General features: G+C 35.8%; 2 protein-coding genes, 2 long non-coding RNA genes and 1 pseudogene across 17 annotated transcripts; 3 read left to right on the top strand and 2 right to left on the bottom strand.

Moving 5' to 3' along the window:
• Positions 1-17,271: 17,271 nt before the first annotated feature.
• On the top strand, positions 17,272-24,495 carry LOC113357175 (kinesin-like protein KIN-6). Of its 14 annotated transcripts, none has more exons than XM_026600483.1 (27): positions 17,273-17,512; positions 17,667-18,187; positions 18,275-18,477; positions 18,580-18,700; positions 18,798-18,892; positions 19,073-19,208; positions 19,288-19,353; positions 19,514-19,576; positions 19,753-19,803; positions 19,919-20,001; positions 20,285-20,399; positions 20,502-20,550; positions 20,645-20,829; positions 20,962-21,081; positions 21,161-21,244; positions 21,332-21,442; positions 21,661-21,744; positions 21,842-21,898; positions 21,994-22,050; positions 22,146-22,202; positions 22,455-22,523; positions 22,635-22,688; positions 22,786-22,918; positions 23,058-23,137; positions 23,439-23,530; positions 23,650-23,728; positions 23,943-24,495. In XM_026600483.1, the coding sequence occupies exons 2-27, from the start codon at positions 17,681-17,683 to the stop codon at positions 24,036-24,038; spliced, it is 2,847 nt and encodes a 948-aa protein (XP_026456268.1). In that variant the 5' UTR covers positions 17,273-17,512; positions 17,667-17,680; the 3' UTR covers positions 24,039-24,495. The 14 variants fall into 14 exon arrangements, with proteins under 14 accessions (XP_026456278.1, XP_026456268.1, XP_026456265.1 ...); XM_026600480.1 differs by having other exon boundaries at positions 22,455-22,538; positions 23,064-23,137; XM_026600479.1 differs by having other exon boundaries at positions 22,455-22,538.
• Positions 24,496-36,154: 11,659 nt separating this feature from the next.
• On the bottom strand, positions 36,155-38,688 carry LOC113361586. The gene is made up of 4 exons (XM_026604784.1): positions 38,603-38,688; positions 37,721-38,177; positions 36,740-37,315; positions 36,155-36,483 (listed from the first exon to the last, which is right to left on the bottom strand). The coding sequence occupies exons 1-4, from the start codon at positions 38,615-38,617 to the stop codon at positions 36,254-36,256; spliced, it is 1,278 nt and encodes a 425-aa protein (XP_026460569.1). The 5' UTR covers positions 38,618-38,688; the 3' UTR covers positions 36,155-36,253.
• A 792-nt stretch (positions 38,689-39,480) lies between these two features.
• On the bottom strand, positions 39,481-40,836 carry LOC113361585. The gene is made up of 3 exons (XR_003365197.1): positions 40,768-40,836; positions 40,557-40,635; positions 39,481-39,556 (listed from the first exon to the last, which is right to left on the bottom strand). It is a non-coding gene; the product is annotated as an uncharacterized LOC113361585 (long non-coding RNA).
• A 9,332-nt stretch (positions 40,837-50,168) lies between these two features.
• Positions 50,169-51,387, top strand: LOC113361584. The gene is made up of 3 exons (XR_003365196.1): positions 50,169-50,514; positions 50,655-50,824; positions 50,922-51,387. It is a non-coding gene; the product is annotated as an uncharacterized LOC113361584 (long non-coding RNA).
• A 7,153-nt stretch (positions 51,388-58,540) lies between these two features.
• LOC113361583 lies at positions 58,541-59,102 on the top strand (annotated as a pseudogene).
• Positions 59,103-72,089: the final 12,987 nt, after the last annotated feature.

The following is a 72,089-nucleotide window of genomic DNA, read 5'->3' as shown; positions in this document are numbered from 1 at the left end:
CCGTGACCACCCAAGGCCGGTTTCATGACCCCTTGGTCGGTCCCTCACCTCTTCATAATTAATTAGGTTTTTTCACCTAAGGCTCAGACGAGCATTTTTGAATAAATGATTAAACCAGCATTTGATCATCTTTTCACCAACTCTTCAGGAGTTCTTTGTATTTGCTCACGTGAGCATATGGACACTACATGGTTGATCCACGGTCCCATGTAGTCGCTCCCTCCTTCGTCCCATGGTTAAAATTCGTACGAACCATGAATTGATCATCAATTGATCAAATTAGGGTTTCTGAATCCAAGGATCATCATTCCAGATTCCAACCTTAATAATTTTTACGACGACCTCATGGTCATTAATTTTATTAATTATGCTCGACGACCAGTATTCTAATTAATATTTTTGGTACGCTGCCAATTTATCCATCAGATGAGCAACACATCAAATATTCAACAATTCATCACATGAGCAACACTTGCTCAGATGATAAATATTTGCTCAAACCAAGGAATATTGGTTCAACAATCAATATTCAACGACGCATCTAATGAGCAATACTTGCTAACTTCATCGTAAGAACTATACCTCTGTCTCATGACATGTTCAACTCATGAGTTTCAGAACATCATGTTCAACTCAGCAACTACATGGACTCATCGTCCCATCAAACCACGAAGTCATCAATTGACTAACATACCACGAGATGTCAATCGTGTCACTTTGGGGGGATATCACTTAGGGTTTTGGTCTGGCGGTCTACGGCACGTGTGTTCAAACACACGATGGATTGTGAGCAAGTCGTGCAATCAGTTGAAGGAATTCACGAGGTAGTGGGTAGAAAATCGACCAAGTCTCCACACGTTGAGGAACTGGTTTCAAACACGATCTCCACTTCCCCACTCCTTGATTCCATCAACTGTCACACTTCATGGGGTCATGGTGTCTAAAATTCCAGCAATATAAATAAGTCTCTGAATCATGATTGAATCATGGGCATCAACAGTATCATCAATCTCACGTCTCATCGACAACACGAGATAATCAACTCATCAATTGAGCAATTTCAATCATTCAGAGCTTATCATATTCAGAATTCATACACCCACAATCTTTGATTACCATTGATTCCACACATTTCCCAGCTTCCCTCCTACAGATCAACCCATCCTCTCTTGTGACCGAATTTACTATGGAACGGTCATTGTCTTGATTTAGGCCGGAGTACTACAGATTGATCTCTCAAATCTAAAGCACTCCCTTTGCAGCGGTGCATCTGTGTGAGGTTTAACATTTCGCTCGGTTCGAGGAGTCTCCGCCGTACGGTCGTCTCCTCAATTCCTTAAAAACCAGCAAATCGTTTTCCCCATCTACACCCAACAAAACAAATGAGATAAAACAACCCCAAATACTCGTAACTGTCTAAAATACCCTCTATTCTTATTTAGCCTAAAAATAACTGAGCAAATCACCCCACGTATTTCACTCGGTTCCATTGAGTATCTTCTTCTAGTGCTCTTTCTTGGTCTTTAAAACATAAGAAAAAAAAATAAGATATAAGAATTCATTTTCCCTGTCTTCATCGGTAGCGAAAATCATCCTCTGATTTTCAATATTCCCTTCTTCTCTTCTTCAATGATTACTTACTTCAACCAATGAAACCAATTCTAACCTAAATTATCTCAATTTTCTGACCTAAATCCTCTCAAACAACAAAAATTTTAAGAAGCAAACTCAACAGGAGAAAAAGAGAGATAAAAGTTAAAGAAAACAGTGAAAAACTCGAAAAGGTAAGAATCGTACCAACTCTGTGGTGATGGTTTTGATGATGTTAATTTTTTGGTCTTTTTTTTGATGAAATCAACATGAGCGCAACCATTAATTAGGTTGATGCTTCATTTTTTTTCAATTGAATGTGAAATACGGATTATTAGGTTTAATCTTTTTTGATTTTTTGGGTTTTCTGTTAGGTTTAGGTTTAATCTGGTAAACTGATCAGATCGCTCAATTAATTAGGCTTAGGTTTCATTTTTTTTCAACTGAACGTGACAATTTTAGAAAAATTTTGTTGGTGTGTTTTATTTCTTGATTTTCTGATGAAACCAGATTTGGTTTCATCATTTCCACTTGTGGTGTACATATATATGCTTGACCATTTTCTGTTGGTGCGTTATATTGTCTTCAATTTTTTGATGGGACCATATTTGGTTTCACCATCTCTACTTATGTTACATATTTATGTTGGGTGTGTTTACTTGATGTAACCAGATTTGGTTTCACCATTTTCGGTTTCATCATTTTTCAGTTATGGTTTCATCATTTTGTTGGTGCGTATGGTGTACTTTTGGTTTCACAACAGGGAAAAGAAGAGAAACAAAGCCATATAGGTGCTCATTGCATCATTTGTGCGCAGAAGCATCTGCAATAAAGTCTTTGATACAAAAGAAGGGACAACATACGCATGATATTTTTTCATCTCCATTTTGGCGTTTTTCCAAACCATTCTAAGAAAATATATTGAAAGAAGACGAGTTAAATAAAAAGAAGAAAGCCGTCAAGATGATCAACAAGAAAAGGTGCAGAATGTGAGAACAAAGCTGGCATGTAAGATCCTCCTTGACAAAAGAGAATAATACTCGCATGTCGTGCATAAAATACAGTTCTTTTGGCAGATTCAGTTTTTGTTGAAGTTTAGACTACTTGTAAAATGGTTATCGACTAATTGTAATGGTGACAAATTACAGTTTCTGTAAAAAAAAAATTAATTGATTTTAGGTTGTAGTCCCTTACATCTTATGTCTACAGAACATGATGTCTAATTTTGTTGCGAACATTGGTTGTCACTTAAAAGAACAGGGACAAATTTTTACTAATTTCACTATGTTGTAACACTTGATAAGCATGTAAGCAGATTTTGAAAATTCATAAATGGTATATCATATATCCGCGACACCAAGAAAAAACCGCTTAGTAATTTTACTTTAGCAAACAGTAGACAACATTATCTTTTATGTTGTCAAGATCTGAAAGAAAAATAACAGTAAAAAATGATGAAACCAAAAAGGGTTTCAGCAAAAATATGATTCTATTTTGGTTCTAGCTGATTGTAAAAGCTCGCAAGCTTTGCCAAACTTAATCTAAAAATGAAACGAACATGACACACCTGCAACAAGTTAACATGTTTAACTATAGAAAGAATAAAAACGAAAATAAATGAAAAATAACTCAAAAGTAAACATCAAAATGAAACCTGAAAAGTAGATCGACATTAAAGAAGAAATTTTTATATATTTCAAGGCACGGAATACTATCATGTTCTAAGGGAGAAGTCTAATTACACGGAGGTATTAGAATATAACAGAAACCACTTGAAGGATAGGTTAGTGATCGGCATTCGACACAATGGTATAAAGTCATGGCATTCAACTCAATGGTAATAAGTCATGCCAATAATTCATAACACGGCAAAGTTAAAATAAAAAAATCCAAGCCAATTCCAACATACTTGGACAACTCAATAATGCACAGTTATAATAGCAGTGATCAAACCAAAAGGGGATCCAACCTATTTTGGTTACAAAATAACAGTAGAAATGATGAAACCAAAAAGGGTTTCAACATATCGCAGGTGAAACCTAAAGGGAAAACTTAATCTCAATGAAACAAAGATGAAACACCAGCAGGAAATCAATGTGTGTGACTGTAAAAAAAAGTAGACAAGAAATAAAGAACAATAACAGTCAAATAAAATGAATTCTAAAAACATATGAAAGTTTAAAACATCAATTGAACAATGTCGGAGAATCTTCACGACGATCGCACATCGTTTTCATAAGCTGGAGTCGTGTTTGATGGAGATTCGACTATTGCTACGATTAGATCAATTTGAAGATGAAGATGATCGACTTAAGATGATAATCTGTAACATCTTTTGTTTTCTTCGTAGGCTGAAAAGAAAACGAGATCTGAAAAACGAAAGTCCTTCAATTTCTTCAACACTAAAATTAATCTTCGGATACAGTTCGAAGGATTGAAATCTACAATCTCTTCGCTACTTCAAATATACTGAAACAAAAACGAGATCTCAAAATCAATTTATGAGATGACTAGATATAAAATTGAACCTAAAAAATAGTTTATGGATTGAAAAGATTGATGAAGTAAAGAGAATTAGATTTATATGGACCCCAAAATATAAATACATGAAAAATTCGGTAGAGAAAATCTTGAATTCTCTCTGAAAATCTGATCTTCACAATCTTTGTATGTGTTTCAACCAATATTTCTATCCTAAACATTGTATAGATACATGGAAGGGCAATATTAGAATTATAAAATCTAATAAAAACTAAATTTAACGATTTTAAATGGAAATTGGGTTTTTGTTCCATTTTTGTTGGACATGGATTTCATTTAATCCAAATAATATGGCTAGTGTTTTTGTAACTCAAAGAGTATCACCTTGGTTTTTTAGAGCTTCATATGAAAAGAAATTTGGCAAGAAAGAAAAATTAAGCCAAAGAACCATGTTAAAATATGGGCATTCAACTCAAAACCAATTGGCAATGTGGAACTAAAATCTCAACATATACGCATGACATGAATGCATGCACTATTTTTGCCGTTTAAGCAGAAAGGATGCCGGCGGCCTCTTATCCACTCTCAAAGGCCTACTAACCATTATCAGATGCTTCCGATCAGTTACTAGTTACCACGATTCTGCCCCTGCTACGACTCAATTTTGAGTGCATTACCCAGTCTGGGTAATTTCTTCTAAAGGTCAAATCCACTACGAAAGCTGTAGCCTGGAGATGCTATACCCAACGTACTTTATTTGGTAACATAGGTTAGTGCTTACTGCTTGGTACTTTATTTTTAGTTCTTTATTTATTTTACTAGTAACCTATCATCTTTTTTTTTTTTGAAGCATGATTTTATTATACTACTAAGAGATTGTTACATGGGGTATATAATATCGCAAGATTCATCGGATACAATTTGAATGGTAAACCAAGAATCAGCAACAACATGATATTGGAACAGGATAGCAGTATTCGAATCGGAGTTGCATCGAGGACGAATGTTGGAGTCGAAGGTCGAAAGGCCTTCGGCCAATGCTTTCCATTAGAAAAATTGTACTTTTGATGGACACGGTAGTGTTCACGGGAGTTTTGTTGGTGATAGAGTTGTTCGATGCAATTGGTTGAAATCACTAGTCATGCCTTTGAATCTTGATGCTGCAGTGAACTGCCTGATTGATATCCGAATACTTCTTTGTTCGACTTGATCCATAACTTTGAATTGAGCGATGAGACCTTTCTCTTTCTCTATTTTATAGTCTGAAGTTTATACCCTACAGATACTCACTAGTAAATATGCCCATATATTTTTGGAAATTGTCACGATCGACACAAAATTACTCAATTACACTTTGTGACCCTGATATTTTTGTTTTGTTTGACCATTAATCGAGGGGAATACGTTGTGAAGCCGTGAAGGCTTGTTGTTGCACAATTTTTTTTTGCCTATTTAGCGTGCAATCCTGCACATTTTTATCGCATTCGTCAATTGCAAAATTGTTGTTGTAATTTTTTTGATCAAAGAGGAAAACTGTTGTTGCCATCATATGATTCATATCCATATACTTTTAAAAATATTTATTAAAACAAAAACTTCACAAATTAACTAGATTGATTATACATAGGTATACCTTTCGTATATCAGATGGTTGGTTATGATACCCCGATATCAAAAATTCGTGGGAACAAATTATATTCGGTTAAAACTCGAAGAAAAAAAATTACCCACAAAATGCACATCATAACTAACAGTAGCTAAAAGGGATAGCCTTTGATTAATTATTTCACCTTTGTCGGATTTTGATAATAGACGCCATGTCGTCTTCAGTGAGACCAGCTATCTTCAGTGAGACCAGCTATCTTTTTCATCTAAAAAAAACAAAATGCTTTTCAGCCCCACAAATTAAATACAGTTAGTATCACCTTATTCATTTAGTGACCCATGAACGTTGAATGGGCAAAAAAGATAATTCTCACCACTACTAAGATAGCCAGAATAAAAAGCACAAAATTGGTTAAAAAGGCCAAAATCAATAATTTTTGGGTGAAAAAGACATGTAAAATTTGATACTGTTTAAATGGACAAGAATGTAAAACTAGTCAGGATGTAAACAGTTTCATCCTACCCATTTTGAAATACTTTTTCTTATTTTTAATTTACATCAGGATGCATCCAGTTTCATTCTCGCTCTTTTTTAAGTTTAAGCCAGGATGAATCCAGTTTCATTCTTGCTATTTGTTTGGTGTCCATTTCACCCATACTAATTTTTACTCGTCCATTTGAACCATGCTTGAAAAATATTTGGACAAATGACCCATTTTCCGAATAAAAAGTACAAGACAAATTTTAATTTTATGTATAACCATATACACATATAAAATCTGATATCATGTGCAACCATATTTATATACACGTTATGCTTCGAATATATATATATATATACACACACACGTTATTATTTAATTTTATCTCTAACCATATACACATATAAAATCTGATATCATGTGCAACCATATATATATACACGTTATGCTTCAAAAAAATATATATATACACACACACGTTATTAAAAAGTCGCTATGAATAGGTTTTTTATCTAATCTATATGATTTTTGTTCATATGACTTCTTGGGTTTATCGTTATTAGGCGCAGTTCTAATTTATTTCTTCTGATTTATCGACTATCGTGAAATATGAAAATTTCAACTCTAAAAGCGGAATGAATATATATTTAAAAGTGGGAATTTTCACCAATCTGCATGCTGGTTATTCACTTGTTTGATTGATTTAGGCGCAGCTGTGATTTTGTTCTTCTCACTTATCGACTTTCGTGAAGTATGAAAATTTCACCGCTAAAAGCGGAATGAATATATTTAAAAGTGGGAATTTTCACGAATCTGTATACCGGTGATTCACTTTTTTGATTGATTTAGAGTTGAAGATTTTAGATGCAAAGTCGGAAGCACTTTTCTTTCTGGTTTGTCAATTACCAAACTATAGCATATTTGGTCGTCTTTAGGTATTGTCCGTTCCATTTCTAAGTTACGGATAACTGATGCGATTCCCCCTTCCCTTATTTGACCTACTAAACGAAACATAGGATAGAGACTAGAGACTAAAAGATGGGAAAGCACGTCTTTTCGGATGATTATTAATAGGGGACTAGTGAACATAGGGTAAAGAAGATTATGTTTGCAGGTATGGAGCAAAGAAGGGGGAAAAGAAGACGTCATTTCTCATTTATGTTATTCTGGTAAGGTTTCGTCGTTTAGAGTTTATCCCGACTAGGGGGTGTCGATATTTATCTTCTTCTAGGGGGTATCGAGATTTATCCCGACTGAAATATAGCACTGGACTCACTCTGCCCATTCTATTCCTAATGCTAGAGGCTTTGTTCTCTTCCGTTGATTTTACTCACGTGATAATCACGGTAGCACCGCTGTTTTCGTATCCACTATACAAGGTCTCGTCGTTTAGGGAAGACCGACTAAATTCCAGAGTGAGTGATTCTAGATTCGCTGCCCGCAGTTTTACTATGTGATACAGACTCTCTCTCTCTCATCGCGGTACCAGGATGGATTTTCCAAACCCTTTCAGATCACATTGAAGGTATCTTAGAATTAAACTTAATATGTTAGATACATGGAACCATAGTGAAATCACAATATTCCATTCAAAACAGATTAAAGACTAGAGATTCTTCATTGGAACGTAGAAACTCAATCTAGAAAATACTCCAACCTAAACAGGTGTGAATAAAAAATTAAAGCACTCAAAATATTGATTTGAAAAATCTGCAACAATAAACAGTGGATTAGGTGCAAAAACAATACCTTACAACCACTGAACCATTGAAGTACTAGTTGGTCCAAATTTTAACCTTTTGAAATCAGAATACCCATTATCAGAAAAGCTTGAGTTCATTATCAGAGAAAAAGAAGAAGAAGAGATTATCATACATGTTCACAATCACAGATTCAAAGTAACCTAAACAACGTCGGTGGAGCTTGATTTCGTTGATGCACCTTAACTCAATCTCGTAAAAGCAGAAGTCGGAAGAGAAACAACATCCCGCCATAAGATATAAGGATGGTCTGCTCCTCAAGACCACTGATTAAAACCAACAGACAAAGTAGAAAAAGGTAAATCCTAAAAGAAACACCAGAAAGTAACCAAGAAACCCACCACAGCCACCGCCAAACCACCGCCTAAAACCGCTAAATGTTAGACCACCACCAGCACCACTTCCGCAAATAAACTATTCAAACATCGCTCTTACGCTTCATCTGCTTGGTGTTCATCGATTTGCCCTTACACACAACATAATGGCCAGAGTTCAAAGCAACTAAAGTTTCCATATAAGAATGCACCCCTCGAGTTAACAAATGCGAATCCTTACTAAGTTCTCTTACTCTTTCATGCGTGGGATCATATAATAAACCCTTCCCAGGAAAACAGAATAAAATCTCACCGCTCTTAAAACTACGAGCCATCCTCAAAGGGTACGAGTACATATCACCCAAACTTCTGAAATGAGGTGGGCTCACAATGGTTTCATCGACTACGATATAACGTCGGCACCAAGAATCTCGAGATCCATGTACTTGCATCAACCATACTTCAACACAAAACGTTGGAACATGTACAAGTACACACATGCACTTTTCAAGTACTCTTATATCCTTCACGGCAACGCCATTCTTCAAAGTCATATTTGGGAGCTGCACTTCTTTGAATTCCTCTTTGTTGATGTCCCACGATAAAATTAACGGAGAGGCTTGGCCTCACATTTCACATAACCAATGGAAAGCGCCATTAAGGAAAATTGGACTTTTGGGTGAGATATTGATAGACACATTTTTGTGTCTAAATTGTACTCAATGTCTCTATTGTTAGTGCTCGATTTTTGTACTATTTTGATGCTTTGTGTGTTTGTAGGTGTTTTTGGAGAAATACACTTGTGTGGAAAAAGTTGCTCAAAAAGTGCTATTTGGACTCCCGAAGAAAAGTACTAAAGGCACCCTCAATTTGGATAAGGGGCACCTCAGTTGGGCACCTGCTATTCGCACCCCCAGTTTAGTTAGGGGGACACCATCTTCAACATTTCAAAAATTCGTTTTGGCGGGAAAATTTTATTCTCAACTGTGTAACTTTCGATCGATTCTTGAAGGAGTTCTGCGTAGACTAAAGGGCTGAAACTTAATGGGTAGTTGTGATATGTCCTAACAAAGCTAGTATGGGTGTTTGTTTCGATCAAATTTGTCTGGATAACTTGGTTTAATCCAAACAGGGAGTTGGAGGAAAAACATGAGCTTACACGAGTTGTGGTGAATCTAAACGTGTACTGCACGTGTTTGGAAGCCTTAATCAACACTTTGGAACGTGATGAAGATTTATAAGGAATTTAATCCAGCTGCAAATGCGTAAAAATCAATATCATTGATAAAAAAAGAAAGAAACTATCCCGAGTAAAATAAGATTATTTGGGATTAATGGAGGAGATTCAACGCGTGTTTTTTCTTTAAATAGATTCCCTGGGAGTCCTAGCCAGGGTGTCGAGAGTCTGGGGGGCTGAGGAGAGCCAGAAAAGAAGAAATTCGAGTTTCCCCAAACTCGGTTTCTGTTGTTGCTGCTGCTGCACCAAGAACACGAAGAACATAAGACCCACACAGAGCAGTCTTATTTTGCTACAGTTTCAGCGACTGTCGTACGACAGTCTTATTTGTTACACTGACAATCTTATTTGTTACTGTCGCCGGACAGTCTTATTTGCCGAGGGTCGTAGTTTTTTGGTTTGTAACAAATATAATTGTTACAAACCCGGTTTTGAATTATTTCTCCCTTTTCATCATTTGTAAACACCCTTTGAGCAATAATAATGATTTTTGAGCGTGTTTCCAACATGATGAGCGGCTAATTCTCCCACAACCAAGGAAATGAGGAAGCTATTTACGCATGAATAATTGGCAACAATTTTTTTTCTCTAATATTTAATTACAATTCACTCAATCACTGCTTTTGCAGAGTTTTAAATTGTTTGCGTAATTTTCCTAATCAGTTGTGATTCAATTAGATAGGTTATGCTTTGTTTAGATAATCTATGCTTAAGGGATACAATTGATGTTTGAGAATTTGCTTGATTATTAGTGAGTTAAGATATAAAGGACTTAAAAGATAATTAGAGTTTTGGATTATTTACCATCATTAATTCATGTGTAATGGTGGAATCAGTGTCTTGGTTGTTTTCTCATACCTCTCGCCCACTTTGTTAATATTTTTGTATATAATTTTATTAAATCTTTAAATTTAATCTTCACAAGTCCGAGAGTTTGAACCTTATTACTGCAACTACAATCAAAATATTATCATTTTGGCGCCGCCGACGCGGATTTGTGCTTAGGTAGAATTTTTAGTTTTTTTTTTATATTTCTTTGTTCTTTTTACGTTTCTTTGGGTATGTCTTTGTATTAACGGTTTGAAGTTGGATACTAAAGACTTGGAATCAAAGCTTAAAGCCAAAAGAGAAGGAAAAAGACAAAGCAAAAAAAAAAGACCGAAAGAAAAATTAAAAAAAAAGAGAGATTTTTTTTTTTTAGAGACCTTCTATTTTTTGTAATTATTTCTTTTTATTTCTTTTCTTTTGCACTTTATTTGGACTTTGGACTTGGAATTCTTTTTTTAAACCCTAAGGAAGGGTACATTAAATATAAAACTGTTTGCAGGGAAGGACGACGATTACAATATCGTCTCGACCCCTCGGGTTCGCACATGACATAGGAGTCGTGGCCCGAGTCGACTTCAGCGGTTCTGCGCCCGTCTGGTACGGGAGGTAAGCTTTCGAAACACCCGCGAATTCCCTGTCAGCGGGTTTATTGTATGCCTTAAGGTGAATATATGTTGAGGATTTGAATACGGTTGTTTTAATTTCCTAGTAAAGGGCAAGGGCTGGCCAAATTAAGATAAGGACTCGGATTTCATCACCGTTTCCTTCTAGCCCGCCTTAGGAAAACGAAACCAAACGCGAACCTAAGCTTAAAATTTTGACTAGAACGAGACCTATAGGGTAACGAGCTTAATAGGAAAGTCGTTCGAAAAATATTGGTTACTCTTTTGAGCATACTTTGAAGTTCATGATGGTTTCTGCGAGTTGAATGCGTGACTGCGCCGCCTTATAATACCGGTGAGACCTTGGGTATCAAAGCTCCTCGCAGCTTCCCTCGTCTCAATTCAACTTACTTAAACTCGGATTGATTCCAGAGAGGTTTGCTCAGATTGTAACGAATTCCTTTTCGAAAGATTAGAAGCTGGTCTAGAAACAATCTAAGTGGAGCCATCATGCTTGTTGTTTGCTAGATTTTATAGGTTTGATTTGGTCGAGTCAGCCTTGTTTGTGATTGTGTAGAATTCCCTTGCAATTAAGAATGTCGAACTGGTATGATAGAAGCCAATACAATGATTATCGACCTGAATTTGAATATGGACATCATCCTTTTTATGACCATGTTGGGAATAGTGGTTGGGAACGCCATCCTTTGGAAGGATATGGGTCATACCCTGGTGAGCCCAATTACTATCCACACATGCATCAGTCTTACGAGCAAGAAGATTATAGTACTAGTTCTTCGTCTCTAGAGGATACAATCAAACTATTGAAAAGTAGTCCTTTTTATGATCCCTCTGTTCCTATTCCTCCTTTAGAAGAGTCCCTCAGGAAGTTAGCTGAGTCGACGCGTAAGTTAGCTGAGATGAATAGTATAATTATAGACGAAAGAACTACAATAATGAGTGAACCTTCTTTAGAAGACCACCTCAAGGGATAGCTGAGACGAACGAAAGAATTGCTCGAAATTACTTGAATTGCCAATATAGTGTATCCAATAATACCCTTGAGAATGAAGATAGTTATTTACATAATCAAGATAACAAGGTTAGAATTGGTAGCACTACTTGTTTTGATGAGGTTCGATCTTTTTCATGTTATTATGATGAGGATAGTGTTGATGGAGAATCATACTTATGTAGGAATAGTGATCAGGAAATGGATACTCCAATTGAGCTTTACAATGATAATATTATTTCTATTTCAAATCCAAATTTTTAATAATTATTCACCTATTCAAAAGGACGAGGATTTGACTAGAGATACCCTCGTTTTAGACGATGTAGTATTTCCTGTTTACAAAGCCGATAATGATTTAGAGGAACGAGTTTATTCTGAGAATAATGTTTTAGAGTCTAGCGATTTAGAAACAATAGTCTTAGACGAAGAAGATGAACTCGTAGAGCTTTTAAATATGAGTGAGGATGCATCACCTGAGTATAACCTAACAGAAGCAATTGACCATTTTCAGGATTCCGATGATCTAGAAATTAGGGAAATTGTAGTTAGTCTACCTAGAGACACCCAAAACTCTAAGTTTGGGGGTGATTATCATTCTCCCTGTGCTTTACCTTTAACTCTTAGAAAGTTCCCTCGTGTAGGGCTTGACATTTGTGCCTCAACCATCGTACAAGATTATCTCCATACACGTTTTCCCGAACCTAATAATGTCCAGAAGAAGTTCAGTCATTAGAAACCCATCCTCTGGTTGATGTGGTTTGCCCAGGCTATGATACCCTTATTGACTTTGTTTTCCCACCAAATAGTTTTCTTCCAAATGTGGGAACGTTTATATTTCAAATGTGTCGAATATTTAGTTGTGAGACTAAACCTAAATGCTTTAGGAAATTAGAATCAACACATTTTCTTAAGAATGACTACTACCCTCACTGTGGTCAATTTTGTAAGTCAAACCTGATTGACTTAGAGGATCCTCAATTATTTAGGTTATTATTATGTGCTTCTAAATTTTTATTTGAGTTTTTACAGACTCTAGGACCTAATAATTCGGATCTCACTTTTGAGGAGTTGCAGCCTAAAGAAATATATTTAGACCCTTTTATAGAACCTGAACCTGAACCACAATTAGATGTAGTTGTCTTAATCAGGAAACTAGGTAAGGGCATGCTAGTCTTGTTCATTTTCTTGGTTTACTGCAGTTTCCTTTGGTCAGCTCTATTTGGTTTTGAAGACCCACAGTTATTCCGGCTACTGTTATACGGTTCGAGTTGACTAATCCTTTCCTAAGTCTGGCTGAAGACTTTAAACTTAGCACTTCTTGGGAGGTAACCCATGCTCATGCAACATGGTAATATCTTTCCTTAACTCTTTTTCTTCAAGTGGTAACAGTTTCTCCTTGTTCATGCTTTTAATTTTATCTTTAGAACATCGAGGACAATGTTAGATTTAAGTTTGGGGGTGGGGAAGAACTTTTTAGTTGCACTTTTGAAACTTCTAGCGTCACATGGTACCCGGTTAGCTAAGTTTACATACTGTTTCTCACCGAAAAGATAGAAATTGGAATGCTAGGGATAACAACCTTTTGAGACATTAGAGAAAAAGACATTGAGATCCTTGAAATTCAGGAGAGAACTTGTTCCTTTTAGAGGGTAACCGTGATGGACCTAACCATACATGATGGAAAGGCAAGTAGGTCAGGAAATGCCAGAAAGACAAAGCAACCTCACAATGTAGTCTTAGTTACTGGATTGCGACTCTCTCTCAGTAGAAACTTATCATCATCAACAAGCGGAGCGACATCAAAATCTATGAAGAAAGTTGAAGACGTTTTAGGTTTAGAAGCAACAATAGAAAAGAATAGTTCAAAAATCAAAGTTGAAGTTATAAGAGCAAATGATATAAGTTGTTAGAATCCATGATACCAAGACATCACAAGTTGCGAAGATCCAAGTTTTGAAAGTCCTTCTCTCATGGCCATGTAAATTGTTGTCTTGTAATTTTTGTTTCCAAAAAAAAAAAAAAGATGATGAATGAAGAAAAATGAAAAAAATCATCGTTACGTTTTGTTCAATATGGCCAAAGGGAAGTAAAAATTTATAAGTCAAGCAAGAAATCGAAGAGAAGAGTTAATTGTCAAGGTTCTATGAGGTTCGATAGTTTATCATCAACAGTTGAAGATCGAAGAAGACGTTGTTTCTACTGAGCACTATGAGAGCGTCGAAGAAAGATACATTTGGTTGCTTTGTTAGTCCGCTTTCAATCTGGCACAAGATCTTTCTAGCACTGGTTTAACTCATCACACGTAATTAGTCCAGCTGTGTAGCAGATATCCCTCTCATCTTTATCTCTCTCCTAATCTTATCCAGCTGTAAAGCAGCAGACGCATCTTACAATGTTTATCTAGCTGTGTAGCGGATATCTCTTTATCTAGCAGTGTTGCAGATGTGTCTCCCCTTTTCTTCAGTCAGCTTTAGAGCTGACACCTTTAATTTCTCTGGCATTCTAGCTACTTGGAGATAGGTTGAGAATATGTATGTCCTCATAGCTCTTTGGATACTTGTGACCAATTAGAAGTCATGGTTTTGTGGGTACACCTCTGGTAAACCCTCCCGAGATTAACTCGGTTTTATTTTTTATTAGTTTTGCTCGAGGACTAGCAAATAATAAGTTTGGGGGTATTTGATAGACACATTTTTGTGTCTAAATTGTACTCAATGTCTCTATTGTTAGTGCTCGATTTTTGTACTAATTTTGATGCTTTGTGTGTTTGTAGGTGTTTTTGGAGAAATACACTTGTGTGGAAACAGTTGCTCAAAAAGTGCTATTTGGACTCCCGGAGAAAAGTACTAACGGCACCCTCAATTTGGATAAGGGGCACCTCAGTTGGGCACCTGCTATTTGCACCCCCAGTTTGGTTAGGGGGACACCATCTTCAACATTTCAAAAATTCGTTTTGGCGGGAAAATTTTATTCTCAACTGTGTAACTTTCGATCGATTCTTGAAGGAGTTCTGCGTAGACTAAAGGGCTGAAACTTAATGGGTAGTTGTGATATGTCCTAACAAAGCTAGTATGGGTGTTTGTTTCGATCAAATTTGTCTGGATAACTTGGTTTAATCCAAACAGGGAGTTGGAGGAAAAACATGAGCTTACACGAGTTGTGGTGAATCTAACCGTGTACTGCACGTGTTTGGAAGCCTTAATCAACACTTTGGAACGTGAAGAAGATTTATAAGGAATTTAATCCAGCTGCAAATGCGTAAAAATCAAAATCATTGATAAAAAAAGAAAGAAAATATCCCGAGTAAAAGAAGATTATTTGGGATTAATGGAGGAGATTCAACGCGTGTTTTTTCTTTAAATAGATTCCCTGGGAGTCCTAGCCAGGGTGTCGAGAGTCTGGGGGGCTGAGGAGAGCCAGAGAAGAAGAAATTCGAGTTTTCCCAAACTCGGTTTCTGTTGTTGCTGCTGCTGCACCAAGAACACGAAGAACATAAGACCCACACAGAGCAGTCTTATTTTGCTACAGTTTCAGCGACTGTCGTACGACAGTCTTATTTGTTACTGTCGCCGGACAGTCTTATTTGCCGAGGGTCGTAGTTCTCTGGTTTGTAACAAATATAATTGTTACAAAGCCGGTTTTGAATTATTTCTCCCTTTTCATCATTTGTAAACACCCTTTGAGCAATAATAATGATTTTTGAGCGTGTTTCCAACATGATGAGCGGCTAATTCTCCCACAACCAAGGCAATGAGGAACCTATTTACGCATGAATAATTGGTAACTATTTTATTTTCTCTAATATTTAATTATAATTCACTCAATCACTGCTTTTGCAGAGTTTTAAATTGTTTGCGTAATTTTCCTAATCAGTTGTGATTCAATTAGATATGTTATGCTTTGTTTAGATAATCTATGCTTAAGGGATACAATTGATGTTTGAGAATTTGCTTGATTATTAGTGAGTTAAGATATAAAGGACTTAAAAGATAATTAGAGTTTTGTATTGTTTACCATTATTAATTCATGTGTAATAGTGGAATCAGTGTCTTGGTTGTTTTATCATACCCCTCGCTCACTTTATTAATATTTTTGTATATAATTTTATTAAATCTTTAAATTTAATCTTCACAAGTCCGAGAGTTTGAACCTTAATACTACAACTACAATCAAAATATTATCAGATATGCAATAAGGAGTTGTTTGAGTGCCCCAAGACTTTTCGCGTAACCTGAAAGCATGAAAAGAGGAACTAAAGCTGGCTCCACAGAGTCTTGCAGCGATTACCCACTTACAATTATCTGTCTTATTGACGTAACCAATAACGCTAGTCCTGATATCAAAGGTTTTGTCCAAATTAAGTGATTCTAATTCGGGTATTTTCATGTACTCCTTAGTAGCGGGGTACCACAGACAAAAGAAATACTGAAAAGAGACACCACAGTACAACAGGCATACCAGAACGTTGCATGAATCTATCAAAAAACATCATAATCTGAATACTGGAAAGGCACATCCGATAAAAATAGTATACTCGGGTATTCTTCTCGTTGACAATACTGAATCATGACTTACGGACACAACTTTTCTTGATGTAGAAAACCCAAACATCTCTGATCCGCTTTGTACTACAGTCCGTTGAAGGAATTTCTTGTTGCTTTTTTCGATAGAACGATGAAGGTACATTTTCACAAAGTAAGTTTGAGAAATCATGTCACACATGAATTCGCAGACACACTTGCATACGAATGTTGTTTCTACTGGTACCCGCTTAAGGATTTCTAACCATAAATCTAGAGGAATAGTTGACATCGTTGTTGCTTCCTTTATTGCGATGAATGAACAGTTTTGAGAAACGATTTGTTAGAGAAAGGAACTTTCAAACTTTCTGTTTCTAATAACATAGGAAGAAGGTTTGAAGATGAAAAGTGGTCTCTGGCGGTGAGTCTCCGACTCTATGTCAAGGAATGTAATGTTTAAATTAATAATAGATGGATGTGGAAATTTCTGAGGAACCCAAGTTTGATTCCTCTCTCTTCTATTAACCCATCATTAAGATGGTATATTAGAACTTTGCAGTCCATTGCTATCGAAACATTAGATAAAATATTTTCACTTAACCAGGATGAAATTTTCAACAAGGTTTTTGCTTCTGCACGAAAAACTGAGAAAACCCACTCCGAATCCCCTGTAATATGCACGAAAGATTCGTTGTCTAAGGAGTAAAACAAAAAGACGTAACCCATAGTTGAATCTTCCTGCTTAAAATCTCAGCAGATTCAGCACACAGTAATTTTAAGTAGGTTCGGTTGACCGTTTTCAAATCACGTCTCTCTGGTCTAGTCCAGTCTTGTTGCTTAAAATTTCAGCAGATTCAGCACCAGTAACTCATTTTCATTTCGAAAAATTTCACTTCTTTCAATTATCTCCCGCCTCTCTCACATCAGCGACTTTTACTCCTCCATTTCTACTTAAAACCCTCACTTTCTCCAACCACAGCAGTTCCGTACGACTGCCATTACTGAGTTCAGCAAGACGACCATATCAAAGATTCCTCAATCTCTTCATCGATCATCCCACCTGTTTTGCTACTTTGTTGTAAGTATTCATCTTGATTCGATTTCTTAAATTGGGGTTTTAGGGTTTGAAAGATTAACCTTTGAAATAATTTTTGTTCCCAATATGTATTTTTATTGTAAACCCTGAATTCTCTAATCCATCTCAGTAACACAACGTGTTCATTTTCTTGCAGAAAAATCTTAGATAATGGAGGAAGAGGGAAAGGATACAAGCCCTAAATGCCCTTATACTATAACAGTAAGAAGAAACCCCCCTAGAAAAGCAAAGAAAACCCCTTCCACCAACGCTCCTCCATCCAGTAAATCCACTTATTTCAAACCCAAAGATATTCGGCCATACCCGATCGACGACATCCTCAAGTGTGATGTCTCTCAAGCCCCAACTCCAGTGCCTGTAGCACCACCAGAGAATCTGGAAAGTATAAGAGTCTTTCTTAGAGTAAGACCTATTGATATACGTAAATTTTCTACCAAAAATAGTGATGTAGCAGCAAAAGGGGCTCGGTCCAAGCTAAAAGGTGTTTCACCAAAGCGGGATTTGAAGAAGACAGCTAGAAAAAAAGAGGTCTGTTTGTGTGTTACTGATTCCCAATCGGTTACTCTTGCACCACCGGCGGACATGCAGGATACAAGGCGTGTTAAAACTGAAGTGTACGATGGTTTTAACCATGTGTTTGATTCTGATTCCCAGCAGGTATACTATCAAAATTAGTGCAATTAAAGATTGTTACTTTGTAGTTCTTTAATTTTGAATTAGCTTGATCTTGATTACTTTTTGTAGAAAGACGTATACGAGAAAGTGATGGACCCTCTAGTATGCGATTTCATTGCTGGGAAGAGTGGTATGATTGCTGCAATGGGACCTACCGGCTCGGGAAAGACACATACGGTGTTTGGTTCTGCAAGGGAGCCTGGTATTCTGCCACTTGCGCTTCGAAAGATATTCAATTCCTCTGGGAACAATTGTTCTTCTGAGCTGGCAGGGTAATTTTATTATCTTTCAGTCAGTTGTATGAATACTATGTCATGTCACTTGTATAGAAGTAGGTTGGTGTCTGATTATCATTCATTTATCTAAGCTTGCAGGTCATACTATATATCAATTTTTGAAATATATTCTGAGCGGGGGAAGGGAGAGAAGATTGTTGATTTGTCATTAGATGGAACTGATTTGTCTTCGCAACAGTCAACTATTAAATGTCAACAGGTAGTTATCCTTAATCTTTTTTTGTTAAGTCACTTCTTGCCTTGGTGATATTAATTTAAGAATGTCTAAAGACGATGCATTTGAGTCCTTTTTGCAGGTTTTGGTTACCAATGTTGCTGAGGCAGAATCTTTGATAGCACGAGGGATGTTGAAAAGGACTACTGCTATGACAAATTCAAACACTCAATCGAGGTACATAAGACTTCGGTCGCTTTACAGTGGTCTAACTTAGGAATTTAGAGATGAAATAGCCATTCTTTATCCGAAAAAGTTTTGATACTGCCTTGTTTGATGTGTATTACTGAAAAGAGTTTTGCACTGGATGAAAAGTCTGATCTCCATTCTACTGGTTTTATGTCTTTGCTTTTGAAGTCGGTCACAATGCATCATCAACATTATTGCCACTCAGAAAACTTTTGATAGGAAAGTTGAAATTGTACTGAATGGTCCTGTACTGAGTATTGTAGACCTTGCTGGTGCTGAAAGATCTCAAAAAACAGGGAATCAGGTTCTTACTTCTGCCTGATGGTCATAACTTCTAGTTACCATTTTGACACAAATACCAAAACCAATTGCTTAATCTTCAGGGAACCAGATTGCTGGAAAGCAACTTCATTAACAACACATCGATGGTGTTTGCTCAGTGCTTAAGGGTATGTCCTAAATCCCCTCCTTGAGTTTTTTGGATGCAAAGTCCTATCCTTATATGTTCTAGATTATTGAAATATAATGTATTGTATAAAACATAACAACCTAACAAAGATAAGCTTTTCATCAGCTGGCTCTCATGTGATATATTTTCTTCCTCCTTAGTCATTGCTGGAGCACCAAAAGAACCCCAAGAAGCAATTGCAGAAGCACTTCCAAAACTCCTTGGTAATGCTTCACCTCTCTTCTTTTTTTCATTGAAGGCAGGCCGCATTGTGTTTTATTGAACATTTGATATTATAACCTCTTGGTAGTTTTTGTCAAATATCTTGCTAGTTACTAGTCTGCTATATTTAGCCATGATTATGCATAGTCCTTGCATAACATAAACTTTTACTGAACAGCTGACCAAGTATTTAAGAGACTATCTGGAAGGAAAGAAGCGGATGACTCTGGTATGTGCTCTTTGTATGGCAGATGTTCTTTGTCTTGTCATAAAAAGATTATGGCATCCGTATACGTAAATATTAGAAGAATATGTAGTGACGTTTTAACTATTATGTATATCAGATTTTAACTGTCAAGCCAGGGGAGGATGACTATGTCGATACATCGCATCTGCTTAGACAAGCGTCCCCTTACATGAAAATAAAGTGAGCAGTTCCGAATTCTTGTTTTATATTATTTGATTTACATGGTAAACATATACCTTCGCTGACTGCATAGTCTGCATTTACCTAATTATGCTATTAACGTCCTCTAGATTGAAAAATATCAGCCAATTGCAGTCAGTGACGTAGTTGACCTCTAACATGATCCATCCCGACCTTCATATCCTCAATGCCTTTTCTCCATCGCTTGTTGTAATAGTGTAATTTATTTATTCATCAATGTTATCGGGTTTTCCTTTCTGATTTTTATTCTGGTGTCTACTAGGTTTTCTACTGTAGAAGAACCATCCACTTTAGCATATCCCAAGAGGGCTGTTGAGAAGTTGCCTAGAATAGAGCAGCCTAAAAGGAGGAAATTGCGTGAGCCGGATGCTTCTGAAGTACTCTGCAAAATATATTCATTTGACTATAAAAAAATGTATAAAGATCTATTTTATTTTTTTTGCTGCAGTGACACCTAATGTGGATTTTTATGTTTTCAGATAGACGAGGCTAAGATTGTCAACAGTGAGCATCCAATCTTGAAAAAAGGTTTGTATCTTTTGTTATTTTGAAACAATTCTGTGTCTTTCCTTTTCATCTCTCTTTCACCATGGATATGAGACATTCATACTGATTGATGCAGAAAGGATTTTGAAGCAGCTTCAGCAACATGAGCCTCTGAATGTCAAAAAAGATTTGCATAAGATTTTACATTCTGAGAAAGCATGCTGCACTGAGTTAGCAGGGACTAAAAGAAGGGAACAAATTTTGCTGAATTTTTCAAAGGCTCTGTGGAACGTTCTAAAGCAATATAAGCAAAAACTTGAGGTTGACCATTAATAGACAACTAATGCATGTTTTTCATAATCGGTTGTTCTTTTATGCATCATTATTTTTGTTTTCTATTTTCCTTTCTAATTTTTTCCTGTTTCTTTTCTACATTCTTTTGGCATAAACTAGAACTCTGAAGGTGAGAACCACTCTTTAAAAGAAAACCTTAATCTGGAAAGAGCTCGGTGTCTAGAACTCGAAAAAGAATTGGGACTTCTGAAATTGAATGATTCTCACTGCACCCAACTGGCAAGTATTTCAACGTTAACTTGCTCAAATACATTTCTGCAGCATGTAATTCAACTTTCAATGTTTGGCCTCTGTTTAGGTTGTTGAAGATTCTGCTTTAGGCTCTGGGGCTGCTAAAATTTATCAAGAGAAATGTACCATATACAAAGTACAAAATCTGGAGGTTTTGCTTAAGTCGTTAACATCCATCTACACATCATACTAATGATCTCAAGGCCAAACAAACTGAGGTTAAAATTTGTTGTCTCAGGTAGAAGTTTCTGATGAGTGCTCGCCAGTTAAAGACCTCAAAGTGGAGGACCATCAGGTAATCATGTCTGGTATCAGCTTCCTTGGAATTTGGGTCAGCACTATGATGTCGGTATAGATCATTTCATTTGTCTGTTAAGTCTTTATTATATTTTTTATAAATATGTATATCTATGTATACCCAACTGGCAAGTATTTCAATTACCTCCCAGAAGGTCGGGAAATAGAAACTTAATCCTCTATGTCATGCAGTTTACATATCTACATCAACTTGCTCAAATACATTTCTGCAGCATGTAATTGAACTTTCAGTGATTGGTCTATGTTTAGGTTGTTGAAGATTCTCCTTTAGGCTCTGTAGCTGCTGAGATTGATAACGAGAAAAGTACCATATTTAAAGTACAAAATCTGGAGGTTTTGCTTAAGTCGTTAATACACTTCTACGTATTATATTTAAATCGTGCAATGATCTCAAAGCCAAACAAATTGAGGTTATAATTTGTTATCTCAGGTAGAAGTTTCTGATGAGCGCTCGCCAGTTAAAGACCTCAAACTGGAGGACCATCAGGTAATCATGTCTGGTATCAGCCTTCTACATATTACACTTAAATCGTGCAATGATCTCAAATCCAAACAAATTGAGGTTATAATTTGTTGTCTCAGGTAGAAGTTTCTGATGAGTGCTCGCCAGTGAAAGACCTCAAACTGGAGGACCATCAGGTAATCATGTCTGATATCAGCCTTCTGTGTATTATACTAAAACCGTGCAATGATCTCAAAGCCACACAAATTGAGGTTATAATTTGTTATCTCAGGTAGAAGTTTCTGTTGAGTGCTCGCCAGTTAACGACCTCAAACTGGAGGACCATCAGGTAATCTTGTCTGTATCAGCCTCCTTAGGAATTTGGGTTAGCACTATGGTGTATGTTGATCATTTCGTTTGTCTGTTAAGTCTATATTACATATGGCTATGTGCACCCAATTGGCAAGTATTTCAATTCCCTCCTAGAAGGTCTGGAAATAGAAACTTAATCCTATGTCGTTCAATTTACATGCCAATATTAACTTGCTCAAATACATTTCCGCAGCATGTGATTGAACTTTAGTGTTTGGTCTATGTTTAGGATGTTGAAGATTCTCCTTTAGGCTCTGGGGCTGCTGAGATTGATCAAGAGAAATGTACCATATTTAAAGTACAAAGTCTGGAGGTTTGCTTAAGTCATTAATATACTTCTATATATCATACTTAAATCGTGCAATGATCTCAAAGCCAAACAAACTGAGGTTATGATTTGTTATCTCAGGTAGTTTCTGATGAGCGCTCGCCAGTTAAAGACCTCAAACTGGAGGACCATCAGGTAATCAGCCTCCTTAGGAATTTGGGTTACGGTATGGTGTCTATATTGATCATTTCATTTGTCTCTTAATTCTATATTGTTTTGTATGAAATTACAGGTCAATAGTGCTCTGACTCAGTCCATGAATCAGGAGTTTAAAGCCTTTATTGGGAAAGAAAATGCTGGAAACGATATAGAAAATCTGAAACATGTAGATATCAAAGATAAATCCCCAAATCAAGATATAGCAGGTTTAACTTTTGAATTTGCTTATTATGGCGTGCTGAAGTACGAGAATGATAGTTTATCTGTGTGAACTGCTGAATACGAGAATGATAGTCTATCTGTGAACTTTAAGTATGTACATATGTTTTTATGGTTTCCCTACAGGAGCAGGTTTAGGCCTTTCAGTTTTGCTTGCCAGCTCACCACATTCAAAAGTTTTGTCTGTTACGGCACTTCATGAAGAGGTAAGCGTTGAGTTTACAGTGCGGAACTAGAATTTCAGGACTAATCCAGGATTAGATAACAATTCATTTTAAATCCAAATGTTGTTTTCTGAAGGGCTTTATAGAGTTACATAGCATTTAAACCACCTCATTAAGGGCGTAGCAGTTATGTCTTTTAGGGGATGTAAACCATGTATTCTTGTAATAAATAATTGGCACAATTATATTTAGTACTTTTCAATTTACAGGCGTATTCTGTTTTCATGCTGTTACATTTGACTCTTATTTCTTACGAAACTTGTTCGTTTCACACTTTTTGCAGACAGTATCAGAGACGCTTGCAAACAATATCACGGAAAGTGAACAAGAGTGTTGCTCTCCTCTCAAATCTGTCAATGTGCAAAAACCTAGAAGGTTGGTAAATGATGATGGTTTTATGTGATTAGCATCGTGATTACGCTGTAAATTGCAAACAGTGCCTACAATATTTGATTTTCTCATAGATACTAATACGTTTTTGCTCTGCTATCCAGGAGATTGCTTCCTGCGTCTTCTTTATTGCTGAAAGAGCTAAATACATTGGACTTGGAGGTGGAAAATGAAGAACCAAAGGTTTATCCCTCTATTCTCTTATGTTTAATGTTCATTCTTTCTGTTTGTGTTGTCAAATGAAATTAGTAAATGATAAACAAGTGCCTCATTGTCGATCTAAGTCCCTCTATTGACAGGTAGCCGACCTCATCATTGATTGCTCTGCACTATATATATAGGCTTAGTATTAGGTACACTCATTGACCGCTTTCTGTTGTAACTTTTTTGTTCACAGGGAGGTAGAGGTGGTAAGAAGTTCACAGAGGAAAGAATCATGTCCAAGGGCGGCGTTTCTCTCCTTCGGTTATTGAAGAGCAATGTACGGTCATGATAATTCATTGTTTGTGGGTGTGAACTTGGCAAAGCAACCTTACTGTTTGTGGGTGTGAACTTTTGCTGACGGATTAAATAGATGAATTCGGTTGTTGCTCAACGGGATGTGGTTGTATATATTAATGTTAAAACTGCCCTTACTGATCCAAAAAAAAAAAAGTTACAACTGCCTTAATGAGTACAAGGATCATAGTTATAAAAAGGCATGAGGTTTATGTCCACGATGACTAAAGCTATCAGACGGACGGCGTTTAATACAGACCCGATCCGAAGGTCGGGAAGCTGCGGATAAAGTAGTCATTAGACGGCCGAAAAGGACTTTGGGACATGAGAAAATCGCGGTTTTAGCATAAAAGGGTCTCTTGCCACTTTTATGTCGAATATACTTTAATACAAAGAGAGAATATTATTTCCAAGGAAATCTTGATCTTATCGATTTTTTTTTTCTTTTTTCATCTCTACTAATACGCAATACCAAATTAAATTTAACTGTGTTTTTAATTAGGTCATTGAAGCGAATCGAACTGTTTTAATTTTAATATAATGGAGATGGAGACTACTGATTTAGATCTCCATTGTCGTTCGGTGCATGCATATTCGAAGTGTTCTCGCCTTTCCTTGCCTCACATTATGGGTAATCTTACTGAACAAAATTGTGTTTCCTTCCATTAAGCTAAAATCTAAAACAATTTCAATTCCTAATCTGATTCAGATTGGGGCACTTAACCCTAATGCATCTAATCTTAGTCGTTTTTGATTGATCGTTGTTGTTCACTATGGAGGTTCATGTCATTGAAATTTTACACTTTTTTTACTTAACTTCTAAACATAGGCCTTCTCCAAGAATTTCACTTGATTAGAGATCGACGACAAGAGAGGACGTGGTACATGTATTACATCAGGTAAGTTTGTATGCAGTTTGTATGCTCAACAAAATCAACAAGGGTTTGTATGCTCATCAAAATCCATCAAAGCTGATAAGGTATGCAATATGTTTTTTGTTTACGGTGAACTAAATAGAAATTTAAGAAACCATTTTTGGGAGAGTTTTACGTCTCAACCTTATGATCCAGATGTTCCTACTATTGTAGTAGGGGATTTAAATTGCATTCTATCACCCCCAAGATAAGTGGGGAAAAAGACCTGTCACTGAAAATGATACAAAAAAACTGGAAAACCTTACAAAAGGGTGGGACTTGAGAGATTTACCATTCTCTGGTCCAGACTTTACTTGGACTAATAAACAAGTAGGTGATCACTTAGTGATGGAACGTATTGATAGAGCTCTAGTTAATAAGATGTGGGAAGATGCTTTCCCACATACCCACACACTGCACTTTCCTAGATTAAGTTCTGATCATGCTCCCATTCTAGTCTCTTTAAGCTCCGAGACAGACAATCTGCAAAAACCATACCACTTCATGTCAATGTGGACAAAGGATAAATCCTGCAAAACAGTTATTGAACAAGCTTGGTCTCTACATGTAACAGGTTCAAAAGCGTTTCAACTCAAACAAAAACTGAATCATGATAAAAGCAAATTGAGATTATGGAACAAAGTCTCTTTTGGCAATTTAAATGTATCTCTACAGGATACTAAAGCTGAAATTCAGAGGATCCAAACAAACAATCCAGGGATACAAGGCATATTGCAACTCTAACTGATAAGTTGTCATACTTGTATTCTTTGGAAGAAATCCTGTGGAAAGATAAGTCTCGGGAGTTATGGTTGAATGAAGGGGATAAAAACATGCCCTATTTCCATAAATGTACTTTATTTCGAAGAAAAAGAAATAATATTTCCTGGTTAAAGTCTAGAAATGGTAACTGGCTTACTACAAGAGAAGCAATTGGAGATGAGTTCATCTCATATTTCAACCAACTATACAGTACCTCTAATCCTGATGACCAGGATGTGGTGTTAGACACAATAAAACCTAAATTGTCTAGTCTGGACAACGATATTTTGGAAACCCCATTATCCGATGAGGAGATAAAGGTGGCAGACTTCCAAATGGGAGAAAAAAAGCACCAGGGCCAGATGGCTTCACTGGCCTCTTCTTCCAGTCCTACTGGGATATTCTGGGAAATAATGTTATTCAAATAGTTCAACAATTTTTTGAGACTGAACATCTTCTTACTCAGTTCAACCACACTAATTTAGCTTTAATAGCGAAGAACCCTATGGCGGATTCAGCTGACCAATTTAGACCTATTGGTCTATTACAAAGTGATATCAAAGACTTTGGCTAATAGAATGAAACCTTTGATGGAAAAAGTGATTTCATCTAACCAAAGTGCCTTCATACCAAAAAGACAAATATCTGATAATGCTATCCTAGCTCATGAGATAATATATTCTATAAAAAAGAATAAAAGAAAAGTTGGAAGTGCAGCAATTAAGCTGGATATGTCCAAGGCATATGATAGATTGGAATGGTCATTTTTGGCCAAAGCTATGGAAAAATTGGGGTTCAATCCAAAATGGATTAGACTAATTATGAATTGCATAAGTACTGTTTCGTATTCAATTCTTCTAAATGGAAGTCCTATTGGAAAATTCAAACCTGAAAGAGGTTTTCGACAAGGGGACCCTATGTCCCCTTATCTATATATCATATGTGCTGAAGCCCTTACTGCATATATTAAACATTTGGAGGATACTAACCTGGTACATGGCATAAAATGTGCTAAGACTGGTCCTTCCATTAGCCATATTTTGTTTGCGGATGACAGTCTTCTCTTCTTTAAGGCAACCATCCCTGACTTTCATGCTATAAAAAACTACCTGCAAAAGTATTGCAATGCAAGTGGGCAAGAGATTAATTTCCACAAGTCAGAGATTTTCTTTAGTTCTAAAGTTCATCCAAAGCATAGAAAAATGTTAGCCAAAATCCTTAACATCTCGATTCTCAATCTAGGAGAGAAATACTTGGGATCTCCAATTTCCATCCTAAAATCTAAAACACAAACCCACATCTCCTTGTTGAATGCAGTGGAGAAAAGGGTGAATAATTGGCTAACCCAATTTCTAGCTCAGGCTGGAAAGTACACACTTATCAAGCATGTAGGACAAACTATGTCACTTTACCAAATGGCAACAGTTTTAATTCCCAAAACCATGTGTAGAAAAATTGATTCTCACCTCAATAGATACTGGTGGGGGGAGAATCCGAACACAAAGAAGAGAAAATTGCATATCATCGCTTGGGAAAATATCTGCAAAACCAAGAAAGAAGGAGGATTGGGATTTAGAATAAGTGAGATAAATAATTTAGCCATGATGGCTAGAAGTGTTTGGAGATTAATAGAAAATCCAGCATCACTTCTGGCACAAGTTTTAAAAGAAAAATACTATGTAAACAGTGATATCTTGAATTCTCAATGTCCTGATAACGCCTCATGGGTAGGGGTGTAAATATTACCCGAAAAAACTCAGTCTGCCCGTACCCGCCCAAGCCCGCCTGTACCTGAAATTTCCAAAGTCTGTTATGGCCCGTTGCGGGCTACCCGGCCTGGCCTGGATTAATTTGTTGGGCGGTCTCGGGCTTTGCGATTAATTATGCTGCCCGGCCTGATACCCGGCCTGAAAGCCTTCTATGTGCCATTAATCATTTAATATCCTCTTCAAAAGACTTAAAAGTTACAGTTTTATAATTGTCAATTTTGTGTCAAGAAAAATAAAATATATAATTGTTTTTACTTATAATTAACCTTTTCAAAACATTAATGGTAATATATTTTCTTATTAAAAAGTTTATTGTAATCTAATTAATTATTTATTATAGGCTAAAATTAAAAATTTGTCAGTGTATAAATATAAAATAATACTATCACTTACGATATGTGATGTTGGAAAGGAAAGGATATTGTATTTAATACCGTTCATTTGAAAATTTAAACTTAAAAAAAAAATTCAAAATAGTGGCCTGTCCGGCCCGATCTGGCCTGCCCGTATAAAAAGCGGGCTTTGGGCGGTCTTTGGGTAGCAAATTATCTACTTGTACCCGGCCTGTCCGGCTTGAATTTGTTTACGGGCTCACAAATATTAAGCCTGGCCTGCCCGGCCTGTCTTAGTTTTTGGGTCGAGCGGCCCGGCCTGCCCGAATTTACACCCCTACTCATGGGTATGGAAGTGTCTTCATAAAACAATGAACAAAATAAAACCATTTATTACATGGGTAGTGGGGGAGGGAAATTTTATAGACCCATGGTGTGATAGTTGGATACCTGGGAAAGGAGTTGCAACACCAAAAGCAAATTCAATTCCGGATAAGAATCTAAAAGTAAGTGATCTCATTAACCATGACACAAGAACATGGGATACAGCAAAACTAACTGTTGTTTTTGATCAACCTTCAACAGACTTGATTAAAACAATCCCTCTTAGCTCTGAATCTTCTATTGACAGAAGAATTTGGACCCCAACTAAAGATGGGGTTTTTACTAGAAAGTCTGCATATTCCACCTTCAGTGCAAGGGGGGATGATTCAGACTCTGATTTATGGAATGCAGTTTGGAAACTAAAAGTCCCTGCAAGAATCCAACTTTTTGTATGGGGGCACTACCAGTGAATGCAATTCTACATAAGAGAATGCATATATCCGAATACATTGGCCCAAAATGTAAACTGAAGACAGAAACAATAATGCATGCTCTAGTCACCTGTAAGAATTTAACAAAGATGTGGCAACTCATCAACATCCAAAACATTCAATTTCAAGATTTTACCTTGATACAGTGGACGAAATTCTGGCTGCAGTTGCATCCTTATCAAGATCAATCTTCAAGAGCGGAGCTATTTCCGTTGATTGCTTGTATCATATGGTCTATTTGGACAAATCGAAATGATATAGTTCACAATGATAAACAGGAAGAACCGATGGCAATAATATTAAGAGCTAAGGCCATGATGTTAAATACCTCCCAAAGTTCAATCATCAACCAAATTTCAGCAATGGTACAAAATCAATCAACGCCCTCTTCCTGGATGTGTCCACCTAGAAATTGGTTGAAGATTAACACGGATGGTGCTTGGAATCTTCATTCAGAAATTGGGGGTATGGGCTTTTTGATAAGAGATTCTACCCATCAGTTTATCTACGCAGAGTCGAAGAACCTGATATGCTATTCAGCGGAAGAAGCGGAGGTGTGTGGGATTAGAGATGCCTTAAAGAGTTGCCAAGGATATGAAGATGGATCGAATCATAATTGAAGGTGATGCGAAGGAAGTGATAGATAAGATAAATAGAAAATTTTTTCTGGGAGATTTAAGAACACACAGCGTGCTTCAGGATATCAAATCCCTAATCTGTAATTTTCAGTCGATTTTGTTTAGTGAAAAATACTAGAACCCCCTACTATATGGGTTCAACCATATACAAGCCCCACAAAATGGATCTTACACCCTCAACTCCACACTTTCTGTTTTTGATATTTCTAGGCCCAGAATTTTTTTTTTGGGGCCTGGTTTTCAATTTTCCCGGATTGCTGACGTCATCAGGATTTTTAATAAAAGTAAAAATACCGAAATTAACCTTCCCTATTTATAGACGTTTTATACCTACCAGAAACTGAAAACCAAATCAGATTCACCTCTTTCTTCTCTCCGCTCTCGTTCAGAAACAGAATTGGAGATTTTTCTTCAGACGAATTCGTGAATTTTGATAGTTTCATACTGATTTTCGTTAATTTGATAGGAAGAAAACGAGAAGAAGAACAACATAAACGAGAAGAAGAAGAAAACGAATTTTCTCTCAATTCGTTGAGGTGTACTCGTCTGTTTTTCAGATCTGACGAGATAGTGAAGCTGCATTGATGAACAACAAATAGGTTTGTTCGTTTTTAGCTTTTCTGTTGCTTGATTCACTAGTTTTCTCATCGATTTTTTGAATCTCGATCTTCTACTGATTACGATTTTTGTTCTGTTTCGAATTTGTTGAGTCTGAGAAGAGGAAGAAGACAGTTGGGAATACATAAATCAAAATAGGTACGAATTGTGATTTCGATTTAGTTTTCAAATTCAATTGATTTTGATTTTACCGTTTCGATCTATTTTTATCACTTTTGATACTTACACATGTTTTTGTTGATGCTTACACATGTTTGTTTGATACTGAGAAGAGGAACAAAATAAACATTGTTTCAGAAGAAAGAAAACAACAAATCTAGGTAAGAATTTTATGTTGTTTTTGATTTCAGATCTGTTTTCAATTTTTTTTTTTTTTGAATTATTTTGTTGTTCTTTCATGTGCGATCTGTTAATTTGTTGTTTTACTTTTTGTTGATACTGAGAGAAGTATGAAGAAACAATTTTGTTTCAAAAAACAACTTCAAATTGATTTGTATACATGCTGTTTTTTTTGTTACAGTATGTGTAACTTGAGGTTACACATATATATCATGTTGTATTTTAAGCATGCTTAAAGAAGATGCAGATGTTTTTTAGTTGCAGCATGTGTAAATTTATTTTACACATATATATCCTCTTTGTATTTTTAAGCATGTGTGAGGAAGATGCAGATGTTTTTTTAGTTACAACATGTGTAATTTTAGTTTACACATATATATCCTGTTGTATTTTAAGAATGTGTAAGTTGAAGTTACATATATATGTCCTGTAACATGTTTTATTTGTAAACAATTGTATCATCTGTATCTTTTACTTATATTTAGCTTGCCGCATAGAATATACTTCTCACGAGGGGGCAACGCCCCCGAGTGAATTGCGTTCGTTTTCAAATTTTGATATTCTTATTGTGTATTTGATATTTTCAGGTTGTCATGGCTGTTGTTAGTTGCGCTGCTGTTAGTTGCATTGCTGTTGTTCGCTACTTTTCTGATTTCATTACCCTGCGTGTTAATACTGATATCAAACTTGATGAGTTTAAGGAACAAGTTTGCAAGGAATGGAAGCAGTATACTCCACTTGGTATTACTTTCTTCTTTCGAGAAAGTGGGAAAGATTTTCCGCTTGACTGTGATTTTTCTTTGCAAGCTCTTATATCTATCACAAATAGTAAACAGAAGACCAGTGTTGATATTTTCTTGCAAAATGTTCTTCGTGTGGCCTCTTCCTCTAGCTCTAGGGCAGATTCTTCTATTTCTAATGGGTCTAGTAGTACGTCTTCGTCCACAAACAATCTTACTGTTGCAATGTATTTGGAAGATAAAAGTAAGCCAGCGAAACCTTTGTTATCGGATGGTTGGCCCAAGGTTCTTGGTGATATTGGCCATGTGTTTGTTGAAGGAGTTAAGCAAGTCAGGGTTGCTTTTACCAAGTATCGTCTTCGCACTGGTTTCCAAATGATTGTAACTCACAATGAGCGTTCTAGGTTCACGGCTAAGTGTGCAGATCAAAAATGCGGCTGGAAATTCCATGCAGCTTCTATCGATGAAAGGAACGAAATATTTCAGGTAGGTTTTCCGTGTTCTGTCATCTAATGCTTAGCATATGTTATGTTTTGTTACAGTATGTGTAACTTTGGTTTACACATGATGTTTTTGGCACCATATTGTGTTTTGGTTGAATTGTTTATATTTTGTATGAATCTCTTCAGGTCAGGTCTTATAACCCTGAGCACATTTGTGGTGCTGGTGGACGCAACTTGAACCAAACTTACTCCACCAGCTTCTCGTCTAGTTTGATTGAGGAAGAAGTTCGCAAAAATCCTCACAAGAAGCCCAAGCAAATTGCTGCTGATTTCCAGACCAACTATGGGATCAACATGGAGTACTACCAGGCATATAATGCTAGGGAAAAGGTTTATGATACGATTTATGGCGACGATGTCAAGTCCTACTCGCACTTGGTATGGTATATTGATGCTATAAGGGAAACCAACCCTGGTAGTGTGATAAAGTTTGAACGTGAAAATAAACAGTTCCAGCGGATTTTCATCGCATTTGCTGCATGCATCAAAGGGTACCGGTTTTGTCGTCCAATGGTATACTTGGATACTACTTTCCTGACTGGTACATTCAAAGGTTGCTTGATGGCAGCTACTGGGATCAATGGTGGTAAAGGTATGTTTTTTCTATGTGTTTTTTTTTTATGAACAACTTCAGTTGACAAATAACTAACAGTTACACATGTGTAACTCTCAGTTACACATTACTTTACTCAGTGTGTAACTAAGAAAACAACATCTGTAACCTTAAGTTACAAATTTGTTTTAGCATGTGTAACCTTAAGTTACATATTTGTTTTAGCATGTGTGAAACTTATTATTCTTTCGATTCTGCACAATTTTTTTGTAGGATTTTTCCCCCTTGCTTTTGCACTAGTCGATTCTGAGACGATCGACAACTGGGAGTGGTTTTTAAGGAATTTGAAAAAAGTTGTTGGTGATGGGAGGCCAATCACCTTCCTTTCGGATCGCCATGAAGGACTCTTGCAAGGTGTTCCACTTGTTTATCCAGATGGGTTCCACAGCTTCTGCTACTATCATTTGACGAAGAATATACCCATCACTGCAACAGATCCTAGGTACTCACTTGTGATGGACCATTTCCGAGAGGCGACATACGCACTCTCACCTGAAAACCATGCGAAAGCCATACAGAAGATTAGAGATTTGAACTGCGATTGGGTGGCTGATTACATCGAGACAATCCTACCTGAAGCATATGCGAATGCCTATTTCAAAGGTTGTCGGTATGGACGAACATCTAGTACTCTAGCAGAATCAGTCAATAGCTGGGTTCTGGTTCACAAGAAGATGCCTGCATCTGCTCTTCTTGATCAGGTTAATTGAGTGTGTGTGTGTGTTTTGTTGTTTTGTTGTCTTTTTATTTCATGTTTTGTCACTTTATGCATTGATGAGTTTTTTTCTCCTTTTCAGATTAGGAGGAAAATAATGTGTTTGATGGCGGAGCGTCGTGAAATTGGTGCTAATATGATGACTCCATTAACCCCTGAGTATGAAGAAAAGCTTGTGGCTCTTCAAGATGAAGGTTTGGCTTGGGAAGTATTGGTTGCTAGTCCTACCGTGTTTGAAGTTATTAGTGAAAGGTCTCACATGGTGGACCTCGAACACGAGACTTGCACCTGTCAAAGGTTTGGTTTCTTATGCTTTTTTCTTCTCTTTGTATGTTCTTTTTTTTAAGAATGTGTATATCCACTTTACATTAGATATATGCATGTGTTAATAATAGTTACAAATTTATTTTATATGTGTAACTTAAAGATACACATCCTATACATGCACCTGTAGCTAGCTAATTTTGAGTGTTTTATGATTTGTATGTGCAACTAACTGATTTTTGATTTGTTTTTTGTTTTCTTCCAGGTGGCGCGTATATGGTTTTCCTTGTGCTCATGCTCTTGCAGCCATACGCAAGATTAAACGTGAGGCTATTGATTTCATTTCACCGTATTTTACAAGCGACTATTTTAGGAAGACTTATATGCATGCCATCCAGCCGATTCCCAACTACAACAAGCCTGTTGAATATCATCCAGACGACACCGTCAACCCACCTACCGTGAAGAAGCATCCAGGTAGACCACCAGGGAAAAGGATTATAAGTAAACACGAGAAGAAGGTGAAGAGGAAAGTTCATTGCAGCAACTGCAAGGAAACAGGTCACAACAAGGCAAGTTGCAGGAATCCTCGGAAGTTCACACCCCACTAGCTTGAACCAAATCAGATTCATTTCTGCAACTAATGATTTGATTGTTATTTATCTTTGATTATTTGTTTTTTTAATTTTCTTCATGTTGGTTTTCATGGACCAAACGTTTTTATTTTTCTTCAACGTTGATTATGTGTAAGGATGATTCATTCAGATTTTGTCAGTTCACAGTTGAAATGCGTTTTATTCTATTTTTGATTTATTGTATACGTCTGATCAGTGGTCAAATGCTTTCTGTAACTTTTGTTTACACTCAAATATATGGATGTGTAACCGGAAGTTACACTGCTGTGATTGCATGTGTAACATTAGCTTACACATGATAAATGCTGGTGTAACTTTATTTTGATTTATTGGGAAATCCGATCAATGGCTTGTGTAACTTCAGTTTACACTCAAATATATGGATGTGTAACATTAGCTTACACATGATAAATGTATATGTAAACTCAGGTTACACTTTCTGCATCAAATTAAGATGTGTAGTTACTTAACCTGTTGCATACTTTCTGAAACCTGTACACACAGCAGTAGTAGTTCTAACAAGATAAAAGTTTTTAATTCAAAGAATTTCAACCCAAAAATATTTTGCAAAACTAAGAACTGCTAAAATCTACTAACTGACGAAATTTAAAAGTTTCTAACAACATATTTTCCAAGTCTAACATTTGTTTGTGGCTAACAACATATTTGCGAGTATAGAATTTTTTCTAATCCTAATGACTGCTTTACACATCTCTAGATGGATCCGAAAGAATCTTGTATAGCATGCTTCCTCTCATGCGGTTCAGCTTGTCAGTCCACCATAGCATCATAGTTGAGGTTAATTTTTTGTCAAGTGGTTTATTCTTCATCCTGATCTTCATGTAATTGCATACACATGGAAGACAGTCAGGAATTGTACCTTGTGGGGGCGCATTGAGATTCTTGGCATTTTCATTCATCCCAAGAGCAAAAGGACAGCGGAGTCTCAGTTCTGTAGTAATTGCAAATGCATATTTCTTGGCTTGAAGAAGGTGTTCACCCTTGAGTTCCTTAACGTTTGACGAGTTCATGTAGGACCAAGGATTAGAGCTCCTCAAGTCATACTCCAGCAGTGTGTAGTGTGTGTTGTTGTTGCACATTGGGGCGAAAAGTCTGACTGCATCGTTCTTGTACTTGACATACTCCTTCGCAAGCTTCGGAATCCAAAATTTCTTGAATTCTTCGTAATCCTTCAAGTAAGAGATCTGCAAAAACCATTTGGAATGTCAAACTCACATTTTTAATCAAAAGTTACAAATGAACAAGTGATTATGTAAACAGAAGTTACACACAGGGCCTTGGGTTTTACACTGGAAAAAAAATCTTGAGTATGTTATCATAATCTTACAACATATACTACACATTATAAATGCAATAAGATTTTAAATATATCGAAGTACTTACGTATGCTTTTGGCGACAGGAATATCGCCTTGTCATACTTGCTGTTAGAGTTCATCTTCGTCCTCAATCTGCTAATGTAGAAGTCGATGAATTCTGACTCCAAGAAGGATTCTTTCTTTGTAAGCTGTATCATTAGTTCTCCAGATATATCAAACAGCTCGCTACCATCTTCTTTGAGTTCCATCCAAGTAATGTCTCTGCATTACAAAGAAGTAAACTATTATCAATCAAGATAACAGAATCAAGTAGTAAAATACAACAATCAATAACAGAATCAAGCCTACTTGGAGTCAAGCTACTTACGTTTTCGGATGAGTATTGAAATATTCAAGCACTTTATTCTTTTTCTCGCCTTCCAGCCTTTCGATAACTTCTGAACCTTTCACATCGTTTCTCATTGTTCCATCATCTTCTTCAGCAACCTCAGCCATTCTATCTTCTTCTACTTATGGAACTGCGGCCATTTCTTCTTCATTAGCTGTCTTCTTAATCCTCTTTGAATTTCTTTGATATTGTTTCAGATCTTGTGTTGGGATTTTTCTATTCCTCAACACACGTTGTTGTATTAATGATGGTTGCCTTTCTCTTATTGTATTCGCAGCTTCCTTTAGTAACTCTCCTGCAGGTTTTGGAGTTTTTTCTAATCCAAGGCTAAAAACGTTTTCCTGCGTTGTAGCTGCGCAAACAAATATAGGCAGAATCTCAGTAAAATTAGCACATGTATGTAACTTAAAGTTACACAAGCCAAAATAATAATGTACTGTATGTAACCTCAAGCTACACATGCCTTTTACAATGTGTAACTTGAAGTTACACTTCCATTACAAACAAAACAATTAGTTCTCTAGATATATCAAACAGCTCGCTACCATCTTCTTTGAGTTCCATCCAAGTAATGTCTCTGCATTACAAAGAAGTAAACTATTATCAATCAAGATAACAGAATCAAGTAGTAAAATACAACAATCAATAACAGAATCAAGCCTACTTGGAGTCAAGCTACTTACGTTTTCGGATGAGTATTGAAATATTCAAGCACTTTATTCTTTTTCTCGCCTTCCAGCCTTTCGATAACTTCTGAACCTTTCACATCGTTTCTCATTGTTCCATCATCTTCTTCAGCAACCTCAGCCATTCTATCTTCTTCTACTTATGGAACTGCGGCCATTTCTTCTTCATTAGCTGTCTTCTTAATCCTCTTTGAATTTCTTTGATATTGTTTCAGATCTTGTGTTGGGATTTTTCTATTCCTCAACACACGTTGTTGTATTAATGATGGTTGCCTTTCTCTTATTGTATTCGCAGCTTCCTTTAGTAACTCTCCTGCAGGTTTTGGAGTTTTTTCTAATCCAAGGCTAAAAACGTTTTCCTGCGTTGTAGCTGCGCAAACAAATATAGGCAGAATCTCAGTAAAATTAGCACATGTATGTAACTTAAAGTTACACAAGCCAAAATAATAATGTACTGTATGTAACCTCAAGCTACACATGCCTTTTACAATGTGTAACTTGAAGTTACACTTCCATTACAAACAAAACACACTGTATGTAACCTCAAGCTACACATGTTTTTTACAATGTGTAACTTGAAGTTACACTTCCATTACAAACAAAACATAGAACGGAAGAGTGGTTACCAGTTGAGGTAGGTTCTGCATTCTCCGTCACTGCGGGTCCATGTTCAGTTTTGTTAATGTTGCTGACGATCTCATCTATCATTTCACTCACTTCAACATTCGTCATATCATCAGGGTTAGCTCCTAGTTGCACCAACCTGTAGGTCTGAGCATTGTCAGGCTGTGTTTGCGGTGTTGTAGCAGTTATCACCATGGAGTCCTCAAACTGTGTTGAAGCAGAACTGTCATCAAAAGTTCCAGGTGTATCCTCATTGACTTTTGCAGTAACATCATCACCTACGGCTTTTGCAGCTACATCATCACCTGCCCCATCCACAACTCCACCATCTGCAGCTTTCTTCTGTGCCTCATCCGTAACAGGTGTCTCTTCAACATCTTTCTTCTGCTCCTCATCAACATTATTTGTAGGAGTGGGCTTTTGCTTTGCGACAGGCCTTTTCTTTGGTGGAGTCTTACAAGTTGTCACACTCTTCATACTCGAACTATATGTCCTGAGTGGTCTTTTGTGCCCCTCTGCAGCAGTTTGAGCTTGCAGAATTGTTGGCGTATTTCCAGCTGCAAGGCTCATACATGGAACTGCACAAGTATTGAAACGAGAATTAGGATGATGATGATGATGTTAAATTTTTTTAATAAAATTTCAAGAAGAATATATCATGTGTAATCGACTGGCTTGGATAACTAATATGTGTAACTTCATGTTACACATGAATATGGCATGGATACCTAGTGTAACATGGAGTTACACATGCATCTAACTAGTGTAACCAGAAGTTACACATGCATGTGGCATGTGTAACTAGGGATTACACATCCATATGATCAGTTTACTCAACATTTATTAAGTCTAATCAAGTTAAACAAGCAAGTTAAAAATGAACAAGTAAAATATGAAATTAAAAAGGTTCAAAGACCTTAGTGTCAACTAATTGGGTACCTCATCAAGTTAAAGAAGCATATTAAAAATGAACAACTACTTACATTCTTCATTGAAGGAAGTTTCCGCATCATCTTTCTCTTTCTCTTGCTCAGTACTTCCATCTCCTTGTTGCTCTGTCTCAACTAATTGTAACTCTTCTTCTTCATGCTCAGTAGCTCCATGCTCAGTACCTCCATGTACATCATCTTCATGTTGCATAAACTCTTCCTGGGTCACTTTGTAAGGATCAATACCCATTGCTTGCATAATTTGGCAACTAAATTTGTGAACCTTGAATTCCGCTGTTCCTGAAAGGTCCCCTTCTGATATCCCTTCTCTTGCAATTGCATACACTGCTTTAAGCATTGCTTGCTTTTCTTGCAGTTGCTCTTTCAGATGGCTATTCTCAATAGTTTGCGCTTTCAGCCAACTTTGCAGGTCGTCCTTGCTGGGTACCACGGTTGATATACCCAGCTGCTTCTCAAGCTGTGAAAACTCAGCCACAAAGCTAGGAGTTGGCTGCAATTAACAGATGAACATTCTAAATATACATTTTTCGGTTGTATGTGTAACTTAAAGTTACATAAGCACATTTTATATGTGTAACCTATAGTTACATAAGCACATTAGCTATATCTAATGTAAAGTGGATATGTGTAACTAAAGGTTACACATATATCTAATGTAAAGTGGATATACATATAAAATGTGTAACCTATAGTTACATAAGCACAGGATATATATACAAACAGGATATATATGTTACATAACCTATAGTTGCATTTACTTGTGTTATCTTTTGCATGTGTAAGTATAAATTACACAAACACATTTAAATGTGTAACTTATAGCTACACATGACAATTTTGATTACATCAAAGTTTTATCTAAATTACATTACCATAAATTTACAAAACCTAAACCAACTGACATATAACACTTACCGAAAACTGTGTCATGTCTGTTTTCCAAATGTAATCAGAAATCTGGTATATATCCCATCTCCCAACCCTCGGGATATCTTCCTCGTGGTTCTCAAATTTCGGGATTAATCCTGCTGGCGTGTGTTCAGCAAACAATAACTGCAACATATAAATTTTAATTAGTCGATTGAACAAAAATATCCATCACGTAACACTAAAACTGCTGGAATAGAAATTACACACAAGCTTTTTACCAGTAGGTATTGCACACAAGCCTTCACATTTGACAAACAACTAAGATTAGTATGAATCTCTTCAAACAAGTGCTCGTGTATTAAATCAGGCCACGACAATCATAAGTTTCAACGATACTAAGATATTTCGCGTTCACTCCATTGGCATTTTTGTCGCCAAAAAACAATACACAGCAAAGATAAAGACCTATCAGGCAAACTAGATCCTTTTCATCAACTTTCTTTCTTTTCCCACTTTTTCTCCTTTTTGCCATAAGTTGTTTTATCTTCTCTAAAATGTTCGTCTTAGTCACCGTCGTCTGATGCTTTGTAGATTTGATATCGGTGAAGTATTTGCTGTATAAAACATTGTCAGTCAAATCACTAGGACAATAGTACTTTAACAGCTTCTGACCCTTTCTGCTTCCAATCCTCTGCATGCAAAATATACCAGCCAGCTTTGCCGGTGTAGACTCTATAATCTTATCATCAGCAAACTTGAATGAACATGGTGTCTCACAATCCATGTCAAAGCAGTTCAAGAGCTTCAAGACGCCGTGTTTGTTGGTAGTTATCTGTCTTGTTGTAGTTGGTACAGTTGTATCATAGTCATCGTAATACATCATTACGAGTTCTCCGTAAGCAGCTCTCCTAAGATATCTACGAGCCCTATCAGTCAGTCCTATAGGCTTTATCACCTTTACTAAATCCTTTACTGCATTCAACGACTGCCTTAGGTTTCCTGTACACAAAAATAGCATGATTCAGTATGTTGTGTACTTATCAAATACACTCGTTTTTAACTACAAAATGAAAATCATGTTACAAACTATGTGTATTTGCCAAGTACACAAACTGAATCATTCTATTCTGTGTTGTGTAACCTTAACTTACATGCATATGAAGGTTTAAAGGGGTCATTTTTTTATGTCCAACTATAATTTACAAACACAATACAGTCATAGGTTATATTTTTGCATGTGTAACTTTTAGTTATCTAGGCAATTGCCAAATCAGTTATGTTATTATGCATGTGTAACTTAAGGTTACACAGTCAATTGGCAAGTCAGTGATTAGATTTTCAATGTGTATCTTATAGTTACACAGCCACTTTGCAAGTCATTGGTAACATCTTGAATGTGTAACTCACAGTTAAGATGTGCAACTACAAGTTACACAGCCACTTCTGCAAGGCTCATTTGTATGTGTAACTACAAGTTACACACTCAATATACAAACCACAACATAGTGGTGAGATTTTGAATGTGTAACTTAAAGTTACACATGCCCTTGTTTGCGTAGTTATACATTCAAAAGCATCACTTACATTAGAAACTTTTAAATTTCTTCAGTTAGTAGATTTTAACTACAAGTTACACACTCAATCCTAGACATTCTACAAGGTGTAACTTTAACTTACACATGCATATTAATGAGTAACTTTAATTTACACAACCAATTTTCTATGTGTAACTACAAGTTACACATCCTAAACACAACCAATTTTTTATGTGCAACTACTAGTTACACATCCCTAGGCAAGTCAGTGGTGACAAGCTCACTTGGTATGTGTAACTATAAGTTACACAATCAATATACAAACCACAACACAGTCAGTGGTTACATTTTGAGTGTGTAACTTATAGTTACACATGTCCTTGTCTGTGTAATTACATATTCACAAGCATTATATGAGAAATAAACATGAGACCATGACAACAATAGTTTTCACAACTTAGTACCTGTAATTGTATCATCTTTTCTAGGGGGATTCATTTTTCCTTTCACCATTTTTATTCCAAAAGAAATTTGATTCTGAATCTGCAGTTGATGTAGTAATAAAATCAAGTTAGTTGATTGCAATTCAACTTAGAGTTTCTAGGGTTTTCAAACAGTAACATCTCAGAAATGAAATCCACTAAATCAATCAGTTATATCACATCCATGACTTACCTTTGTTTCTATTTAATCAGTTATTTCATGGATTTTATGCACAAACGATTGTTCTCCTTCTCCGATCTGTAAAATTATCAGTCAGAATGAGTTAGTTCAGAAATTTTCGACCCACGAATCAGTAACAACAGGAATCAAAACTAACAGCTTCAAATCAAAACTTACCTAGGTGATTAATCGTCGGAGTATTTCATCAACAGGAAAGTAACAACGGCGATTTAGGTTTTGAATCTGAAACTGAATCTGAAACTGTTTCTTTTGATTTTTTTTGGTTTTTGAATCTGAAACTTTTTCGATCTGTTTCTCTGATTTAGGGGTTAGCAAATGATGAATAGTTTTTGATCTCGATCTTTGTTTTGGAACAGATTTCAGGAAGATTTCTTGATTTTTTCGGTTTTTTTCTAGATTTCTTTCTGTTTCAGGTGAGTGAGATTTGTTTTCTCTCTCCTTGGAAATGAAATAATGGCGTCTGAACGAGAGAAAGGTAGGTGACGCCTCTTATATACTTGAGGCTAATTTAGTCTTTTCGCTTTTATTAAATTTATTTTTTAATTCAGGGCCTACTAATAAAACTCTTTTATCTAGGGGCCTCATATTATGGGTTATCCATGGGTTGGGCCTGAGCCTAATTTTCCCTTTTGTTTAATTTTGTTGTTCGGACGCAGAATGGGGCTGCCCATGAATTAGCCCAATGGGGTAAGAACAATAAAACCCAAATGGCTTGGGTAGGACACCGATCTGGCTCCTTCCTGCCCTGAGCGACGACTTTAAGGGGGGATTAACTAATATACTGTAAGCTAGCTTTAGTATCTTTGATTATAAGAAAAAAAACATCAGGTAAGTTTGTTTCTTTCAGCTCATGCAAGTTGAAAATTGAGAGATTGTAAGGTGTATATTATCTGGAGTTTGGTCCAGACTGTTTGATCTCTCTGACATCTCAATTATTTTAATTCTTCTTCAAAAAAAAAAAAAATACCTTAAGGGGTGTCTTTTGCAATTTACTAAAGTTATTCTCCTTGCTATATTTCCAGTCTAAGTGGTAGACTTTTTTTTTTTTTTTGAAACAGGCAGACTATATTAACAGGTGTATCATTCTTGGCTTTCTTACAATGTTTTGTTTAATGGCTTTAAACACTAATTCTTCTGACTTTCCAAATTTATAACCAGTTAGCAATTTAATTCCCATTCTTTTCTTTTTAATCCAGTAAAAAAATTATTGGTTTTCAATATTTAGTGTTTTCGCACTTAATTAACAACTTTTCTTGGTTATGCTTGGTGAAATAACAGAGCTCATGAATCGACATGCAAAGGAAAAATGTTAATGGCAGAGGAAACTGGAAGAACTGATTGAGTGGTGTGGTGTCGGAGTTAGTAAGACGAGGGAAAATCTGTAGCAGAAACTTCGATGTTTGACTATCACAGGCAGCACGACATAGAATTGTGCTTCGTTAGGATCTTGAATACGTTCAAATGTTGGATTCATTATTTATTTTTCTTTTTATTCTTCGGATGTAGGCCTGTGGGTATGTATTTGTTTTCTTTGTAGGAAAGTTCTTAAAAAGTGATCCAAATCGTTACATAGGCATTGTTGGTATCAAAAATCCTATAGTCCTTGGAGACAACGAAACCACCACAAAGCCAATTGCAAGGGAATGCAGGGTGTTGAAAGCCTTTCTCGACAAATCATAGAATGAAGCTGAACCATGAAAAAATTACAAATAATGTAAGACCTAAAAATCCATATCGTTGTAATGAATGGAGACCAACAATGCATGTTAGTTATGTTAGAGTTGATATTAAATATGCCCTAAAAATCCTGCTAATTCATCTAATTACATTATTGATTTAAAACACCTTCTCATTGAGGAGCTCTTTCATCAACTACTAATTCATTATTTAACTAGAAGAACTGGATCGGTATTGGGCCACCTTCTCATTGCTCCCTGTCTGTAAATATCAAGATCTACGTCTTTCTCTAGGTAAAGATTAGCCCAAATCTCTGTTAGTTATCTATTCATCAAATCAAGTGATGTATATTTTCTTTCAATATATAATTTTTGGTGGAATTGTGCGTTTAAATATAAACTGATTCTATTAGTAATGATATTATTACTAGGTGTTTACTGATGTTATAGATATATGAGTACCTGGAATGATGTACGTTAATTATTATATAATTGACTAAGTTATACATTGACTAAGTTGTAGTCTTTTTTAATGCATTGCTACAAAAAAAAATACTATATGTACATTTAAGACTATAAGGAGCTGTTCAACCGTAGGCGAAGTTTGATTGAGAAACCGAGTTTCCGGTTATGACTTGGATATAAAACTAGACAATTTCCTAAATTGTATGAATTATAAACGAATAGAGGACTCTACATTTTTTTTCCTAAAGGGATATCTATATATTCTCATTTCTATTATGTTTTTCTAATAATTGGAACGGTCAGAATATCTACGTACTCAAAAATTCGCGTTTAAAGGGAGTGAAGATAATAGAGAGGCTCATAGCCAGTGGATCCACACAAAGGTGATATGGACTAATGGAATCCAAGTGCAACATCTCAAGCAATTCAAAAAACACCTCGAGGAAGAGTATAGAACCAACATCGACAAAATGTGGGACAACAGAAGAATTAGACAATGTAAGTTTAACGGAACAGCCAAAGAAAGTCAGTGGATAATAAAACACAAAACAATGATGTATATATATGCTTTTGGGTTCAAAAAGGGATCAAAAATAGGTATGCTTTTAGGTTCAAAAAGGAATCCAAAAATCAGTTTATCCAATACAAATACGAGGTAATGTTGCATTTTTATACTGGATATGTTCATAGATTTTGCCATGTTTACCGAGGAACTGTAAAAAATTATGGTCCTTTATTTAAAACTTATTTTTATTATGACAAAAGTATATTATGCATAAGATGCTGCTTCGAGAGAGTTGAAAAGTAACTTGGAAAAGCGATGGTATTATCAAATATAATAAACAGAAATATAACTGTGAAGATATTGAAGTGGAGATATCCAGGGATATTCAGCGGTAGAAATTTCATTGCTAAATTCCTAAATATAGATCAATTTGACGAATTATCAGAACACGTCATCAAACTATGTATTGGATCCATAATAATTGTGATCCTAGATATAGATGACTACAGGTGGCTTCCTGAAGGTCCGGTGGCCAATGTTGGTGATATATTTTCGGTAACAGAATTGACATACGAATTTATAAAGGCCAAGATAATCAGGGGACACAATATTGGTGAAATAGTATGTTTAAGAAGAGAAAAATCATACGCAAACTGCGACACCTTAAATTTTGTGCTACAGAGAAACCAATTCCCCATTAAGATTACAAATATGAAGCTACAAATAATGGATTGGTCTGATATTAATCGAGGTTCTAAAATAGGACATAAAATTATCGTAGTTGTCTTCTTAATAAAAATATATTAAGAAGACAACAATTTCATCTATTAAACAACAGAAGAATTAGACAATGTAAGTTTAAAGGAACAACCAAAGAAAGTTTGTGGACAATAAAACACAAAACAAGGATGTATGGATATGCTATTAGGTTCAGAAAGGGATCAAACGTAGATATGCTTTTAGGTTTAAAAAGGGATCCAAAAATCAGTTTACCAATACAAATACGAGGTAATGTTGCATTTTTATGCTGAATATGTTCATACATTTTGCCATGTTTACCGAGGAACTGTAAAAATTTATGTTCCTTTGTTTAAAACTAATTATTATTATGACAAAAGTATATTATGCATAAGTTGCTGCTTCGAGAGAGTTGAAAAGTAACTTGGAAAGCGATGGTATTATCAAATATAATAAACAGAAATATAACTGTGAATATATTGAAGTGGAGACATCCAGGGATATTCAACAGTAGAAATTTCTTTGCTAAAATATAGCTCAATTTGACGAATTACCATAACACGTTATCAAACTATGTATTGGATCCATAATAACTATGATCCTCGATATAGATGACTACGGGTGGCTTCCTGAAGGTCCGGTGGCCAATGCTGGTGATATATTTTCGGTAACAGAATTGACATACGAATTTATAAAGGCCAAGATAATTAGGGGACACAATATTGGTGAAATAATGTGTTTAAGAAGAGAAAAATCCTACGCAAACTGCGACACCTTAAATTTTGTGCTATAGAGAAACCAATTCCCCATTAAGATTACAAATATGAAGCTACAAATAATGGATTGATCTGATATTAATCGAGGTTCTAAAATAGGACTTAGAATTATCGTAGTTGTCTTCTTAATAAAAATATATTAAGAAGACAAAAATTTCATACATTAAACAACAGAAGAATTAGACAATGTCAGTTTAAAGGAACAACCAAAGAAAGTTTGTGGATAATAAAACACAAAACAAGGATGTATGGATATGCTTTTAGGTTCAAAAAGGGATCAAAAATAGATATGCTTTTAGGTTCAAAAAGGGATCCAAAAATAAGTTTACCAATACAAATACGAGGTAATGTTGCATCTTTATGATGAATATTTTCATACATTTTGCCATGTTTACCGAGGAACTGTAAAAAATTATGTTCCTTGGTTTAAAACTAATTTTTATTATGACAAAAGTATATTATGCATAAGATGCTGCTTCGAGAGAGTTGAAAAGTAACTTGGAAAGCGATGGTATTATCAAATATAATAAACATAAATATTACTGCGAAGATATATTGAAGCGGAGACATCCAGGGATATTCAACGGTAGAAATTTCATTGCTAAATTCCTAAATATATCTCAATTTGGCGAATTACCAGAACACATTATCAAACTATGTATTGGATCCATAATAACTGTGATCCTAGATATAGATGACTACAGGTGGCTTCCTGAAGGACCGGTGGCCAATGCTAGTGATATATTTTCGGTAACAAAATTGACATACAAATTTATAAAGGCCAAGATAATCAGGGGACACAATATTGGTGAAATAGTGTGTTTAAGAATAGAAAAATCCTACGCAAACTGCGACACCTTAAATTTTGTGCTACACAGAAAACAATTCCTCATTAAGATTACAAATATGAAGCTACAAATAATGGATTGGTCTGATATTAATCTACGGAATCTCTAGATAGACATGTCCCACAAGATATATTTTTATTAAGAAGACAACTACGATGATTTTAAGTCATATTTTAGAACCTCGATTAATTTCAATTTTAATTAGGATTACGTCAAATATGATTGAAATATAAGTTATTAGGATAAGATTTGATTATTGATCTGAAACCTTATATTCTTATTAACGTAATTTTTAATTTAGAGTTTTATGATTGTGTTTTGAGTTATCCAAATCTTCTATTTGCTATAATTATTATTTTAGTTGACATTATAAATTCAATTACTATAACTATGATTTGTGCGAAATAAGGATTCTACAAATATCACAAATATTAGGGATTCAATACTAGGATTACCAATTCCCCATTAAAATTACAAACATGAGGGATTCTACAAATATTGGTTTAGTATGATATTAATTTACAAAATCTCTAAATAGACATATCTCGCAAATCTATATTAAGACCTACTTTAGAACCTCGATTAATTTCAATTTTAACTAGGATTGTTCAATAATTATTACATAAAGCCATTATTTATTTTACTATACAATGTAAAATACGAGTTTAAATGTTTTTTCTTATGTCCAATAGATTGTTTAATAATTATTATATAAAGTCATTATTTATTTTACTGTACAATGTAAAATACAAGTTTAAATTCTTTTTTCTTATGTCCAGATACTTTTGTTTTCAAATACTCAAATACTTAAGAAAACTTCATTTCCGTGGATATAAAAGCAGAGGTTAAGCCGGGGCCTTAAGGCCTCGGTGATACCTAATAATAGATATTAATTTATACGCGTAGTACCTGTACCAAGTTATCAAGAATGGTTCAGAACTATATCAAAGTAAAGAGGTGGTAGATTTTAATTCAAGAATCACCTGAGAATTTTCTAGTTGAAGACTTGTACTTCTAGTGTACTAAATCTATCTTTCTTATTTTATACTTTTGTTGAAATTCTACCCAACTCTACTACTTAGCATGTGTAGCCAACTTCTAATTCTTACAACTAAGTTAATGGAACACATAGTGTTAAAACAAAATCCATTCTACCGCAACTGTTCATGTAATTTTACAAGTTAAAATCCAGAAGAAGCAATAAAAATGAACAGAAGAAGAGCAATAACTTCTTCAATGAACTATTGAAATACGTCCCGCTTGATGGAGTGAAAGGTACATGTCGTGGATTTTGAAAAGTTGTAAGATTTTCCTTTGAGCATACGTATTTACAGCGACTTGAAGGAGCAATCCGGAGTACACGCTTGCTTGTTAAAAGATATATATCCTTCCTATTATCCTTTCCCATTGAGAAAACATAAACCAAATTAAGGTGAGATTTTTCATTTTCCAAATTGCACTGAATTGGAGAGTCACGAGAACAACTAAATGGAACCTTAGCAGTAGTAAATCTCCCGCTGTTTTCCGGGTTCTCTGTCCCTGCCCATATAGCAAACCCATATAAATCTGTAAACAAGTACCTGAAATTTCATGCACAACAGAAAATAAGCAGACAGACTAATTCATGTTTGTCCCAAATAGGAGTTCAGAGAAAATGAAACTTACTTGCCATATAAGCATGGATCGGTGTCAGACCTATATACAAAACCACCTGCGATGGAAGAAGAACCATCGTTTGTATTAACAGGAGAGTGATCATATCCCTTTTAAGGAAATATAAGGTTTATGGAGTTGTTTTTCTTGATGATGAGCAAGGTATGGTAACTTCAAAAAGTCATTGGACGGCTGTGATTTAGTTGTCTTGATATGATTTACCTAGTATATAAATAAACTTTTATGATTTATTTGTAAACAAGCTTTAAAGTGATAGTAACCAAGAGAGCTAGCAAGATTTCAAGTCTTCAAGTGATTCACTATAACCATCTAGATCCCCTAATGTCCATAAGAGAGATAGTAAAGGTTCTTAGTGAGTGAAAAGAAGGTTTGTGCTTGTAATTGTGGCACCTACTCACCCCCGAGATATGGAGAAGAATCAAGTTACCAACGGGTTCGAATTCATCATTATTTAGAGCTATCTTCTTCTTCTTCTTCTTTTTTTTTATTTTTTTTTTATTTTGATCGAAGAAGAGGAATATATTAGATGAAGAACAATAAACTGCAGAGGTAACAAGGAAGAAAATAAAATAATGTACAACTACAGGAGAAATAACTTCCCAATTATTGAGAACAGAATATGTAAAATTCAGATGCACTATATGACCACTAGCGACTGCCCAACTTGAAACAAAAGACTTAACATCAATTCCTAAGTCCCCATCTGTATTGAAATTATAATCTTTCTCAAAAGCTCTGTAATTTCTCCCACGCCATAAAACCCATAGTATTGCATCTAGTATAAGACCCCAGACAAAATTTAAGGCCCCGATTTAAGTGTCCTAACAGTGTCTCTGCCAAACAATTGATAAAGAATGATTAAGATACGTGAATATTACTACCATGCCCCTTGTACATGTGGTTACATTCCATGGCCAAACTAAAAGTTGAAGAGTGACCTGAACTGGATTTGATATAATGGAGTCTACCATCCAAAGATTCCAAACCACTGAGTGACTGAGCGCATTGAGGAATAGGTACACGGTCATTTTAAAGATCCAAATACATAACACAAAATTAGTTTAATAACTCATTTTTCTCTTTTTTATGGGTGTAAAAGACTTCTAAAAAAAGATATTGTTTAAATACTCAGAAAAGTTGAATTTTTTTTTATGCAAAGAAATGATTTTATTTAAGAACTAAAACTTGTTACAGACATTGTGTCAGCATGTAATGCCTCTGCAGTGAAGTTTGTTGGATAGTTTATCCAAGACCTACTAACTTGAAAGGTACGAGAGTGTTTTGCCAGCTTATCTGCTGGTTTATTCAACTTTTTACTAATAAAATTGCAAGTCCAGGTTGGATGCTTGCTTAAAAATTCAATAATGTCTAATATAAGAGCCTGAGATTCCCATATGACTCTTTCATAATCACCATTTGTTGCTACTGCCACAGGATTATTTGTAAAACCATTTAAGACCTTGATGATGAGCAAGGTATGGTAACTTCAAGGTATGGTAATTTGTTTGTCGGTTTTCAGTACATATGATCCGAAGGTCGGGATATTCTGGATTGGAAAGTCATTAGGCGGCTGAAAAGGACTCCCGTACATGTGAAACTCGCGGTGTGGTGAAAAATAGAAGACTTTGTTATACTTTAATACAAAGAGAGAATATTATTTCTAAGAAAATCTGGATCTTATCGATTTGTTTTTTTTTATCTCTGCTAATACGCATATCAAATTAAATTTAATGCTATATCGAATTAAATTTAACTGTGTTTTTAATTAGGTCATTGAAGCGAACTGTTTTAATTTTAATATAATGGAGATGGAGACTACTGATTTAGATCTCCATTGTCGTTCGGTGCATGCATATTCGAAGTGTTCTCGCCCTTCCTTGCCTCACATTATGGGTAATCTTACTGAACAATATTGTGTTTCCTTCCATTAAGCTAAAATCTAAAACGATTTCAATTCCTAATCTGATTCAGATTGGGGCACTTAACCCTAATGCATCTAATCTTAGTCGTTTTTGATTGATCGTTGTTGTTCACTATGGAGGTTCATGTCATTGAAATTTTACACCTTTTTTACTTAACTTCTAAACATGGGCCTTCTCCAAGAATTTCACTTGATTAGAGATCGAAGACAAGAGAGGACGTGGTATATGTATTACATAAGGTAAGTTTGTTTCTTTCACCTCATGCAAGTTGAAAATTGAGAGATTGTAAGGTGTATATTATCTGGAGTTTGGTCCAGACTGTTTGATCTCTCTGACATCTCAATTATTTTAATTCTTCTTCTTCTTCAAAAAAGAAAAGTACCTTAAGGGGTGTCTTTTGCAATTTACTAAAGTTATTCTCCTTCCTATATTTCCAGTCTAAGTGGCAGACTTTTTTTTTTTTTTTTGAAGCAGGCAGACTATATTAACAGGTGTATCATTCTTGGCTTTCTTACAATGTTTTGTTTAATGGCTTTAAACACTAACTCTTCTGCCTTTCCAAATTTATAATCAGTTATCAATTTAATTTCCATTCTTTTCTTTTTGATCCGGTAACAAAATTATTGGTTTTCAATATTTAGTGTTTTCGCACTTAATTAACAACTTTTCTTGGTTATGCTTGGTGAAATAACAGAGCTCATGAATCGGCATGCAAAGGAAAAATGTTAATGGCAGAGGAAACTGGAAGAACTGATTGAGTGGTGTCGGAGTTAGTAAGACGAGGGAAAATCTGTAGCAGAAACTTCGATGTTTGACTATCACAGTATTCTGCTTTGTTAGGATCTTGAATACGTTCAAACGTTGGATTTATTATTTATTTTTGTTTTTCTTCTTCGGATATAGGCCTGTGGGTATGTATTTGTTTTCTTTGTAGGAAAGTTCTCAAAAAATGATCCAGATCGTTACATAGGCATTGTTGGTATCAAAAATCTTGTAGACCTTGGAGACAACGAAACCACCACAAAGCCAATTGCAAGGGAATGCAGGATGTTGACGGACGGGGTATCGCAATTGAAGATCCAATATTGGGAGAAGAGTTTCGAAAAATTAGACGGACTAACCCCAAAAATTCAGGTATTAATCTCTATCTCCTCTTGATGTTGGTGGTACCATATAGATAATATGTAGAATACCATTGAACTGTGTTTTCCAGCATCTATTTTGGCTTCTTACTGTCCGTTACGTGTAGTGATTTGTGACTTGATTCGAATCAGGGAAATGTTTGGTAAGAGGGTTGCGATTCAAGATGCATCCTAATCTACTATGTATGTTGCTTTGACACTGAGGTCCAAATGAATCATCAGTGTGTCTGTTCCTAATCTACTATGTCTGTTGCTTTGACATGCTTGGATTGTCAGCAGTTGATGTACATCTATATGACGAGGTAAATAAATGAATCATCTCCTGCATTTTTGCAATGTTATATGCTCTGTAACTAACTCAGTTGGGATTCTTCATTCTCTATAAAAAAATATTGCAAGGTGTGCATATACGAGATCACTCAGTTGGATCTTTGGACGCTTAGATTTATACCATTCTCATTTGTATGAGAAACATGATACACGGTGTACTTCAAGTTAGTGTTTGAGTTACAACTATTGAGAAAACTGCAACCACCATTGTAGAAGGGGCGGAACAAAAACTTTGGCGTGTTTCCTCCATGCATCTATCGACAATAGGCTTTGAGGAATACCAATTTGGGATATATTTGACCATTTAAAGACACACGAGGTGTTAGGCAGAAAGCCTGAACTATCACCTGTTTGGTTCCATTAGGTCGCTGCCATGGATTCGTTGGCTGTTTACAAAGAGTTATAAAGCCTGAACCATCACCTTTTTTAGAAACATGGTGTCCAATGTTTTCGAATCAGTTAATTTTTTTTCTTTTACATAATCAAATTACTCCAGTGAACATTGTTTTAAAATTTTTAAACTCATATGTTTCATACCACCTTCAAATTATGTCCGTCTAATTACTGTAGTTAACAATGTTTGAATTTTTTCTCTTTTTGATTGGTTTGCCAATAATTTATTTTCGAAATTTCGAAGAACCTGTGTTTCATCTGATTTGAATTTTTTTTTCTCATGATAATTTCTGCTCTATTTAATACCTTTGAGTATTCTTACTCCCTCCTTTCCTTTTTAATAGGCTGGTTTTGTTTTTAGAGAAAATTAAGGAAATTAAGAGAACTAATCACTGAAAATGGTCCTCACGATACTTGTCAATAAAAAAAGTGAAGTGAAATGGTCCCCATGACACTTGTCAGCAAAAGAAGTATAGTGAAATGGTCCACATGATACTTGTCATCAAAAGAAGTTAAGAGAAAAGTGGTCCCAGAAAACTAAAGTAACATTTGATTTTCCCAATTAGGAAACCGGGCTATTTTTTTTGAAACATTTATTTTAGAAAACCAGCCTTTTAAAAAGGAACGGAGGGAGTATTTGTTTGTTTCAATTATTATCATTTAATTTTTGTCATAATCATCGTGTTTATTTTGATGCATGTTGTTATTTTTTACGGATTTCAATTTTTCTTTGTTGTTTTCCTAGCCCTAATCTTCACATGGCACCGATAAAGCAAGTAAAATCACCATAATCAGTCATCTATATGCTGTGATTTACTTAGTTAAAGGCTTCTCAATTCGAAACAAACAAAAATTAGGTTTTACTTAAATTCTATGTTTTATTTTCATGATTTCTTCGAAGATGATCTTTTATGATTTTCAGCAATGATCTTAGTGGTTTTTCATTAAGTATTTTTTTAATTGGATTATCTGCATTTTTTATTTTCATGATTTCTCCTGTTAGACATATAAGTACGTGACTAATTAAGTCACGTATACGGTTTCCTATTAAATTATATCTTGTATTTATAGGAAATCTCTTGTAATCAAATAGTATATATTTTGTATCTTTTATATATTATGTATCTTTTATATATTCCTTGTATTAAGAAGGAATATCTTTTGTAATCTTTGATATATAAATATACATGTATCTTTTGTGTTTCTCATCTATTGAGAATACCTTAAATCTCTGTTCCAACTTGGTATCACCTTGGTTTTCCACCAAGGGCCTGTGTTTTTTTTATCTCTTTCAATCTTCTCTTTTTTGAATCAATTTTTTTTTTAGATCATCATGACTCCAGAACCATCTAAAACTCCTGAACCCACCATCTCTAATGATGATTCTTCTTCTTGGACGGACATCCCTTTTGCTAGACTCCATGGGGCTATTTCTGAAAAGCTCAATGGTAACAATTTTCTTCTTTGGAAAGCTCAGTTCTTACCCTATTTGCAAGGTTATGGTATAGAAGGTTTTGTTAATGGTTCCATCAAGTGTTCACCGGTTCAAACTGCAACCTCTTCTTGAAATCCTAAGTTTCTCTCTTGGGTTCGAACCGACAAACTTCTACTTGGATGGATTTTATCATCGTTGACCTCTCCTATTTTAGCTAAAGTAAAGTCTTGTCAGACGTCTTCTCAGGTTTGGACTAAACTTGAAGAATTTTATGCCTCTAAAACTGATGCTACACATATTCACTTAAAGTCTTCTCTTCAAACTATCACCAAAGGCAACTTATCTATGGCTGACTACATTCAATCGGTTCGTAACATCGTTGATTCTCTTGCGGCTAGTGGCCATGAAATTTCTAGTACTGAATTTTGTCATTATGTTCTCAAAGGACTAGATTCTGCATATGAAAGCATTGTTAGTTCTCTGATTACAACTATGTGTTTGATTACCACTGATCAGTTTGAATCTATACTTTTGTCTTATGATCTTCGTGTTAATGCTCACAACAAACTGCTCACAACAAACTGCTCACAACTACTCATGAAACAAATATTGTGCATACTAATCGTCCCGGTGATGTACCTCTCACGAAGAATGGCACCCCAACTACGATATGCCAGATTTGCATACAACCCTATCATGATGCTAGAAATTGTGGGGAAGCAGTATGATGAGAACTATTATCCCCCGCGTCGTCCACAACCAAAGAATGGTCCCAAAAGAGGCGGTAAAAGTAACTCTTCGTCGTCTGGACCTCGTGCTGCGTATACTGCTACCCACAATCCTATCAATATCTATGATTGGCTTCCTGACAGCGGTGCTACAAATCACATGACAAATAATCTGGGTAACCTTCAAACTCATTATGAATATACCGGTCCTGATCAGGTTAAAACTGCTAGTGGTGCAAATCTCTCTATCTCCCATACCTGTAATGCTGTTTTACAAACTCCCACCCGTAAGTTTGTACTCTCTAACGTGCTTCACGTTCCACATTAGTCTCACAATCTTCTATCAATATCTCAATTTTGTCGTGACAATGATGTGGTTTTTGAATTTTGTGATGATTTTTGCCTTGTCAAGGATCGACTTACGGGGGAGGTAGCACTTCGGGGACAACTCCGTGATGGTTTATACACCCTTCAGCATGTCACTCCAAAAGCTCTTGTTGGTGAACGTGCCTCTATTCAAACCTGGCATCAACGTTTAGGTCATCCAATGCTTCGTACTGTTCAATCGGTTGTTCGTCGTCATTGTGTTCCAGTTTCGGGTTCTAAATTTTCGTTTTGTTCCTCATGTTTAGAGAATAAGAGTCATAAACTTCCTTTTCAGTCTAGTACTATGGTTTATGATCACCCTTTAGATTTGATTGTGTCAGATGTTTGGGGAACTGCTCCTATTTTATCCAACGAAGGTTATCAGTATTATATTTTATTTTTTGATGCTTTTAGTCTATACACATGGATATTCCCTATGCATGCTAAATCTGATGCATTGCAAATTTTTATTACCTTCTCTAAACATGTTAAAAATATCTTTAAGACTAAAATTAAGGTGTTTCAATCCGATAATGGTGGTGAATATCGAAAGTTCACTAAAATTCTACAATCTAATGGAACTCTTCGTCGTTTTTCTTGCCCCCATACTTCCGCACAAGATGGTTTAGTAGAACGTAGACATCGCCATGTTGTCGAAAGTGGTCTTACTTTAATGTCTTTAGCATCTATTCCCTTGTCTTTTTGGTATGATGCTTTCTTTACCGCCACATTTCTTATGAACAGATTAGCTTCCGCTCCAACTGGTTCTAAATCCTCCTATGAATTATTGTTTAATCGTGTACCTGATTATTTGTCATTACGCACATTTGGTTGTCTTTGTTTTCCTCATCTTCGACCCTATAGTCGCACAAAATTGGATTCGCGTTCCTCTTCTTGTGTTTTTCTTGGCTATAGTGATGATCGTAAAGGATACAAATGCCTTCACTTATCCACTGGTCGAATTTATTGGTTTCGTGATGTTGTATTTGTCGAAGAAAAATTCCCGTTTGCAGCTACTGTCCCTGACGCGCTACCTCCTTCTCTGTCACCCTTACAGGCATTTTCGTCACCTTTTTCTTCCGACATTTTTCCTACCGTGTTATCTCATTTGGACTCTACAGTATCCAGAGGTTCAGATCTAACGAATTTGTTTGGATTAAGAACTCCACCTGCACCATAAAACTCTGTCCAGGGAGACCCCATCAGTAGTGTCAACGTACCAGGTGAACTAAATGCATCGGGTCCACTTCATCCACCTACTTCGGTACCTGTTACACCAACTCTTACTGATGCTGATGATAGCCCACATCGTCCCACTATGCAACCTGTCAGACAAAATACTACCATAGAAGATGAACGGTCACTACGGATGATTATTGCTGACCGCGCACAAGCACTTCACGGCACCAGTCTGCACTACGGGACCTACCTGTAGAAACTGAAACACGACAGTCAGCTGCTGATTCTGACACGCAGGTGTCTACCACCATACAGTCTACAACATCATGTGCAGCTGCCGATCACTCTGAAGCTCCTGCCTTCCCAACTGCATTACAAGATCACGACAGCCAGCTGCTTCTTTCTCTGTCATCGCCTGCAGCAACTATTTCTAATGAACAACCAGTTCATACCGGTTCGCAGTCATCAGTTCATAATGACCATCCCATGATCACTCGGGGAAAAGATGGCATCATCGAAAAGAAGGTTCTACATGCTAAGAGATTACTGATGATTTATTTGAACCTTCGTGTTATTCTCAGGCTAAGAAAGATCCCAAATGGCGTCCTCCTATGGATTTGGAAATTGATGCGCTTTTGAAAAATGGGACTTGGTCCAAAGTTCCACCTCCTCCAAACAAAAATATTATTGGTTGTAAATGGGTTTATCGTGTTAACAGACGAGCTGATGGCACCGTTGAGCGTCGCAAAGCTCGTCTAGTTGCCAAGGGATTCAATCAACAAGAAAGTATTGATTATGGTGAGACTTTTAGTCCGGTTATTAAACCATGCACTATTCGTATTATATTGACGCTAGCCTTGTCTTATCACTGGCCTATTCGTCAACTTGATGTTCAAAATGCTTTCCTTAATGACATTCTCACCGAGGAAGTATACATGAAGCAACCCCCTGGTTATGTAGATCCTCAGTTTCCTGACTATGTTTGTAAATTGCATCGGTCTATTTATGGTCTTAAACAGGCTCCTCGTGCTTGGTATACTCGTCTTAGCTCCTTTCTTCAGAAGCTTGGCTTTGTTATCTCTGTTTCTGATACTTCTTTGTTCATTCGACGATCAGCTGAGGATATTACATTTCTTTTGGTTTATGTGGACGACATAATTTTAACGGGATCTTTTATGGCATGTATCCAATCACTTATGAGTACTCTTCACAGTGAGTTTGCTCTTAAGGATCTTGGCTCTCTTTCATATTTTCTTGGGATAGAGGTCACGCAAGCTTCTGGTGGGTTGTTTTTCTCACAACGTCGTTATGTTGAAGATCTTCTTGTTCTTGCTAACATGCAAGGAGAAAAACCAGTCACCACTCCTTTTAGTACCTCCACTGACATCCACCCAGTTGACAGCCCTTTACTGTCAGATGTCACCTTGTATAGGAGTTTAGTTGGTGGGCTTCAGTATCTCTCTATGAAAAAACCGGACATGGCCTTTGTTGTTAATAAGGTATGTCAATTTATGCATAAACCTACAGAAGCTCATTTGGCTCTTGTGAAGCGTATACTTTGATATTTGCACCATACTTCTACCTTTGGTATTTTTGTTCATCCGGAACACAATTTGCAGCTTAGTGGATTGGGCGGGTGACCATCTTGATCGTCGTTCTACGAGTGGATATTGTGTTTATCTTGGTTCCAATCTTATTTCTTGGAGTTCTTGTAAGCAACGTACAGTCTCTAGGTCCAGTACAGAATCTGAGTATCGTGGTTTGGCTATTGCGACTGCTGAATTAATGTGGATTGAATCTCTTCTTCGGGAACTAAAGGATTCTATTCAATTTCCTCCCACTCTTTGGTGTGATAACTGGGGAGCTACATATCTCACCATGAATCCAATATTTCATGGTCGCACAAAACACATAGAAATTGATTATCATTTTGTTCGAGAGAGAGTTCAAAATGGTCAACTTGTTGTTCGTTTTGTTTCGTCTAAGGATCAATTTGCAGATATCTTTACGAAGTCTACTCCAAAGGATCACTTTTGTCGACTACGCTCTAAGCTCAATGTCATCGACAACCCGCTTAGATCGAGGGGGGGGGGGGGGTGTTAGACATATAACATACGTGACTAATTAAGTCACATGTACGGTTTCCTATTAAATTATATCTTGTATTTATAGGAAATTTCTTGTAATCAAATAGTATATATTTTGTATCTTTTATATTATGTATCTTTTATATATTCCTTGTATTAAGAAGGAATATCTTTTGTAATCTTTGATATATAAATGTACATGTATCTTTTGTGTTTCTCATCTATTGAGAACATCTTAAATCTCTGTTCCAACTTTTTCGAAGCTAATCTTTTATGATTTCCAGCAATGATCTTAGTGGTTTTTCATTAAGTATTTTTTTAATTGGATTATCTGCATTTTTATTTATTTATTTTGGTACTCAGATTATGTTGATGGAAGTTGTTTTCTCTTATATTGACCGTATTTTTAAATTAATTACTTATACGAGTTTTTAATTTGTTGTTATTTCGAGTTATGGAACTCCTTCTGTTTAGGCTATTAGATTTAGACAAGATTAGATTAGTGTCGCTTTCTTCTTCTACCATACGCATCTGCAGCTGTAACTGTAATTGCAATTGCAACATAAACCCCTCTTCGACTGCATTCCTGCCAATGGAACTGTCTCTGGCTTTCTTTCTGCCTCATAAATTGGTGATGCGCTATATTCTATATTTTCTCTATTTTGGATGTTATGATCATTGATTTGTTCTGATTATAGATTTGTTTTATATTATTAAATTTACGGGTAGAATTTCTAATGAGAAGGTATGGATAAACAACCTAACTAAAATGCACATAGAATGGGTAAAAATGTATTACAATGCTCTTCCATTCTCTTCTTTTTCGATTTATATTTTGTATCTAAACACTAATTATGAACAACATACCAGAACAACTTCATTGAGTTTATGGTATTCGACAAGCTTTCTTTCAGAATGATGTTCCTGATCTTGCACCATGTCTAATGGTTAAGTTCATGAGATGATGTTGTTCCTTAATTATAAAAGATTGATGTCTCTGTATAAATTTTATCTAACTAAAAAATCTAATGCAACAATTAGCATCAGTGGGATTGCTATCCAGTTAAGACCAATTGGAGTGGTATCCAGCTAAGATCAGTTAGAGCGGTATCTCACACCTTTGTGTTTGGATTTTGTAGGGTTTAGATGCTGATAAATTAGTTCAATGAGGGAAGGGTATTGCTTTGTATCAACAAGCAAAAAACAGTATCAACAAGCAAGAAAAAGGGTAGAGGTAATCTTCTCATAATCCTTGGCTCTTTCGATCAGATTATAATTACATTTTGTACGGTAAGCTGAATTCATTGGAAGAGTAAATGTAGAAGTTGATTATAGTTGACTGCAATATACAATACCTTATCCTTTTCTCTAGCAACCATAATATCTTTATTTGGTTGGTTTTTATTTTGAGAATCGTTGTCTTTATTGTGAATCCATAGTGGAATGCAGTTTACCCTGGATAATATTGTTGAATAATTTTCATCTACGTAACATGTACCAGAAGAGGTCCTTGGAAAGATGGGTGCGCCACCAAAGACTGATGTGCCTATCATTACTACTAACAATCTTGCTGACGTGGATGGGCGTATCTTTGGGTTCCCTACTAGATTTGGAATGATTGAAGCTCAATTCAAAGCTTTTGTAGACACACGGGGGTCTATGGAGAACACAATCTTTAGCTGGCAAACCCGGTGGAGTCTTCTACAATACTGGGTCTTAAGGTGGTGGTCAGGAAACAACTGCGTAAGTCTCCTTCTGCTCTCTCTACTTAAGCAGTAACAAATTATATTCATCGACAAGAACACTGATTAGTCATATTTTGTATCCTCTAAATATACAGGTTGAGAGCAATCACTCAGTGGTTCACCATGGACTAACTTATGTTCCCATTGGATTAACATTTGAAGTTGGGATGTTTGAGATGGTGCAAGTGAAAGGTTGTAGCCCATATGGTGCAGGAATTTTTGATGGGGATGGACCAAGACAACCAACTGAACGCGAACTTGGATAAGCCTTTCACCAGGGGAAGTACATTGCTGGCATTGCAAAGAAGCTGAAGTGAGTTGCTGGATTTCTATACCCTTATACAAATACAGTTTTAAGATTATCTACTTTCCGATTTCTTCTTTCCTTTTCTTTTCAGAGATGTCGAGCTACTACTTTTGTTGTGCTCATAAAAATAAGATATTTTATTCGAATTATCCGGGCTATCTTGAGGTTTGTGTGTTCTATTAAGGGAAATAGATAGGCCATGGTCTAGGCTGAGTAGAATCAATGATCTTCCACTAAAGGGTTACGGTTTACTGTACTGCTCATGGATTTCATTAAATTGTAGAAACCTAGGCTGAGCAGAATCTTCTTTTATTTTACTGATTTTCCGTAGTTTGTGAATGAGTTTCTAATTTTATGTAGTTCCAAATTCTTAAGCTGATGTGTTAAGTGTACTTCTCTTTCAGGCACTCAGTTACTTATACGAGCCATCTTCACTTCTATAAAGTGATTTTCCTACGGTTGAGGAGCAGAAGCTTCTATAGGTTACTGGGTGACTGCAAGGACATTGGATGTGATCCTAGGTTTGCCAAAGAAATGGTGTGACGCCTTGACATAACCTAGAATGAAGACGGCTGGTGCAATCAAAAGATATTATTGTTTCTTATGATTTTGTTGCGACAATGGTCACGTCTGAATTATACAATGACAACAATTGGTGTGAATTTAAGTTACTTAGTCACTTTTGTATTGATAGAATTTCTTATCGATTTTTCTTTTCATATTATATAAAAGCTTTACTTCATGTAGGATTAAAAATTAGGTTGTTTTTTTGTTTGTTTTATATTTCGTTATTTTTATGTGACAAGTTCTTCATTCATATTGTTTATTTTTCTTCGTTATTTTGTTCTGAATTCTTAACAGGAATCTTCAGTATTTCAATGTGGTGGGATTAAATCTCCATTTTGTTGTTTTTTCTGATTTTAGTGATAGTTCTTTTTGTCCTTCTTTTTGTTTTTTATTTTCTTATGTTTATGTGGCAAGCGTTATTTTTAGGTTTTGATTTTGATTTTTGATTATACTTTCTGAGTAGGAATTTGCAGTATTTTATGTACAGGAGCGTTTCTTCTTTTCTGACACAGGGCGACTTGAACATGTAGGTTAGTAGGAGTCCAACATAAGATATGGAGTTGGATCAGAGTCTTGGAGATGTTTTTAAGAGGAAATCTCTCTCACTATCTCTCGAAGGGTAAACCTTCAGGTGATTGCTAAGATTGTTTTCACGGGATAGCAGAGAAGCTCAAAGGAAATCCTAGCTTTGTTTATACAACAAAAAGGTAGTTTTGATTTTTCAGTTGGGGATTTCTTAACTAAAGAAATTAATTTTATCATCTTTTTTTTCATTATGTGCACTGATTTTAATTCGTTAATTCTCAAATTTCATCCTTTTTTTTCCAGTTTTCTTAGACAGCTGCAGTGTTAAGAATGTGATTTATGTTGTATATGTCATTAAGGATTTCCTTTGCATGCACTATTGGAGAAAGTCCATCACTTATGGAGGTAAGTCATAAGGATATATTGTGGGGTCACCTAGGTTAGTAGGTATCCTAGATGACTACTGAGTTAGTTACCAATATCATACGGCTCTTAATAAGCACCCGAAGTACAAATCTCTAATAAGTGATAATAGAAGGTAACTGGCTCGATACCAGTTTTGGAGAAAAATGATGGGAAATCCATGAGAAATTATTTACGAAATCCATATAAGAAACTAAAGGAATATTCAAGATTTCATGTTGGATTATTTGGTTCTCTGCGATGCTTGGGTTGTTAGGTTTATCAATCGGTGTTTTCTTGAGGTCGTGGTGAAAGGATTAGTTTATATACTAAGTTTACTTAGTGAAGGAAAGCATGTCTAGCTGAGATTGTTCTGGGTGATCAAATTTTTGGATTGTCGAAAGTTGATGCTGTGAGGAGTTTTGTCTAAATCGACTCCGAGGATGATACCCAAGAAACCATGTGATTCTGGAAACTCCAATGTGGCATATGATTGCCAGTGTATTAGACAGTATTACATCGTTCTTTTATTGCTAAATCTAGCTGAGTAACAGGTCCCTGGGTTAAATATGCTCATTTGGATCTTTGCATGGTATGTTATCGCGTCATTTCAGATCGTATAGGTTGTTTATGTGATTGGTTCACCCACCTGAGTTTTTGCTTCGTTCTCTTGAAAATTTATGCGTAGTTCATTTAGATTCGTTAGGGAATGCAGAAAAATGTTGATTTTGAAGTTCTTTGGTTGTTGTACAACTCTTGCTTGGTGTAGAAAGAAGTTTCAGCGATGCTTCGGTTGACTCAATTTTGTTGACTTGATTTTTTATTGAATTATTTATTTTTCTAGCTTATTGATGTAGATACAATTCAGATTTCAAGATAACACTGTAATTTTAAAATAATAAAGAGTTTCGTACTGACGGTTTCAAACACAGGTCATTGGATACATCATCCAATGACTTTACCACCGTACTGCAGTGCAGGGAGAAAAGTACAATTGAGGGGTAAGCATCTTCTAAATGTAATGTATGTTGTATCTCTGCAGCGTGGTGTTTGCACTAAATTCTTTCCATTAACCTTAAAATATTCAGTGTCGAGTAGTTGCACAGCAAGCACATCGTGCAAAGAAATCCCTGCAAAAAATAGATTTGACCTCGCACGAAGTAAACACCGTGCATTAATATACAATTTAAAATTTAAATGTTATTATTGTCATGATTTAGTACGGAGCATGCGTGTTCAATTGATAGCGGTTTCGGTTCCATACATGTATGAATGCAACTTTTCTACTGAATTGTAACTTGATTTTGTGCTCTTTGATATGAATCTACCTATATTTGATACCGATTGTATCCATCTTTGTCTATGTATAGAACAATTGTTTTTGAAATTTTTACATCAAATGGTTCAGATTGATTTTTTGGTTCATCAGGATGACGTAGGTACACAAAGCGTTATAAATAAGAACTTTGACATATATATCTGTATTATCTTAGAGAAATGGACGTGCATACTTTTTGTGTGAGAAAATGCACTGGATTGACGAGAGATTAACCAGATCATCCAAGAAAACACTAACCTTTGGAAGATATTGTCATCAGGGAAAATTACAAATCCCGCTGTTGCTTGAACCTCCCGAACTTTGAGGGATTTGAGATTTATATAAATGATCGGTGGTTCTCTACGGACCGCCCATAAAAACCATGTAAAAAACCGCCCTCTCACATAAGGGCGGGTCCCAGCTGTTTTGAGGATTAACAGGGGCACTTTTGGCCCCACTAAATAAAAAATGTGAGAGAGACGGTTTTAAGAGGGATTTTTGGGAGGTTCGCTAAGACTTTTTGATAAAGGATATGATACCCAAGGTAATTTTGTATCCACATGTGAGAGTACTAAAATTCTTTGAATACATTTACCAACCTTGGTTGCGGTCATGATAAAGAAGCCTTAAAAGGAAAGGGTCCAAAGCACTTTTCAATACACGGTGAACTTCAACCATGAATGGGGCATTAGTACTCGAAGAAGGAAGGGAACCATTTTCATCCCAGCTTTATATATACGAAACTAATCATGCCTTTAGTGTACGCGAAAAACATAATCCCCAGCTGGACCAAGATGTTTTCTAGGGAAATTCAGAATACTCTCACAACATATTGTGTTATGTGCTAAGTATTCTTCCGCACAAGAGATCCAAGTAATGGCAGTCCCATTGACCATCAACAATATGTTTGATATTTATCAAAATTCAATATATATTAAACGTTTTAACCGTCAACCATATATCTTTTTGACAATGACCGCAAACCTGAAATAAAAACCAGCTTAAACGTCCCAATTTGATAACCCATGTTTTCAAGTTAAAGAGAAATGACCGAATAATTCAATTGATGAGAGAAATCAAGAAGTATGTTTGGTAAAGCCACAACATAAATGTTACCGTTGGATTTTAAAAACATGGTTTGCTTATGTGCATACTCTTTCATTCTTGGATGGTCTAAAAAAATTAGTACATTTGAATAGGTTGAGAAAATTAGTTGTATCGGTTTTATGTATGAAAAATCGGACCCAAAAAAGAATATATGTTACATGGTAATTATAGTAGATATCCAAAGAAACATGCTGATAATACAACCCTGGACGAACGTGTACCCAATCTATCACCGACGCGGTGAAGGAATGGGGTGATTATCTGCAAGGGATACAAATCAAACAATATAGATATTGTTCTATTAATCCCATACATGTATAGGATGATCAATTTCCACATTAATCCCATACATGTATATGATGATCAATTTCCACATCAATGTTGAGGTTTGTAGAGGTGTAAGGGTTGTTAAATACATATGCATCTATATAAAGGTCATGATCAGTGTCATACTAGATCCAATTTCATATTTTTGGAATCAATATTTCGTTATATACACAGTAAACATGACGTTATGACACCCTTTTAAGTATGTAAATAAGAATTTTGTGAAAGTAATTGATAATATAGATAAAAATTAGTCGAAATTAAGATCCGAGAAATATCCAATCATCGTCATCACGTGTTCTAATATACTATAAATTATGGGAGGATCTAAACTATCTAAAAAATAAAAAGGATATTGCAACACTAACAACTAAAAACAAATGTAAGAACAATTCACATATGATATCAGTTATGCCACGATACCAACACATATATTTAAGTATGGATTCAAAAACTAATGAACCTACACTGAAATACATCAACATAGAATTTCATAACACTCATCAAACTCTAAAACATTTAGAATAACCAGATTCTCAATTCATGGAATCCAGCTAAAAGTTGGTGCACAAGTCACATAGTTGAGGAAGAAAGACTTGATGAACCAATTATAGTTTGATCACAGATTTGGAGAAGACAGAAATTGAAGATAAGATATTAACTGTGAAAACACATAAAATATTGATAAGCATTAAAAAGGATTTATCTATATATCGATGACATTCTCCAATAGAAACTAATTAGAAAGGAAGTGTACTACCACCTATGCGATAATATTGGTAATGAAAAAGAAACCTAATACAGTAGGGTTTATTTCTGCATAATGCCATGTCCATAATAAGAAATACTAACAAATTTTATTGACTTGGCAGACATGGAGAAAATTTATAAAAATATATACATTTTATTTTATATCTCTTTTTAAACTTTAGACATTTCACTCAGACTCAGTGGTTTAGATTCAAAGAACAAAATATGTAACACATAAAATAAACCAAGATTCATTCTTCAAGAGTTACTAAAAAAGAAAAGAAAAAAAAAAGGAGAATTGTAGGAAATGAGGAATATGGACTTGACATGAGTTAGAGAAGGACAAAAAAGACCAACAAAGTTAGAAAAAGCCAAGAAAATACCAACCAAGTTAGAGGAGGCCAAAATATTGGCATATGACTTGGAGGACCTGGAAAACTTGCTTAATCATGTAAATGCTATATAAGAGGTATGCAGGTGTCATTGAAGTACAATGGTAAAGTTATTGGGTGATGATTGTAGTGTAATGGTGAAGTTGTTGGGTGATGAAACCAACGACATACATTCGGAACTTGCTAGCATCGGAGTGGGGGTAAAAAAGAAAAAGAAAAAAAATTAAAGAAAACATATCAACAAAAAAGTGCAGTACAAGAGGTATATATTCCTTGTGAGATATATTTGTGAACTGGAGAGAAAAAAGACAATACAAGAGGTACATATTCTTTGTGTAAGATCTTTCTGTGAATTTGAGAACTTTTTGCAGGATCTAGAGCAACAAAATAACATCGATAATTGAGAAAGATTGATACCATTTGAGTCATTTAAATATAAAATTAATTGTTTAAACATGAACTCGAATAGTAAAAGTAGATGGAAGATTAGGGAAAAAAACAAGAGAACTGAGAAAAATTTAAATAATATTAAAAAAACTAAAAAAAAAGGTTAAAATTAATGGTATTAAATATTTTCAGTTTTTTATGTTGTATGATTTTGATCAACTTAGGTACGACGATAAGTGTCACCGCAACATTGGCATTTTATTGTCACATGATAGTAAGATGCTTGAGTCTTATTTGAAAAATGAAAAGTTGATTGAAGATGAAGAAGACAACCTCGATTAAACGTTGAAGGAAATTGACAAGGATATGATTGTATTTTTGTTGAGAAGAGGTTATGGAAGCGGTGCGTAAACAACAAGCATGCATCGGTCTATTCCCTGGAGATGGATCCAATCAAGAAATTCACAATTACATGACACCGGTCTATGAAAATATGGATAAATTAAAATCAAAACTGAAACGCATGGCACTTCAATTCAAAATAACGTTCAAAAAATAAATACATTACCAACATTGACAAAATCTGGACTCGAGAAAGAATATAACTACTATACAACTATTTGATGCAAGGACAGGGGAATTCCCACAGAAAGAAGATTGAAATTCATATTTGCATCGTTTATATTCTTGACAAAGTGTGTTATAACTCAAGTTTATATCGTTCTCATTATTATATGATTCATCAGGTTCTTGGCTGTGTCAAAAGGAATTAACATCATGGCCAACTTCTATAGCTTTTACATTATCACCTCATTATTTACCTCATTATGGTTTTAGTAATCCGAATTCTAATACAGATCAGACTGTTTTTCTCTTCGATATAAATTTCCTGGATTAGTTTCATAAAATTAAACCTATTGCTGTTAAATTTATAGAAACTTTTTTCTTTAGAATAATTTGCTAAAGCAAATACTGGAATCGTTCATTTTCTCATTTCAAATAAATAATTTATTTTGTTAAACGATTCCATATATTAAGACCGTATTCGCATGTTCTACTTAGTTTGATAAAAGTGCCAATTATCATCCTCATAACTCACCTGATACTTTGATCGCCATTAACTTCGTTAAAGTGCCAATTTCCTTACCTTCGGGTGGGTTGCGTCTCGGTGGGCTGGCAGCCGGTGTAAAAACTTCGCCGCATATATGGAGTGACCTATCGTTACGCGATACTATCTCTGGTCGACCCGGTACTTGCTACTGGAAAAGAGTTTTGGATTTAGATTTGGTGATGTTCACATTTAATCATTGGTCATGGTCAAGGTAAAAACTTAATTACAATAGAATTAACGAATAGAAAACACTATAAGAAATAAATTTAGGTAATCATCAATAGTAATACCTAAATAACATAAACCGTATTATATTAGTAGGGATACATGTATTACAAAATATCTCAGTGATATTTTGGGATATATTGATGGAACATACCAAGCTAAAAACCTTATGCATTGAACGCCATGTTGGCTCTTTCATCCGCGCTGGGGAAGGAAAGCAAGGAACTGATACGCAAAACTGACTGGCAAGCACAGCACAACGTCCGGTCTTGCTTCACCGATCTTGCTTCAATAGGCTTTCTTTCTCTATGTCGGCCTGTCGAGTTCCCTATCTTTTAAGTCAGTCAAAGCAGTTCAAGCCAAAATGCTACACTCCTTAGTCTGGGATTGATCCCACTAGCCTTAGTTCTTTTCTATATCTTCTATTCTTCCTCAACTGACGCACTAGAAGGAAAGACTCCATGGGTTAAGGCATGCTTATTTGCTTGTTGTCTTACTTTCCTGGGCATTCTTGATTCTAGAACCGATAGCACGTGTGTAGTATAACAGAGTATACTAGGGGGTACGAGGCTTTAGCTCCTTTAACTTACTTTATGAGATTCTTCTTCTGTATCAACTCTGGATTACTAACTACTGAAAAGAGGGTTTCGTCTTGGGGCACCCTGTCTCAAAAAGGGTCTAGAGGTTGACTGGGTCAAGACTTCTGTGATTGAGTAGCTTCCCCCAATTACTTATCGTTCCTTTCCCTGTCCTCTCGGCATAACCGGTTTTCGCTTTTCCTGTTCACGACTCCTACCTTCTTTTATCTTGCTAACGTCTGAACTTGAAATGAAAGAAAGCAAGGAGAGCCAACAACGGTTAGAAAGCGCTAGCGGTCTGACTTAGCTTAGGTGTCGTGCCCCATTATATTAAAATAAAAGTCAACATGACGCAAAACACCAATCAAAGGTTGAGTCGGGGCCGTAGGCCCTGGTGATACCTAGTAGTAGTATAAAATTCCCCAAATTTTTTTTGTGCAACTGGTAAAAGAAGTGTACTCCTTACAATAATGTGCATATTTTCTCTCTTCATTTCGAGTCGAAAAATTATGATGGGTACATGTTTCATGATTTGAATAAGCTTCGTCAGTTTGTTTTTAAACTTTTTTTAACCGAGCTCTATGTTGAATCATTGAAGAAACTTACTGCTTGTTAGACAGTCATCAAGACCGAGAAGGAAGGCGAAAGAAGGCTCGTCTTTGGTGTTTCTTCGGTTGAAGGTGGGTTATTTATGTTAGGTTCTCGGAATTTACTAGATACCCTGAACTCTAACTGGTTGTCTCTTTTAGGCTAAAATAAAAAAGCGATTGTATTTTTCCCCAGAAATGGAGGGAGTATGTAAAATGTAGGAATTAAAGTTTAGTCCCAAAATTATTGGGCTTACGCTCTATTTCTCCCTTCTAAATCCCGGTACTAGGAGGTCCAAATTTACTCGACTTGGTTTATGACAAAAATACCATCAACCATTTTAATCTCGTTTTTTTTATGTAGTTTTAAAATGATTGTTCGATGTTTTTTATTCTCTCAGAGAACAAATCCTAAAATTTAATCTCGTCTCGATGAAAATTCAACTCTGAAACATGAATATGATAATCAAACGATCATGTTAATCCAATCAATTCATCTTAAAACCCCGAGATTGTCATCATCGATACATTTTCTTGAAGATTAATTCGAAATGGAAGGAAATAGATAATCGGAAAATTAATTTGGAGATCTCGTCATTGAAAGCCATTTGAAAGGTAAGTTTAATCTATTCTTATTGTTTAATTTGATCGCAATTGTTAATATATTGATTTCGAATCGATTTTAGGAAAAAAAATTACGATTTCAAAAACCTAATTACTTCGATTGTACTTGGAATTTCTTATCCGATTCGTGATGAAAGTTTAAAACTATAATAATCTCGTCTTGATTCTAGTATTTGTATTTGTGTATTTTTTTTTTAAATTTGGTTTAGTAATCCATTGTCTGAAGATGCAAGAATTCGAGAATTTTACTCATGGAAATATATCATGAATTGCATGCCCTGGATAGATTTGAACAAGATTATATCCGTAAGCTTCAAGAAGATGGATAACTGAAATGTTGCTCAAAAAGAAAATCTATGTTTTACAATTTTATGTTTACACAGAACTTCATCCGTTATTTATTTCGTTGAAGCTTACCAAACATTGTTTTTTCCTTTAAGTAGGGTCAATACAGGGTCCTTACGAGATATGGAATAGTGCATGCCAAATAGTTGTTGTAATCAGTCTGTGAAAGCTTGATAATTAAATGATAAAAAATAATATAAATCCTAAGCCATAATTAATAGGAGCAAGTTAAGTAGCATTCCAGTAACCATCACCATTCTAATATGTAAACTATAATTTGCTCGGTTTAGTGACAAGTAATCAAAATGACTAACCACAACTATTTTGGTGGAGAAACATTTTAAGTAGGAAATGCGACGAAACTGTTAATCATACATACCACATATGTATTTAGTCTGCGATAATAATTTTGTATGCTTTCAATTTTTGATTTAGCTGCAGTGCTACTGTTTGTACCCAAGATAACTTAGAAGATGTTGGTTAGAGGTAGCCATACCGAGAATTAATATGTACAAGGCTTGAAGCTTTGTGACCCTTTGACATTATTCAATTCATGTGAGATAGATGAAAGTGTAGGAGTCTAAATTCTTACAGTTAACAAATAGTTATTAGGAAATACAAGTTTACTCCAATTCATGTGGGGTAGCTGACCCTGCGAAAGTCTAAATTCTCACAGTTAATAAATAGTATTTATTAGTAAATACAAGCATACATTTATTCTGTCTGAGTGCGTTCAATTCTTGTGTAAGATAATAGTATGTCCGTACTCTTAAACCATTAGAATATAAATCCTCAAGATTCATTACACTCAGATAATTTCAAATTCTAAAAATTGAACGACCGTTGTTCTCCTCGGAATTTGTTGTCCGCTTGAGTTCTATTTTTCAATTACATTGCAGATCTATTAGTTATCAAACTACTTGGCATGAGAAGAGAATAATACATTTTTGTGCCATGTCTATTTATTTTAGTTACATATAAGTTGCACTTTTTACACAGTTATCAACGAGCAATGATATAACTGGATTATGTTTGGCATGTAGGTTACAGTCTTGCGATTTTAAGGGCTGAGCTAAAACTCCAGAGGAAACATGTAAGAGGTCTGAAGAAAAAAAAAATTGTGGTCAAGAATTTTGGAAAAAGGTTAAGTGCATGTTGGTCTTTTTAGATAATTTCATTCAATTACTTTCAGAACGATTTGGCCATGATGTTCTCTATACTAATGGCTAATTTCTGCAATATTACGCCATTGGGGGCTCGAACCTGGGACCTCCTGGAACGCATGAAACTTTGGGGAACGAGGATGACCAGCTGATCTAGGTGCCCGTTCCTCTTCTTCTTCTTCTTCAAAATAATAATTTATTATTATTATAACAAAATGAACATAAGTTTAATTTCACTGATTTAGTTGGTACCCTAGCCACAATCTGGGCACTAACATCTTTTTGAATTGCCATTCCTACTCTATGAAATATAAATCTACTTGCGCCACTATCTGCGTCATTATTTGCAAGGAAGTTCTTGAGTCGCTTCAAGAAGCTTATTGTATCTGCGCCTAATTCTCCTAAAATGGTGAAAGCCAGAACGCCAAAACCGTATCCATGTGATTCACAAGTGGACAGATATTTTTTGCATTTGCGAAGAACGGCTTTATTAATAGCCTGACCCGGGACGAAGGGTCGTATATCACTTGTAAAAGGATAGACCCCTGTGACATCGAGACATATATCCTTACCATTTTCCGAATTTTACACCAACAAGTCGACAAGATCAAGGTACGATTCCCATCATCACTAAAACCAAGTGATGCTTTCTTTCTTGCCGAGACCCCAGCTCGAAAGCATATATCCACAAAAACATCTCGAGCTAGGTCATGCCTAAATTTATTCCCAACTTTACTGGCGCAGTATAATGCGTGGTCTCCATATATATCCATATCTCGATTGCAACTAGTACAGTGAGAGCCTTCGGGAAAGAGGGGAATACCAACCTGTAGCTTAAAACGCTTCGAAACTGTCTTGGTCCCAATGTTTGGTTTAGCCCACTGATTAGAACGACAAGCAAATAATCCTGGGCATGTTTCAATTTGTTTTTTTGCCACAATACACTATCTCGTGCAGACAGGTTAAACTTGGTTGGTAACTCCTTCTTCACCGCATCGAAATATATTACTGCCATGGATGCATTGAATGCATGGTAACTCCTTATTATTATTATTATTATAAATTTTTTCTATTAATGGGAGAACGATGATTACATGAAACTAGTTGGAAGCCTAACAAGCTAGGCTCCAACGACATACTACTACATTAATTGAACAGGTTGCTGTGCTAGCCTACCAGCGGGCCTCATGGGTAACCTTGCCAAGGGGCTGGGGGGCGAGATTGTGGCACAAGAGGGGCAAGCTAACAACACCTTCCATGTTATTATTATTATTATTATTTTTAAGGGCATATTATTAAAAATCGAAAGGGAGAAAAAATTATAAAGGAGTAGTTGGTAGCCTAACCACAAGATGGGCACCAATACCTTTCTGAATAACCAAACCTAATCTATGAAAAAGAAAACTACCATGACCACTGCTGGCATCAAGGTTAACCAGGAAATTCCTAATCCTCTTTAAAAGCACTACAAAATCCTCACCAAGTTCACCTAAGGAAGTGAAAGCTAAAACACCCAAACCATAACCATGAGAAGTGCATATGTCTAAATATTTGGCGCGTTTACGTGAAACTACGTTGGAAATGGCTTGACCTGTTATGAAAGCATTCCCAGCCGCGGTAGTAAAAGGTGAAACACCAATAACATCAAAACACACATCTTTCCCATTCTCCCACCCATAAACAAGGATATCTGCAGGCTTCAAGGCTTGGCCATTTGAAAGAAGGCCCAAGGACACTTCTTTTCTAGCACGCACACCAGCTTTATAACACATATCAGCAACAACATCTCTAACAAGATCATGGCGATATTTGATCCCGACCTCACTGCTCACTGGCACAATGAATCGCATGATCGCCAAAAATGTACATATCTCGCTTACAACACGAACACAAACCACCTTTTTGGAAAAAGTGGAATACCGAGTCGATAACTCAAAACATCTCTAAACTTCCTTGGCCCAATATTCTGTTGAAGCCCACTAATTGGTACGGCCAAGAGGTACTCTTGCGCATGTTTCATTCTGTTAGATTGCCACAAAACCGAGTCTCTTTCAGACATGATGAATTGGCTCGAGATTTTCTTCTTCACAACATCAAAGTATGTAGCTGCCAGGGTATGCATGGAAGGGGGGTCAGTTTCTACAAAGCTGAAGGAAGAAGGTAAATCACAAACCTGGATGAAAGTCTGCAAGGCTTGCTGGTATGTGTGGCCATTATCACAACAAGCAGATTATAGGTCTCTTAGTATTATATTTTGCACGGACCTGGTCTGATTCTGAGAAGCGAGATAGCAATAATTGTCGGTGTCTGACATCGTATAAATCCCCAAACCATTGTCTTTAATAGGTAAAGTGGAGATACGCTGCTGCAAAGGGCCAAAGCCAGCTCCATCTCCGGTCACAAGGTGTCTCAAAAAAAAGCAAAAGATGATTATCAAAAATATCAATACCTTGTTGAAGCGTTGAAGGCCTGGTGGTGCGCATAGTGAAGTATAACTTAGAAACCCCAGCAGAATTACGTAGGAGAAGCAATTCGCTCTGAGGATCCTTAAGCTTCTTAATAGAGGTCATGATCTGGATGGTTTTGTTA

Source organism: Papaver somniferum, chromosome 3, assembly GCF_003573695.1.
Source record: "Papaver somniferum cultivar HN1 chromosome 3, ASM357369v1, whole genome shotgun sequence".
Classification (NCBI taxonomy): domain Eukaryota; kingdom Viridiplantae; phylum Streptophyta; class Magnoliopsida; order Ranunculales; family Papaveraceae; genus Papaver; species Papaver somniferum.
The sequence above is the reverse complement of the archived record's forward strand: the minus strand, read 5'-3'. Positions and strand labels throughout refer to the sequence as shown.

Coding starts and splice junctions, on each gene's coding strand:
- LOC113361586 (XM_026604784.1), bottom strand. Junction 37,316..37,720: donor AACTTCCTTCAATGAAGAAT/GTAAGTAGTTGT, acceptor ATACTTGTGCAG/TTCCATGTATGAGCCTTGCA. Junction 36,484..36,739: donor TGCAGAACCTACCTCAACTG/GTAACCACTCTT, acceptor TTGTTTGCGCAG/CTACAACGCAGGAAAACGTT.
- LOC113357175 (XM_026600479.1), top strand. CDS start 17,681: ATGGAGGAAGAGGGAAAGGATACAAGCCCTAAATGCCCTTATACTATA. Junction 21,899..21,993: donor TCAAACTGGAGGACCATCAG/GTAATCATGTCT, acceptor TTGTTGTCTCAG/GTAGAAGTTTCTGATGAGTG. Junction 22,051..22,145: donor TCAAACTGGAGGACCATCAG/GTAATCATGTCT, acceptor TTGTTATCTCAG/GTAGAAGTTTCTGTTGAGTG.